Source organism: Anopheles ziemanni, chromosome 3 (assembly GCF_943734765.1).
Source record: "Anopheles ziemanni chromosome 3, idAnoZiCoDA_A2_x.2, whole genome shotgun sequence".
NCBI lineage: Eukaryota > Metazoa > Arthropoda > Insecta > Diptera > Culicidae > Anopheles > Anopheles ziemanni.
The window spans coordinates 75,515,084-75,573,289 of record NC_080706.1 but is presented as its reverse complement, the minus strand read 5'-3'; the positions used below and the strand labels follow the sequence as shown (position 1 = coordinate 75,573,289).

At 45.2% G+C, this 58,206-nt stretch overlaps 2 protein-coding genes across 2 annotated transcripts; one reads left to right on the top strand and one right to left on the bottom strand.

Annotated features, from left to right (window-relative positions):
* Window positions 1-18,775: 18,775 nt before the first annotated feature.
* Window positions 18,776-22,158, bottom strand: LOC131285482 (uncharacterized). The gene is made up of 2 exons (XM_058314339.1): window positions 19,129-22,158; window positions 18,776-18,937 (listed from the first exon to the last, which is right to left on the bottom strand). Exons 1-2 carry the CDS (start codon window positions 22,156-22,158, stop codon window positions 18,776-18,778), a joined length of 3,192 nt encoding a protein of 1,063 aa, XP_058170322.1.
* Window positions 22,159-23,964: 1,806 nt separating this feature from the next.
* On the top strand, window positions 23,965-47,014 carry LOC131285481 (protein sax-3-like). Its single transcript, XM_058314338.1, has 7 exons — window positions 23,965-24,091; window positions 40,588-40,774; window positions 42,192-42,295; window positions 42,388-44,150; window positions 44,852-44,993; window positions 45,070-45,121; window positions 45,206-47,014. The coding sequence occupies exons 1-7, from the start codon at window positions 23,965-23,967 to the stop codon at window positions 46,620-46,622; spliced, it is 3,792 nt and encodes a 1,263-aa protein (XP_058170321.1). The 3' UTR covers window positions 46,623-47,014.
* Window positions 47,015-58,206: the final 11,192 nt, after the last annotated feature.

Below are 58,206 nucleotides of genomic sequence, written 5' to 3'. Positions count from 1 at the left end.
TGGGTATAATCCCAAATGAAGCCCCCCCGTCGCCGCATCGTCGTCATTTTTTCCACATGTGCGCCTGAAAGTATGCAATAGGTGGCACATCAATTCAGTTTGAATATTTGAACAGTTGAATTTCCGTTAGAAGCTGTAATGACTTGAACTAATCGGTTAAACTGAGCAAGATGGAGATCATAAACCAATGAGTTGGACTGAAGAAATGACTTTGAAACGGCGGCGCGCCCGCAGCGAGCGCAGCGAGCGGACTGCGCTAGGTCTACCGAAAAAGGGAGTTTGTTATAAATTTGTGTAATAAGGGGGGCCCGTGGGCCCCCCTCATACCGCACCCCTAGGTTGATGGCGTAGCCGAATTTTCATACACTCATGCAAGTTATGTATGAGGGAGTTTATGTAGTACATCCTTTCCAGTATAATCATCATCTTTAATTTAACGAGAATTCAATTCGAACGGTTCACACAACGGCATTTGTTTCACCAATTGCATACTTTTAAGGTGCATCCGCTCACAAATGGTGTAGCCACAACAGCGATTTCGGCAGGGGGGGCTTCATTTGGGATTTTACCATCGTTTGTATTAGATTCGATGTAGTTTTCACACTATCTTTAAGTATGTATATCACATTTTTCTGGTATGATTTTATGAATAGATAAATGATGATGATGATGAGTCCCACCTCTTACCCCAACACAGGTTTGAGAATGGCGGAGTTATCAAAAGATATTTGTTTAAACTTTAAAGCAAATCACGAAGTGGTGGGATCAAAGTGACCCTTCACGAAAAAGACCAGTCAGCTCTCTTTTCCTTGCGTACAGCGGTTAGCACAACTTCCATAAGACAGGAATCGTGGAACCGCTCTCCGGAGTGCACGGCCAAAAAATGCTCTCTCCTATTCGTGTAGCCGGTATCTCCCTTATCCAACATATGGAGGGGAGTTACCACTTTCCAGGATTGGCAAATTAAGCAAACCTTATCCGTGTAACAATTGGTCACGTCGAAAAAATCATCAATGGATGAATTCGAGGCGCCTGCCACGTGATTGCACAAGAGCGACTGATGCAGTTCCTACAGAAAGATCAACTTCAAATTTCCACTTTTACGCGCGCGTGTCTCAAAGATATGTTGTTCCATTTTTTTTTATTTACATTTAAATTTGCAAAACAAAAATCTCATCATCATCATCTGTGAGATCGTGATGACAAGTGCGATGCTTACAAACATTAATATTAAATTTTTTCACAATAGACAACTACGAGACATTGCACATTCTACTGGGTGCTACTTAACAACCTGCTTAATGTACAAGGCACACAAGCGCTTGAACTCGCGAACGTTTGCAGCCTCGGCAATCTCTCTAGGCATGCTGTTATACTATTGTATACCTTTACAAAACAAAGAATTTCTGGCAAATACTGTTGAAAAGTTCGACGTTCTAGGATCATGAGCCCTTCGAGTGTTGTACCGGTGAACGTCAGAACCCCTAACTACTCTTTCTCCAAGGTACCCCGGTAACAAGCCCCTCAGGAGTTTGAATATTAGTATCATAGTCTGATACACTATCCGCTGCTCTACCGACATCCATTGCAGGACATCCAGCATAACAGCAGACGGCGTGTACCGACTACAACACAACACTAACCTCATTACCCTATTTTGCACTTTTTGCAACCTTTTGAGCTGTGTCCGATTGCCGAGGAACAATATTGATGGACAAAAATCAAAATGTGGTGAGATAATGGATTTGTAGAGGTGAACTTTCCCAAAAAAATTTAGGTTGTTCCCCAGTCTACTTATCACCCCACACTTCTTTGCCACCTTAGCGATGACCCCATCAATATGTGCACTGAATGTAAGTCCGTCGTCAAGAATGACTCCCAAATATTTCACCTGGGAGACTCGGTCAATTGGTTCCGTGTTGATGGCAATGGAAAGCTGGCCGATCCACTCCCTCCTCGACATCACCATGTAGTGTGTTTTACTAATGTTTAATGCGAGTTTCTTGTATTTCAACCAGCCATCCAAGTCTGCATTTAAAAGGGACTCTGCCTGTTTCACGTCCTTTCGCGATATAAATATTACTGTGTCATCAGCAAAAAGATTTATCTCGCAGGAACGTAAGACCTGCTTCATGTCATTTATATACATGATAAACAAAATTGGTCCAAGAACACTTCCTTGTGGAACCCCAAGGGTGTTTTCAATGGGATCTGAAACAGATTTTTTGAAAATTGTCCTCTGGGTTCTACCTGTCAGATAATAGCTGAACCAACTGAGTTCCTTCCCCTCAATACCGAATCGTCGAAGTGTTGTGAGCAACAAGGGTCTCGATATTGTTTCAAATGCCCGCTTTAGATCCAAGAAAACTGCAAGCACCGGCTGTCCACTGTCCATCAACCCCTTCCACTTCGCAAGCACCAGGTTCAGTGCAGTTTCACAGGAATGTCCTTCCCGATATCCCGACTGCTCCCGGGCCAGCAGGCCGGTCTGGTCCAGGTATTGCACCAATTGGTCTTTGATAACAACCTCCAGGACCTTTTCGACAGTGTGAAGCATGTTGATGGGGCGGAACTCTTCCGCTTTGATAGCTCCAGTCAGCTTTGGAATAGGTACAACCAATGACTCCTTCCATGTCTCCGGAAAAACACCCCTCTCCATCGATTGGTTAATCAAATCCAGGAGCGTCTCCCCCGCTACATGAAAGCAATCCTGCAAAGTTTTTGCATTTACATTCCCTATTCCTGCCGTTTTGGTCAGGTCAAAACATATCTGCCTATGCTTGCTCATGTCTATTGGTTGAAAAGAAAATCTATGCCTGGGAGTATCAACTTGTCTCAGCTCGACTGGTTCGTCTACCGTCGGAATGTTGCTGTTAACAAGTGTGACGCTATTGACAAAAAAGTTGTTGAACCCTGCTGCGATCACCGCCTCATCGGACTCGAAATTATCGAATTTCACACATGAAGCTGTATTCTCGTCGGGTTTCAACATGCTTTTAAGAAGTTTCCAAAGTTCCCTACTATTACCCTGATGCTTGCTAATTTCCCTATTGAAGTATTCCTCACGAGTAGTTTTTAAAGACCTACTGTACTCGTTTCTTAGCTTAGTGTACTCACACCAATGTGAAGCCAGATTAGTCCGAACAAATTTTTTGTACACTTTGTCTCTTTTCCGCTTTAGACGTTCCAGAGCCAACGTATACCATCTGCCAGAGTATCTAGTCTCCACGGTCCTTTCATAAACTAAACTATTCATAGCACTCTCTAGTGTATCCTTCAATAGATCTGCTTCATGGAAATTTGTAGTTTCCCTCTGTAGACCCAAAGTGACTGCCTGACAAAGACCCTCTTTAGAGTACCTATTCCAGCATTTAACTTGTTTTTGAACTGTCCTGAAACGTTCATCATTCAAGTTTAAAAGCAAAGTTTCATGATCAGATATTTTTGCACAAGCATCTGTTACCACGCTAATTGAGTCTGTGTTGCAGTACACATGGTCAATCAATGTCCTGCTATTCTTCGTAATACGGGTAGCTGCACTAACCTTCTGCTTCAGGCACACCGAGTCCATAAGTTTCTTCAATTTTTCGGACCTCACATCATTGAACCAATCAATGTTGAAGTCCCCAACCAAGACATTACGCTTGCCAAAATCTAGAAATCTGTCTAACCAGTCCTCCAGAATTTCGACAAATCGTGAGTCACTTGAACTAGGTGAGTGATACAGAACGCCATAGTTTGCAGCCGCCATGCCTCGAGTCACAGTAAACCCCAAAAACCAGTTGCCTTCCAGCGACTCGTTTTGAATCACCTTCAAGGCAACCGAGTTCCCAGCATAAACTGCAACCCCCCCTGTGTGTCGTGAGTGGGACAAACAGGACACGGCCCTGTACCCCGGTATACGGATGGCGCCGAAGGGCCGTGAATGGTGTGCCGGAAGTTGTTCATCTGCTTGCCAGCCACTTCCCAGCGTGGCGGAGGCGGTGGTGGAGCCTGTGTGCGCATCGCCGAGCCCTGTGCGTGTTTGACAAGGTTTTCCTTATTTCCGCTTCCACCACCACCACCACCACCACCGACGTTGCGATGCTGCTTGCCGTTGCTCTTGCAGTCCAGATTGCGACTCACGTCGTCGGAGTCGGAGTCGGACTCGATGTTGAGATGAGGGCTTTGGCTTCGGAACCGTCGCCGCATAATGGTCGGCGACTTGGAAACCAGTCGGGGCGGGAGCGGTGGCGGTGACGCACAGTTGGCACTTTGCTTGAGGTCGGTAGTGGCGGATTCCGGCGCCGAGGGATCGCGTCCGGGCCGTGACTGGTGGTGGGACATGAAGTTGGACACGTGTGTCTTCCGTGGGAGAAGGACTCGCGTGTTCTTCGGACTGTTGGGAGCCGACAGGGAGCAGGTGGTCTCGTAGCGCAGCACCTCCAGCCGCTTGTTCACGATGACGCCCTCGGCCGGGTTCAGGTCGGCCAGCTCGGGACACTTTTGCGAGCACGTCTTCGCCAACTCGCGCCTCAGGTCTCAAACTCAACGAGTTTGTTCTACTTCCCGTGGTAAAAGAGTAGGTAAAAGCTACATTAAATTCTGAAATACCAGCTAATCGTAAAATCCCATTGCACTGCAAAGCAGTACTCTCGTTCGGAACGGAGTTTAATACAAAAGTAAAAATGTAATCTGCAGTGCCCTCGGTATTCACGGCGCCAACCCCCTGGTTCATTGAACCCGCCTGTAGTGCGAACAAAAACAAATTGTCCCGGCAAAACGTGTGGCTTCGATAGCTTAATATAAATTTAATTTTCATTATCCGACTACGAAAGGCTGGAATTGGGGGAAAATATGAGTCTCTCGTTTTCTCAACATATATGAAAAGTAATAATCAAACGCACTGTTACCATTGGACCGGCTTCGGCCGGTCGGAGAATTTGTTACTTTATTGATCGCTAGACCAGTTTCAATTGAGCCCGTTGCCTTGAGCTGCACCAAACGCCCCCAACTCCCTTTATTTCAACCACAGTGAATTTATTTCGTATTTGCTAATCATTATATACAGCAAACTGCATCACCTAATCGTTGATCCGTCAGACCGCATCCGCTCCATCCTCCGCAATGTGAAGGGTCAGTTCTTGTTACGCAAAGAATTACCTTAAGTGTCTGTATCTATCTGATTTCCATTTCTTCTGCGTAAACCGATCGTGTCCTACAGCAGGAACCATATGGGAAGAACAGCGGATGAGAAGCGAGGATATGACACCAACCTGCCCTCGTTCATCCCGGTTGTCTTTTTTTTTTTTTATATGATCGACCTCTAAGGCGACCTCTCTGACCCTTTGTCCCCATCCCGCATGTGCACCAATAAGGTAGAGCTAGGATGGGAGGGTTTCGGAAGGACAAAAATCTCCTTTTACGGACGTTGTGGCACGCGACGATCCCCTGAAGGGGGAAAGCGAATGTCGCCGAGAGGCTTCTAGACAACCTTTGGATCAACAGACCAAAGTTATCCTGCTCTCGACGATGGACTCAAACGGGATACAATTGACATGGTTGCCCACCAATTGAATTACTCCCGTTTACTACCCCCTAAAAACCTTCCCGAAGCACTCGCTGGAAGCTCCCAGCATTTTCCCTCCCGACTTATCTCGGAGTTGGAGGAAGGACCTGTTCAGGTTGACGCCTCACATGGTTGCGTCGTCGCGAGCGGTTCCTCTGCGCCGGTTGTGGTGGCACTAGCTGTGCATTTGCAGTAGCGAGGTCGCGTCTGGCATCCTCCAGCTCCTGCTCGTTGACCGCCTCGAGCACGCGTAGCATCGCCTCGTTTCTACGCTCGAGCACTTCATGGTTTCTTCGTCGGACCGTCCTGTTCCGCAGCCGCCTAATGCGTTGGAGTAGATTCCGATGTTCTCTGTTCCAGGCTACTCTTGCATTAGGCGCCATTGCATGAAGCCGGGCAGCCAGAGCCGGTCGATGTCTCGGGATGGCCCCAATCCGCCTGGGCCGACTCTGTCCCCGTCTCCCCGCCGCTTCCGCTGCGTCTGCTCTTGTCGCTGCTGCTGCTGCAGTAGCTCGTTGTTGCTGCTCGACTCGCCATTCGTGCTGTAGCACCCTGGTTATTTCCGAAGCTGCTGTTGCGACGCGATTCCACGACTCGCGACTATGAAGCATATACGCTTGCAGGTTGTCCGCTGAGACGGGGATCAGCCCGAACCCACACAGCAATCGGTTGCGAACCTCGTCGAACCTTGGGCATTCGAATAGCACGTGCTCTGCCGATTCGACGACCCCTGTACACCTGATGCAGTCCGGGGATAGAGCAAACCCCTTCACGAACAAAAATTCGTGAAAGAATCCGTGACCCGTGAGTACCTGAGACAGGTGAAAGTTAACCAGCCCATGACTCCGGGTTGCCCATGGCTCTATTTCGGGTAGAAGACGATGCGTCCACTTTACGAACCGGCTAGCTGACGTCTGCATGGCGATGTCATCCCACTCAAGTTGCCACCTCGAGTATGTGACAGTTCGTTGCTCCTTTCGTATATCTTTTGCCGCTCTTCCTGTTTGACTTCTGGCTTCGTAGCACCGGTGGTCCTCGTCAATCAACAAGCATATAGGTGGCATGCTTGCTACAACGCTGGCAACCTCATACCTCACACTCCGGAAACAGCTAGCGACCATCTTAGTTGACATGCGGTCCACACGGTTTAATAATCTGCGGTTACTTTGGATATTCAGCGCTGAGTACCAAGCTGGCGCCGCATACCGCATTATGGAGGAAGCAACGCTCGCCAATGTTCGCCTTCGGGTACTAGATGGGCCTCCGTGGTTTTTCAGTAGATACTGAAGAACCCTGTTCACTTTGGTGGCTTTCTCCGTGACGTGTATAATATGCGGTGTCCACAGGAGATGGTCCTCGATCTTGACTCCCAGGTATCGAATACTGCGCTGCGAACTGATGACGACGTCCCCGACACGAACAGGAATGCGCGGATGTCCACGCCGCAGGCTACTCACCATCACAATCTCGGTCTTGTCAACCGCCAGTGATAACGAGTGATCCTGTATCCACCGCTGCACCGAGGTGATAGCACGGCTAGCTTCATTGGCTGCTTCCTCTGGTGTGCGACCAGCGACGGTCAGCACAAGGTCGTCGGCAAATCCCACGATGGATGATCCCGCTGGCAGCTCCACGTCCAGCACACCGTCGTACATTGCGTTCCACAGCGTCGGACCCAATATCGAGCCCTGTGGCACCCCAGCTGTGACTGCGCGCGATCTGGTCCCCGTATCAGTGGCGTAATGGAGCACTCTGTTTTCGAAGTAACTTCGGAGGATCCGCATCAAGAAGTCGGGTGTCTGCTTGTTGTGAAGAGCCTCTCCGATCACGCTCCAACTAGCCGAGTTGAATGCATTTCGAACGTCTAATGTCACTACCATGCAGCATCGCGGATCACGCCGATTGGTTCGTCCAAAAGACATTGCATGTCTGCCTCTGGCCACCACCTCCTGGATCGCCTCTACCGTCGATCTCCCCTTTCGGAACCCAAATTGACGGGCAGAGAGATGCGGACCATTAGGGTCGTCTTCCAAATGATCGTTGAGACGACTAAGGATAACACGCTCGAACACTTTGCCAACGGTGTCCAGCATGCACAGTGGTCGAAAAGATGACGGTCGTCCGGGTGGTTTTCCAGGTTTAGGTAGCAGAACAAGCCGCTGATGTTTCCATTGGTCCGGAAAGTGGCCGCGATCGAGACAGTCCTGGAAAATGCGACGGAACACTTCTGGGAACGCTCTTATCGCCGCAGTGGCAGCAACATTCATGATACCGTCAGGGCCTGGAGCCTTTTTGGGATGCATACCGGCTGCAATATTAACCAGCTCCTCTTCCGTCACTGGTCGGCAGGCTGCGATGGGGTTATCGGATGACTCCGGCCAAACCATTGGTGGATGCGTTGGGAAAAGTTCATCGACTATTCTCCCAAGAATCTCGGGATTTTTCTCTTGAGGTACACGCGCGCCCCGCACCCATGACATGACAATGCGGTACGCGTCCCCCCAAGGATTGTCTTCGACGGAAGCTGCTAGTTCATCCGCGCACCGGCGCTTGCTGATGTTGATAGCCAAGCGTAGTGCCTTCCTGGCTGCGCGCAATAACTCGACTCTCGTCTCGCGTAACGCTTCGTTCCTAGTGCGCTTCAGAACCGCCTCGGCGCGCTTACATGATGACAGTAACCCTTCAATTTCCGTTGTCCACCAGTATGCGTTTGTGCGGTCACGAGATCCGCTGATTCGTGGCATTGTTTCGTCGCACGCTCGCGTTATCAGCCGTATCATCGTTGCTGGGTCGTTCGCCAACTCGTCGAATCGGTGAGCTCGTAAGGAGTGAATAAAGATTTCAGGGACAAATGTCGTCGCGTCCCATCTTCCACTCTGTTGTGGTACACGACGGTCCATTCCTGAGGATCTCGTCGCTCGAGAAGAACCGACCTTAAACATGATGGCACGATGATCGCTGTTCGTGTAATCACTGAGCACCTGCCAGTCTTCGGGAGCCGCGATATTGGAGCTTGCGAACGTCACATCCGGTATCGACGGTGCAGCTACTCCGTTACCGACAAAGGTTGGTCTATTGCCGCGGTTAAGCAATCTTACACCGAGCAGTTCGGCCGTCGCAAGTAGTTCTTCTCCTCGGCGGCAAGTAATTCGACGACCCCAGTCCACGGCCGACGCGTTGAAGTCGCCTGCAAGAACAATTCGTGGGCATCCGCGTACCGCTGACACAATCGCCTCCATGAGAGTCCGGAACCTTGCCAAATCCCACGCGGGAGGAGCGTAGCAGCTAACAAACGTGATGCCGTTCACGTCAGCCGCCACCATACCTTCTACCACGCAGTGCACTTTCTGTACCGGGTGATTTCCAAGTGCTACTATCGCCGTCCTAGTCACAGGGTCTGCAACCCAGTTCCCGTTGTTCTGGGGCAAGCGGTAAAAGTCAGACAATAGAGCAACGTCCGACTCTTTCACACGAGCAAGCTGAGTGAGCAGGTCCTGAGCCACCCGGCTCTGCCGCAGATTTAGCTGAATTACTGCGAAAATGATGGCTGGGATCCACATTGTGCAGCTCCCGTGTGGTGTGGCCCACCGCAGGTTATGCACTTCGCCGCTTTGTTGCAGCCCTTAGCTTTGTGGCCTTCCGTTCCGCACCGACGACATATTCTGGAGCGGTCTGGGCCCTTGCAATCACGAGCGTAGTGCCCACGAAGTAGGCATTTGACGCACTGGACATCCTCTAGGCGTTGCTGTTCTGCTCCTTGTATCCTGCAGACTGAATAGCCGATCTTCAATCTACTACCGACGATGGCGTCGACGAGTCTCTTCGGCACTCGCACCAACGCTTTCTGATCGCCTTGGGCATATCTTCGTAGTCGGACCGCTTCAGCAGTAACTGGGATATTCAGCTTTTCAGTCATGGCCTCAGCTACTTCCTCCTTTGATGTGAGCATGTCGATCCCTCGGATGACAATGCTCACGGACTCTACCAAGAGGGACACTTTACACCCTACTGGAACGATCTCTTCTAAAATTTGTTTAGTGGCCATTCCATCCGCATCTCGCGTAAGGACCATCATAAGCTCGTCTTTCACGGTTCGGTTTCCCTTCTTAATAAACTTGGAGATCCTTTGATCGTTCCGTACTGCGAAATATATCTCTTTATATCCCACCCCGGGAGCTGGGGACACACAGATCGCTTCCGGTTTCGCGCGTTTCTTTCGTGGAAACTTCTCGCCAGCTAGAAAGACAGTCTCTTGTGTAGCCTTCGATGAGTTACCCTTACCCTTACGCTTGTCCCTGCGCCTTCTCTTTACGATCGTGTAAGGCGCGTCAGTTTGCTCTTGATGCTGCTGCTGCTGCTGCTGCTGTTGCTGCTGCTGCTGCTGCTGCTGCTGCTGCTGCTGCTGCTGCTGCTGCTGCTGCTGCTGCTGCTGCTGCTGCTGCTGTTGTTCATGCTGGACAGAATACTGCTGCTGCTGCTGCTGCTGCTGCTGCTGCTGCTGCTGCTGCTGCATGAGCAACACCTCAAGTGCCTGTCGAGATTGACGCTCTCGGTCCAATTCAGTAACCAGGAGTTCAATTTTCTCGCTGAGCAGCGCCTCCAACGCCCGACGAGATTCACGCTCTCGATCCAATTCGGAAGCCATGAGTTCAACCTTTTCGCCGATCTCGTCAATTCTCTTGGTAATAGAGGAGGCTGCAGTCTTCTTAATCGGTTTCACAATGGACAACGGATCAGCTAACCCTCTTTGAGCGCTAGCCTGGGCCGCAGTGACAGTTTGCTTAGCGTAGAGATACCCGGAGTTTTTCCAGCCAGTCGGGCCGAAGACCGCGTCACATGTTGGGTGGAAGCCATGATCGGAACGGACATCTACATTCACGCACACGAACGGGCTTTGAACAGCTGCAACCGCATACACTTCCTTCTCTTCGCAAATACTTTCCGAATAATCGGACAAACCTGCCCGTCTGCCTCCACCCGGACTTGGTGCTACTGTTACGACTTTTCTGGATATCTGCAAAGAATATTATATATTAAAGTAATCTTTTCTTTTCAATTTTATTCGAAAAATTTGTTTGCAGAGAATCTTTGCAAAACTTCCTGTTCGCTTCACAGCCTGCATGGGTCACACCTTGATCCGTGTCTGTGGCTCTTTTTTTGTTCATCTTGAAGGCTCATCCGCTCGCTGCATCAGTGGCACGTTATGGCCATTTGGATGCGCGAGATATGCATCTTCCGAACACAGTGCACACACATGTGGTTAGGTACATCATGTCGTTCCTGTTTGTCACGAACTACGGAACGGTGGAAAGCGAATTGATAATGAGACTCTCTTGGAGATAATTTATTTTATCTTTTTAATAATTTATTTTATTAGACATCCAGAGGATTCCCAACAAGACATCCCGTCTGAGAACGCAGACCCCTTCGGTTAGATTCGAGATTAATCACACCATATCCAGAAGCCATCTCAGCTGTCCCATGGTGAGGATCGACTACTACACAGTAACACTTTTTCGCTCGATTTAAACTTAAATGGTTTAAATGATGCACTACTGTTTACGTCCCGCCATAGCCAAAGGAACAAGGCTACGAAGACATGTTCCAGCCCTCGAGGAGACATCATGCCGCGATCCGCTCTCATCCGTCTACGCACCGAGGAGCCATTGCTTGGGGGAAAAGTGTGAGACTCCGAAGAATCCAGATAAAATTGCTCCTTTGGTGTGTAATGATAAATCATAATTTCATTACGCATTCACGATCTCGCATCGTCGTAGTCCTCGATACAATGTTGTCCTTGGCATGCAACCGGACGTCGACTGTCCCAGTGTGTTGCACTCAATCATGATCCAGGGACATGGTCGGACATCTCGAGCCTTTGCGAAGGAATAAGCTCGTGTCTGCGTACGTCCCGAGTTGGTTCGTGTCGATCGAAATAAACCGGGAATTGATGAATAGTTCTAGTACACTTATTTGAAATTAATTCAGTTATCACCTTTCCTCAGTTTACGGGTTTACTCTTTTGAGGGTCTTTTTAAGGTGAGAAAATGAACAGTATAATCTCATAATATCTTCTTCTTCTCGATATGTTTGTCAAAAAGTTCCGTATGACTTTTTCTCCTGCAATCAATCAATTTTTCTGGCCGACTCGATGTTTCTTGATTTTATCAGTTTGCCTAACAATTCGTAATCAATAATAATAATAATATGTCTCTTACCCGGTAACAATATAATGATCAATGAAAGATCAATATGCCTATTTTAGAATAAATAATAATTTATCTTTTGGAATCCTTAGCAACGTGTTCTATTGTACCGCAGCATCTCACAGGATATGTCTATAGAATGGACGATAGATATTGCTTGTTTCTATTTATTATGTCTATTGACCTTGCTTGATAGAGTCAAAATTATTATTTTAACACTGATTATATACCGGATTATCCTTTAATTCTATCGATAAGGTTCATTACCTTTCATTTTGAAAGGCTACGGTAAAATTACTCATTATTGTATCAAAACTAGTTTAAGATTTGTATAAAATATTTACTTAGGTTCATCAATCTAACAAAATGGATTGAAACCCACACCGCCTTCCAGCTCTGTTTAGATTGGACAAAGTGAATGAAATATAATCTCATGTTATTGATTAATTATATTGAAGAACAAAATTAATAAACATTATCCTGCCGATGGCCCATGTATGCGTCGAGTTTGAGGATTATTGTTTGAAAAATGATAGCAAAAATAAGTGGTTCTTAACTAAAGAAAATGAAATAATAGAAATGACATATGGTTTAGAGTCCAATGATACTATTTCGATTCACGGAATACCAGTCAACGATCTGAGGTTATTTTTCGAAAAACCAATAAGTTCCTCCTATTTAAACATTTATGTTTCATCTTTGACACAAAATTTGCAAAATGCTCGAAATTCGTCTTGATTTCATTTAAACATTTACAAATTTTAATTCCGCAAGCATTTTAGAACTGTTCAACGGACACATTAAACGGAGGCCTGTATTGGTCGCCCCGAACCGGTCGAAACCGGTTCTCCGAAACGGTTCTCCGAAACGGTTCTTGAAGGTCATAAAAGGTCATAAATCGTAAATCACCGGGGTCTGTTCCCAGCGAACCGGTTACGCCGTAAATAGTCCTGGCGCCATCTGGTGGCCTCACTAGCGTCATCTGGTGGCCTCACTAGCTGCTGAAAAACAATTTCAAAACTTCGTACGTTAAACTGCTTGAAGCCAGTAGTAGTGTCCTCTAGCGGGTTTCAATGGGAGCTTATCGAGCAGTGGAACTGTCACTTCTAGAATCGACAGCTCGAAATCATATCTAGTGGTGGGTACATCCACGGACTCGAATCTTCAAATCCGATTCCTAACCCATTAAACAGTCGCGAGACGATGTAAACCGCAATCAACGCCGGTCTAGAAATCGTTTATCCTAATCTGGATCTTCATCAAATCACAACTGGCAAGTTATAAAAACATGCCACACATTTCCGATGTGAGGTTCACCACTGTTAGTATTTCTCTTGATAATGAAAATCACAATCGCGAAAATAGTCAATATAATGGCAAAGTCACTGGACTGTCAAACTGGTGAATTGAGTAAGCTCATTTCACCAACGGCCCTCTCGTTTGACAGCACAATGGTTTTACTAATGCCACTATTGGTGACCAGTGTGATAAGGATATAACATGTCCAATTCCATTCTATGCAGCGATTAATTTGCGTAAACTGAAATAAATCTAAAATTCCTCTAGAACGACTTGTTCCGTAACTAATTGAACTGACCTCGTGGCTGGATCAAGTCACATCGAATTCATTCAAACCAAATAGATTTGGATCAAGTCAGAATCGAATCACATCGTGTCCCAAACGAATCAAATCTGATTCAAATCCCAAACGAATCAAACCTGATCCGAATCAGTCATATGAAACTCAATCCTTTAGAATCCGTCAAGGGAGGGATTCTTCGAGTCTTCTCAATCCCGATTCTGCCAACACTAGCTCATTCGCGCTTGGACTCTTGTACGAGACAGAAGTGGAAATAAAGCGTGCAAGTCGAGTGAAAGCGTGAATCCTCGTGAACAGCAAAGTTTTTAGTTTTTCCTGAGAGTTGAAAATCGCGTGAAAAAATCAATCCATTTTCAATCCGTTCTATGGTATATAAATCGACTCACATGGAGTACAAATCGATTCAGCACAAGTCTGTGATTTGGGTCTAAACACTGTGTGACAAAAATAAAACGAAAATCCCGCAGTGCAAACAACAAACACGCGAAGCGTTTTCCGTTGTTTTTCCTCGTTAACGGTAAAGTAGGCGCGGTACCATCCACCAATTTTTCAATTTCGCGTTTCTGTGAGCGTACCGATCTAGTTTCAGTGAAAACCGAGGAGTGATGGAAAATAGAAATTGACAACGGAAATTAGTTGCGTGTGTCCCCGAATCGAACAAAAAAAAAAAGCGACCTCCAGAAGAACCAATCCCATCGCCTTCCGTTGTGTATTCTTTGTTGAACGAAGGGGTGCGTCGCCGGCCACGGATAGACCGATTTTCCAATGCGGTACGAGGACGAGGAGGACTGAGCTGGCTGAGAAAAGGACACGCACCTTTCCCGAGGGCACGTGAGAGGGCACACCAGAAGCCGAAATCGGAAAACGGGAAAACGCAAATTGCCATCATCTCCGAACGACGCAGCGGATTTTGATGCATTTCGTAAGCCACCAAAGGCGACGCACGTACCGTTGAGGGTTTTCGGTGCTGCGGACGTCGCCATCGTCGTCGGTCGACGGGTGTTCTCTGTTCCACACTCTCTGTTGTGTGTATAAATATTGTGTGCGCAAAAGCAGCAGCAGCAACACCAAGGCGTGAGGAGTCGCTGGAGAAATTGTGTGCCCCTCCGACCGTGGAAGTTGTTGATTTTCCAGCGCTCATACACACAGACATAGGACAGGGACTTGCAGACGGTTCGATTTCCGTTTAATCATTCATCGCAATCATCCTCCCCCGAGGCCCAGTCTCGGGTTGATCCCATTAATAAACCGCAACATCGGAAAAAGGGATGCCCTCGTGCCGTAATTCGACACCGGAGGATAATTGGCATGGGAGGAGGGGAGTTGGCGGCAGGGAAAAGTGGGGGCCATGCACACCAGAAGGACCGCTGCATTTGACATAGCCTTCAATCGATCCTGACCAGGGCGTGTGGGTTTGGGCTTGTTGTTCGTCATGAAAAATTGTCAAAGCGAAGCCGACCGAAACGAAAGCGTAATTAAAACCATCGTGGAGTTTCCTTGGAGTTGCATTACGCTGAAACCCACAGCCTACCATTTAAGGGCGAAAGGAAAACACAGCTGAAGTAGCAAACGATCCCCCGTGTGTAGGAGCACAAAGACCCTAAACATCGCAGCACGCCATTGTGTGGGGAGAGATTTTCATCTCCGTGACACACACGGTGTGTTTTCTCAAAGTCTCTGTCGAAATGCGTGTGCTGGTGCGAGATGCACTCCCAAAGACGGGAAAGGAAACCCGAGAACCAACAAGCAAGAGGTGGTGCGTGTGGTTCTTCAGACGAGCCGTGCGTTTTCGTGTTGTTTTTAGCTTAAGCAACAACCAACACTCGAAACCGGGCAGATGTATGCAATCGGTGACGTTGAGATGATGTTGCTGCTGCTTTAGGCCACCGGATGATGCTGCGAGGACTATTTTCCCCCTTCGATTTCTCCGTCCGATGCTGCATTTCGCGTGTGTGGTTGTGTGTTGGCGGCTCCTCTACACCGTTGGTTCGGTGTAGGTGTGTGCATGCATGCCATGTATGCTTCCGTTTTTGTCACGCGAAAGGATACTTGTCCCCGGAGCGACAGAGAAGGCGAGCGATTAAAGGAAAAGGATGTTCCAGAGATGCTGGAAATCCAATTTAACCATTTTCCAGAGTTGGAAAAACAAACTCCCTCGTTGCTTTGGAAAGGACGACCACTTCGATGGCGTACACGCACGATCGCCTAACACAATTATGTCCAACTGTCGCATATATCCTTCTAAATATGAGGGTGTGTGTGTGCTGGTAGCGAGAAAAACATCAGAAGCAGAGAAGCGAAATCGATTTGCCTGGCGTTCGGGATTCGCTATGGGTTTTCCCAGCTTAGGCCAGGATAATGTTCACAAAGGAACTGGCATCCAATCCGTGGTTCCATGCATTCCGGACTAAAGAGGAACCATTTCGAAAAATGCATTCGGAACAGAGAAAGAGACGTCTAGGGTACAATCGAAACGGAATTCGGCGGTGAAGGCGAAAAGGAAATGGCACGGTGTGCGAAGAGGAGGACATCACATCGTTGAGTTTGCGGGAGCGGATTTTTCCGCGAGTTTTCCGTTCCGCGCGTCAGGCCCAAATGACAGGCCGTAGTCTTTGTGTATATGTGTGTGTTCGGGTCATCGGTAGTTTTTCACCGAATCCGGAAGGTGAAAGGAGCATTTTAAACTCCGGTTGTGCCCACGATAAATTCGAACCAAAACTACAATAAATGCAAACGAGGGAAAAGAGAACACAAGGACACAAGGATGCAGAAAGTGAAGCAATTCTTTCACTGACCATTTAATCGATTCCGCCCCACAACGGGGGTTGAAACAGACCGCCATCATTTGTGTACACATTGTTTTTTTTTCCGGACACGGAAAATTATCAACAAAAACGTTCCCCAAAAAAACAGGAAAAACCAGGATAATTGTGCAGGAGGCAAACAAAAACTTCAAAAGAACGGAATTGTCTATGGCGGTACAACAAAAACCAAAAGGAATAAGAAGATACACAAAGTCGCGTGTTTTGGGCTCGTTCTGTTGGGAAAGCACGAAAATGAGGCAAACCCCCCTTTATTCCCCGTTCGGGTTTTTCCAAAGTCAAAGGGTTTTCCACGCGAATGAAACAACCACCCCCCGATTCCGTCTGAATGCAAATGGCTTTAGCTACTGAATCCGTACAAACAAACATACACACACGCGCGCGTGTGGATACAAAGTGTGTCCATCAAAATGGAGTTTGTTTTTCTTTTCCTCCTCTGAAGCTTTAGGGAAACCTGGACCTCCCATTTACTGCAATCCTCCTCATCGGCTGTATGAATTTTCGGATGGTCTTCGTGCTGTGCAATTAAACCTTACACTTTGAGCTCCAGTTTGCTACTGTTTATTAATCTGTCAAATATAGTTCATTCGCGTTACCTTATAATTCATTTGACTTAGTTCCTATTTCTCTTTTCATTAATCCTTTTCGTTAATCCTTTTTTCTATGCTAATGATATCCGCCAGAATGTAGGCAACATACTTGACTTTAATTCCCACATTCCGGCCACCAAAAAAGGGTATCCCTTTTTTAACTGTTGCGTGAGTGTTTTTTTTTTTATCCTACGCCTATGGGTTTTACACTTGGGGATTGGGAATGAGAGCGAGTCTCGCTGCTGCTCGTACAATTTCCTTCCCTGATGCAGTTCGAATTGTAGCAACTCTAACTATGCTATCCTTCCCTGGATGCACTGCTGTTATTCGCCCCATGGGCCACATAGTTGGAGGTACGTTATCTTCTTTGATCAAGACGAGTTGTCCCTTTTCTAGCTCTACAGGGTTATTTGAACAGTTTTTAGCACGCGCTTGTAATTGTTGAAGGTATTCCGGATACCAGCGCGCCCAGATGGCTTGTAAATGTTTCTGTACTAGCTCAAATTCCTTCAACCTATTTGATGGTTCCTGCGACCTATCAATTTGTGGTAATGCACACATATTGGAGCCTACTAGAAAATGCCCTGGTGTTAGTGGCTCTGTATCTGTGGGTTCGTTAGACAATGGCACTAGCGGTCGTGAATTTAAACATTGTCCGACTTGGGCTAACAGAGTTACCATTGCCTCATAAGTTAAGCTCGTACTTCCTACTGTGCGAACAATGTGTTGTTTTACGGAACGTACCGCTGCCTCCCAAAGACCGCCAAAATGCGGAGCACGTGGTGGAATGAATTTCCATTTAATTTCGTTGTTCGCACACCAGTTGAAAATCTCGCTCTTGTTGAATGCATTTGAGCATCTTATAGAGGCGATGAAGCTCATGCGCGGCGCCCTTGAATGTCGTTGCATTATCGGAGTGAAGTTCTGAGATATTCCCTCTTGTTGCAACAAAACGTCGAAGTGCTGCCAGAAAGGACGTCGTCGTGAGATCACCCACTAATTCAATGTGTACCGCCCTGGTCGCGAAACACACGAATATAGCTATGTACGCCTTCGTCGGGCTGCGGTTCCGAATCGTTGACTTTAGTAAGACTGGTCCGCAGTAGTCAATTCCACTGACAGCAAACGGTCTCGTAGGTGTTACCCGTGAAATTGGGAGGTCCGCGATGCTTTGCTTCACCAATGTTGGCTTCGCCTTGAAACATTGTTGGCAATGGTGGTAAACAGACTTAGCGAGACTGCGCCCGCCAATTATCCAAAATCGTTGACGTAGTGTGGCTAATAATAACTGAGGTCCGGCGTGCAATAATTTCAAGTGATACGCGACTGTCAATAACTTGGCCAATGAATGATTACTGGAGAGCAGAATCGGGTGTTTGGTCGCGTCCTGAATCTGCGCATTGTGAAGCCGACCACCGACTCGCAGTAATCCCTTTGAGTCAACAAAGGGCGATAGCCACCGCAGCTTCGACGTTTTCGGAATCTCCTTGCCATGCTTTGCGGTATGCAGTTCCTCTGCAAAGCTATCCTCCTGCGACAACCGGCACAACTGGATTTCAGCCTGGAGAAGTTCTTCCCGTGTTAATGGTGGCACTCTCTCAACCAGTGACAGCTGTTCCGGTGAATTTCCGTCTTCCGTGGTTCTGAATGCGCCGCGTCCTGTCAGGCAATGAATAAAACGCAGACAAAACGCCATAGATCTGCGAAGGCGATGGTATGCCGAGAATGATGCAAAGAGTTTGTTGCTGAAATCTGCCGTCGTTGATACGGCAACCACACGTGGCGTCACTGCTCTTTCCTCCGATACACAATCTCCCTCCTCTGTAGATAGGTTGTGCACAGGCCAGCTTTCTTCGTTGCAGGACAACCAGTGCGGGCCATGGAACCACCGATCGCATTCCAATAGCTTATCTGCATGAAGACCACGCGAGATGTCATCTGCAGGATTATCTGTGCCCGGTACATGCTTCCAGCACGTAATGCTGGACTCCTTCTGTATGAGAGCCACCCTATTTGCCACATATGGTTTCCAACGTCGAGGTGAGGAATTCAACCAATGTATCACGGTAATGGAATCGGTCCAGCATACCGTGGATTGTATAGTAATGTTTAAGGATTGGCTGACCTTCCGGTATAAGTGTGTTGCCAGTCGAGCCGCACATAGTTCCAATCTAGCGATAGAATGCGGGTTATCTAATGGAACGATTTTGGATTTGGCTGCCACGAGTTGAACAGAAATCCCGTCTCGATTTACAGTTCGAAGGTAGCAGCATGCCCCAAATGCAGCTTGGGATGCATCTGCAAAGATGTGTAGTTGTATGCTCGTGGGTTTCCGGCTTGATATGTAACGCGGGATGCGTACTTCCCGAAGAAGATGTAATGTAGAGTAAAACTTGTGCCATTCCTTTTGGACCTGTGATGGCAGCTCAACGTCCCAGTCCCAAGCTTTCCCGTCTTGCTTTAGCAACCAAAGCTGTTGCATGAATAGCTTGGCTACTGTTATGGCTGGTCCCAACAATCCGAGTGGATCAAATATCTTTGCAATGTAAGACATTGTTATCCTTCGTGTCCATATTGGTGCTGTAGATGGAAGATCGATCCGGAACCGAAGCAAGTCGAGGGCTGGCTCCCATACAAGCCCGAGAGTGGATACACATTGCGCGTCTCGTAATTCGTATGTTGGTAAGATCGCTACGTCTTCTGGTGGAATGCGAGAGAGCACTTCAGGTATGTTCGATGCCCACTTTTTTAGCGATAAACCAGCTGACTGCAGCATTTCTGTAACTTGGCTCACTATTTCGATTGCATCTGTTTGATCGTCAGCACCGGTTAGTAGGTCATCCACGTAGAAATCGTACAGTACAGGGCTAACTGCGCGTGGATATTGCTCCCCATGATCGTTTGCAATCTGCTTCAGAGTTCGTGTAGCTAAGAATGGTGCCGATGCCGTGCCGTAGGTAACCGTTTGTAGTTCGTAGGTGCTTATGGGTTCTGCGGAATTTTCTCTGTACCGAATGCGAAGAAAATTCTTGTCTTGGGCGTGATGAAGGAATTGACGATACATTTTCTCCACGTCTGCAGTAATTGCTATCGCATGAGCCCGAAAACGCATGACAATCGAAAGCAGATCTTGCTGTACTACCGGACCGATGAGCAAAGTGTCGTTTAGTGAAAACCCGGAAGTTGTCTTGCAGGATGCATCAAAGACAACCCTAACCTTAGTGGTCGTACTGGTCTCCTTTACTACTGCATTATGCGGCAGATAGTAATGCGGAACTGAATCATCAACGGGTTCGCTAAGTTTCTTCATGTGCCCCAAACGCTCGTAGTCCTTCATAAACTTGATGTATGCCTCTTTCATTTGCGGGTTGGAATTCAGCCGACGTTCCATTCCCGCCCACCGGCGATCGGCGATCTCCTTGGAAGCTCCTAAAATTGTATTGGCATTCGAGTTAAACGGTAAACTAACCACATACCTTCCCGCAGCGTCCCGAGTCGTCGTAGAAACGTAATGTTTCTCGCAGAGGTCCTCCTCGGCCGAAAACGTTGCTTCGTTGGGAAGGGTTTCGCATTCCCTGAACCGGTTCAGGATCACTTCCAGTGGGGTGTTTGACGTAGCCACATGGCAAATTCGTGGAGCCTCCTTTGCAGCTTGGGCAGTGTTACCCGCGACGACCCAACCGAAGGGAGTCTCGACCAGCCACGGACGTCCCTTGCCAAGCGACCGTTTCCTTCCGGAATGAATCTCCCAGAACGCATCTCCCCCGATGACGATGTCAATTCTGCCTGGGATGTAGAACGATGGATCCGCCAAAACTGCATCTACCGGCATCCTCCAGGAAGACACGTCAGTGGGAGTCGTTGGGATGTCCGCCGATGGGTTATTCAGGATCAGGAATTCCATTTGAGTCGCGAATGGTTGTATCTTCGACTGGACGGTTGCCACAATCGACCCGTTCACCAACTGCGACGCCATACCGATGCCAGAGATGGAAACGTTGACCTTAGACCGAGAGGCCATTAATTTCCGAGCGAACGCTTCCGAGATGAAGTTAGACATCGATCCGGAATCGAGAAGCGCTCTCGCCTCGTGCCTTGTTCCGTAGTCATCGACGAGATGTAGCACCGCCGTCTCAAGGAACACCGTTTCGTCTTCCGAGTTCACTCCCATCGATATCGTCGAAGAAATGTGTAGCAGTGAATGATGACGCTCCCCACACGTGCGACAGGACCGATCCGACTTGCAGTCCTTCGCTAGATGCGTATTGCTTAGGCAATTCCAGCAACAGCGCTTCTTTGCCACGATGTCGCGTCGCTGCTGCACATCCTTGCCGTTGAATATTGGACACATGCGTAGCGAGTGATTTTCAGCGCACTCCAATAAACACCGTGGTTGCCCCGAGGATTTGTGAATGGCTGCGGTGTTTGTAATGGCTCTCCGTGAGGTATTTTGCCGTGCGTTGCCGGCCACCTTAATCGTCGAATCCTCTACAATGGTAAGGCTTTTAGTGGATTTGAGGATCTGGATCCGATCTTCGACAAATTTCATCAGTTCCTGATATTTGTCCCGCTCGAAGTGGACGGAATGCTTCTCCCACGCAAGAATGGTCTCGCTGTCGAACTTCATCAGCAGCATGTTGGACAAAGGAGTATCCCATGCCTCCACAGGTTCTTTCAGCTTGGCCAAACCATTCAAATGCCGTGTGAATTCATCCACTAAATTAGTTAGATCTTCGACGCTCTCTGATTTTACCACCGGAAGAAAATGAAGTTTCCGCCAATACTCACGAATAAGGCTACGTGTATTGTCGTATCTTTTCAACAGCGCCTTCCAAGTGACCGCGTAGTTTTCGTTTGTTAACGGTGTGTGCTCGAAGGGTAATGCAGCGTCGCCCTTTAAAGATGACAGTAGATACTGCAGTTTAGCAATCGATGACAATTCTGCCGAATCATCGATCATCGATACAAAACGGTCGCGGAACGAAAGCCATTTTGTGGAATCACCGTCGAAAGTAGGCAGTTCGATTTTTGGAAGCCGAAGATTGGTTGCAGTTGGCCGTCCAAATGCCATTGTTGAGTTTGCCAGCATCGAAGAATCTGGTGTCTCCTTCGGAAGATTCGTCCGCAAGAATGCCTTCAAACGTTGGCAACGCTCCTCCATGTCAATCCTATCGCTGATACACGATTCCAACGCTTCACTGCTATCATCGAGTTCTTCTAATTTCGCCATCGCTGCGAAGAAATCCTCCTTTTGCTGCTGAAGCCTCTCCAATGCACCTGGAAGCTGACCCACTTCATCCTTGGAGAACGTGGTCACAAATCTTTCAAGCGATTTGATATTCTCCAACGCAACCTTCTTTTTATGCTGAGCCGCTTTGAGTTTTTTCTCCATTTCTCTTAAAAGTTTTTTGTTTTCACTGTGGCCTTTTTTCGCTGTCCCCCAAGGGTTAACCGGTGACGCGCTGGAAGATCAAATGCGCGCGAACTCTCTCAAACTTTGATGGCGCGCAAAACGTGATGGCGGTTAGATGATGCAGCACTATCGAGATGCGGTGAGATGCGTAGGCGACTTTCACTAACTTCGTATTGTGTGCACTCTTTCTCACTGCACTGTTGTTTGCGTTGCACCCGTTGTGCAAATCCCTTGCGTTGCACTCGTTGTGCAAATCCTTTGCGTTGCACTCGTTGTGCAAATCAGTGTTCACAATTGACGAGGAACTCGTCGAATGTTCTCCTAACACTTGCTTCGCGGTCTTGACGTCGTGAACGTCGAAGAAAACAATTGTCCGTAAGACACTGCGTACGTCGTAGACGTAAACCGAGATAATTGTTCGTAAAACAATTACTGAGTAAAACTTTCACTCAACACGAAAAATCCGGTTCGAAGGACCAAATGTGTGAATTTTCGGATGGTCTTCGTGCTGTGCAATTAAACCTTACACTTTGAGCTCCAGTTTGCTACTGTTTATTAATCTGTCAAATATAGTTCATTCGCGTTACCTTATAATTCATTTGACTTAGTTCCTATTTCTCTTTTCATTAATCCTTTTCGTTAATCCTTTTTTCTATGCTAATGATATCCGCCAGAATGTAGGCAACATACTTGACTTTAATTCCCACATCGGCTTTGTTCTCGAATAGAGTAAAAGGAAAATCAATCAAAACCCAACTTTTCAGACATCCTGAGCATCCTGCTTTCCTGGCGCTATCGTCCATTTTTTCCCAATGAAAAATGAATTTCCCAACAGCTATACTAATTTTTAAACATTCTCTTTTGCGCCTCAATTTGCAGTTCGGTGAAAACGAAGCGTAAAAATGTGATTATGATTAAAATAGTTTTCCCAGTGCCCGCAAAGTAGCAAAAATAAAACAAAGCTTCACCGGAAAAAGGCTCAATATCGGAAATGGAACGGAGCCTTCCACCGCCAGGCTAGAAGAAATCCTCCCAGTGGGGAAAGTTCGGGTACGGGTAAGGAGAAGGGAGTGAAAACACGGCGAGGAAAGGGAGGGAATTATTTTCCACACACCGCCGGGAAACGCGCGATTGCCGCAAAGTGTTATTATTGTTGCGGTGAAAAATCAAAACCGATTGACCGGTTGCCATAATTCCGTGCCAGTGTGTGTATGTGTGTGTGAGTGTTTGTGTGGGGTATGCAGAGGAAAATTGGAGTTAAAAAAAGGTCTGTTGAAATGAAGGCAATGGTGCCAGGAGGAGCGTGTTGTGTTTAGTGGCAAACGAAAAATAAGTAAAAAGTGCATCACAGTGGGAGAGAGGAGAGTGCAAGAGAGAGTGCAAGTGGGTGCAATTGGCCCGTTTTTTTTGCTGCCGACCGGCACCCGTTATTATTATTATTGTGGTTCGGGCATATAATAAGCAACGTGGGAAATTGCGGCAAATATATTACCAACCCATTGGCCATCAGCAGCAGCGTTCCGGGTTTTTTACCTAGACCGGGCCACCCACCGACCGACCAACGCCCCATGCGCCCGGAAAAGCGGGAGGAAAATCAGCAACGGCGGGAGGGTGCGTGGCGCACGGTTTGAGGAGGCGGTACCGGCGACTGGAGAGTGCACAATAAAATCCATTTCCCCCGGAAGTGCCCCCGGGCGGTGGCGGAGCGGAACAGGCGCTCCGGTATCACGATCCACGGAGGATCGCCAGACGGGACCGGCCGACGCAGGACGACGTCCCGCTAGAATGCGAAGGAAAACGGTGTCGCTGGGCGGAGGGCCAGGGCGATGGGAGGCGGCGTGCGGCGGCGGCATCGGGCAGGTGGTGGCGGTGCTGCTGATAATTAGCAGTTTATATAATCCGTCGGTCGAAGGTAAGAGAGACAACGGGTGTGAGCCTTTTTTTTGTTAAAGTCAGAGGTGGCAAACTTCTTATGTAAACGCAGGGACATGGTTATATTTCTAGGTTTCTAAACTTAATTTAATTTTTGAATATTGAATTTAACTTAAGATGAACATATAATATTTAATATTGTTTCTTTTCTCGCACTTTTAATCACGTTTTACAAAACAAGTCAGATTGAGAAAAAAGTTTGAAGTTGCAAACCCAATACTCATAGTTTTTAGTTTTATTTCTTTTGATAAGGTTTATCACCAAAATCGTTATAAAATCATGTTTTAAATTGTTCAAACATGTAGAAGGCATTTGAAAAGCTGTCCTGTATCAGTAAGAAAATTTTCTCTTGTTTTCCAGTGTAGCAGATTTGCTTTTTATTCTATTAGAGCTCGGTGTATTTGTTATTTATTGGGAGATAAAGAAATTATCCTTTTTATTAGATAAAGCATGACCATTGGCCGGTTTGCCATAGCTGACCGAGTGTGAAGAGGAAGGATTTACAGCGTTTTATTGCTAGTACGTTCGCACGATACGCGCTAAAACACGCACCTTTGCAAGTTACACAGAAATCCTGCCATGGCCTTAAATTTCCTGTCAACCCAGGAAAAGGTTTTTATGGTTTTTTGCAAAACCGAGCAGTTCTCAACTGAAGCCGTGAAAAGAATGGCAACTAAATCCAGGAAAAGTTGATAGCAGTAACTCTTAATAATTTGAAGCCGTGTTTGTCAAAAAGATTTAACAAATTAAAATTTCCTTTCAATCTTCTTTTCTTAGAAGGTTCTCTTTTAAAGGTGAAAAAAATCCTTGGCTACAAATAATAAACTCTATCATATTACCTATTTTAACCTATTTCAAAAATCTACCTCTGAATCATAGGATTTTCCGTTCGCATGTTTCGGAACGCAAAACGGCGTTGCGGAAAATGTCGAACGATGAATAGCCCCCAAAAATTCTAGCCGAGTTTCACGAGTCAGTCACGAGACGGGGCGAGAAAATCGCCTAATATGGAAGGAAAAACGTTCGAGCCGTATTCCCATGCTCGTCCTTTGCCGTTTCGGGGTGGCTTGGTGTGCGTACCGGCGGATGGTTTTCCACGTTTTGGAAAAATGTGATTGCCAGAAGTGTGAGAGAGAGAGAAAGGGAGAGAGTTGAACCTTTTGCTGTTTTTTTTTCTCTTATGAAACGGTGCGTTGTGTCATCGTGCGGAAAATGATTCAATGAAATCCCCGAAATGTCGACCGTCGCGTGTGTGTGAGCGCGCCAAAGCAAGACCACACTTTCGGTGTTTTCCCGTTTTCACACTTCGAAACAAACGTACAGACACACCTACAGTCACACCGCCATCACCGCTCCCGGACACTTTCATTCACACCATCAGCGCAGCCGACGTTTCGCAGGAGAGAAGAACCTCAAACAAACGAAATCTTCTCGTCCTTCAGATTTGGACGATGGCAAAGGCCGAAATAGCCTTTTCTTTGGCCTTTTATTTTGTTCACTCCACCGGTCTCTTTCCGGCCTTCCAGAGCAGCGTTGTGTGCGTCGGGAGAAATCATTGAGAGCATGATAATTGTACGATGGCAGCAGTATCCTTTCCTATCCCGCTCGTAATGTCCTTTGAATGTGTGTGGTTACCGAACGCGGCTGTACCGCTTTCTTGTACACATCCATTCATCATTGATGACCACCCGGAGTGTGACGGTGTGTTGGTGATGGGATGGGATCAGGCTTTAGGTTCCGAGAAATTTTTCAAAACAATTCAAACCATGATGTTTCGTTCGAAATTCTTTCGCCCTTCGGAATGGGATAAAAAACCCCACGAAGACGTCTTCCGATTTACAGGGTTTATCACATATGTTCAGCTCTAATCCACCGATGATTGAAATAGCTCATCAACTGTTATCTCTAAAGCATCTGGTATTGAAATAGCTCATCGAATTCTGTCTCTAACTCATCTGACTTTGCCTCTAACTCATCTGACTTTGTCTCTAACCCATCTGGGTTTGCCTCCAGCCAAAAAACAGGGAAGAAACAAAGTAATTGTGGTTATGCTACATTTTAAAACTACATAAACGCAAAACATTAATTTTTTGTATGCCTTAATGTTATTCTTATATATTTTTGAACAATTTTGCGTATTTTGTTTATTCATTTCTCCATACGTGCATGCATACGTATATCAACTAAGAAGGCAGCATTGTGGTGTTTAGCTCAATGGTATAAACGCACGCTCTTATCTGTCAAGTGACGTTTGTTGAGACCAAGTCAGATGAGTTAGAGACAACAGTTGATGAGTTATTTCAAAACAAGATGCGTTAGAGACAAAATCACCCGCTTTCGAGGCAAAGTTGGCTGGCAATTCCTGTATCGTTTCCAAACTAATTCTATTTCAATCAACGCAAGAGAACAATACGACATACAGCATGTTGTGTATCGAACGCCACTTTCCTTTCGGTTTTCGGATCCTTTTCCTCTTTGTCCTTTCCGTTGCCCACTCAAGTTGGATGAAGGGCTCTTCTGTTACCATATGGCTCACTTTGCGTCTATCATATTTTTCCATCTTTCCGCTTCGTCCCATCTGGCGGAATATCCTACCACGGCACCGGGAAAAAAACCGGCGGGAGAGGCTGTTCCAACGAGCTGGAGGGGAAGAGCGAAAGAAAACGAAATCTTATCGAAAGCAAACGCCGCCAGTCGTCGTGTCGTGGTAGTTGGCAGTGAGCGTTGTCACTCGAAGGCCTGGAAGTCTGCGCCCTTGGGTTTTCTGCTTCCTGCCATCTGTTTTTCCTTCGTATTCCCATCAACGATTGGAGCCGTTACTGTGTGTTCTGCCAAATAACCATGCTACACATATGGGCAAACGGGTGTGTGTGTGTGTGATGGTGGTGGACCCTGGAAGGTCACTACTCGACAGCCGAAATCTGCATGGCAAACCACTCACACCCCGGCCCGCGCGTGTCCTTCGATTTTATTACCTTTTTGGCGAAAAACGAAACGGCCAGTATGTTTAATTTCTGGTGCCAAAAGATGTCTATGGAGGGTTGGGCGAGAGGAGACGGCCCCAAATCTCTTTCTCTGTCTGGAAAAGAAAGTGAATTGAGGCGCCATAGTAAGCGCCTTGCCAGTCCTTGGAACGGTCGTTTTCCTTTTTCGCATTGCTTTCCCAAACGCCAAAATACAAAAATAACTAATAACGCCCCATCAGAGACAGACGGGCTTTCGCCTAACATTTTCCACAAAACGAGAAAAAACAAACCCAACAAACAAACCGAAGGTTTTCCATCCGGTCGGAACGGTTTTTATTTTGCCCGAGAAAACAAGCGCCGGATATTCGGTAACGATTGGTTTTTGGGTTCGTCGACGTTCGTGCGTTTCGATCGATCCGAGTTTTCCACCCGGAGCGGGGTTCCCCTTGGGTCATTTCCAATCCTCCACATCCTTCCTCGACGAAGAACACACGATCACACGATACGATCACTCCCCCCGTCGACAAATACACCCACACAACCACCCTTCCTGATCCAATCGGAAAAATCCTCTATGCCACGAGAAAAAAAAGTGGGGACGTGAAAGCAATCGGAAATAAATTTCCAAACACTTTCCCCAGTGTTTCCCTTTTTTCCGGACCGGGGCCTTGTGGGTTGTTGGATTGTCCTTTTTAATTCTTTTTTATGCAAAAACGCTTTGCCCCTCGACCGGGCCCCCCTCCCCGGGTGGGAGGAAAATTTACTAGCCTCCGACGACAAACGCGATAACATTCGGTATGGAAATACGATAACGTTCGGGAGGTGGTCCATATTCGCCAGCTCGTCGGCAGGACAAACCGGCGAGATCCGGTGGTCCTAAATTATGTTTTCCTTTTCCCTCGCTTATTTCTTTATCATTCACCGCCCCTTCCCCGCTTACTAATACTGTAATGGCCTTCGTAAACATGTTGCAAATGGGCTTGTGCATAGAGAAAGGAAATTAATGCGACGTTCTCGCTGGAACATATTTATCTCCGACGACAGATTGTTCGGAGACAGCAATGGAAGCCGAAGTGGATTAGAATGGAAATCAGGGTTTTTTTTTGTTTGTGGGGCAAATCTTAATCGTTTTTAGTTTAACGATTACGCCACAAATAATGGAGGCTTTTCCGAGGTTTGTCTTTAATTTAATAAAGGACTCCATGGAATATGTTATCAGTTCTTTTAATAAAAGGCAAAACACTATGTAGATGTTCGGCACTGTCAGGAAAAATCATATTTTGCAGCTTTAAGGACACATTTCGTAAACACATCGCGTGACGTACGTTTGAAGAAAAACCAACTCAAGAATACCGATCAAACGAGGCAAATCCCTTCTGTTTGAATAATTAATTTTCCTTCACCCAAAGTGGGCTGGTCGTCCTGGTGGGTGGGAAATAAGCCATCCCTCTGGAACTGGATAATGCAGTTCAATTTTGTCCCTCCATTTCCTACCGTTCAGCTCAGAGTGAGAGAGTTCCTTGCTCACCGTCCGACCTTACGCAATCGAAAAAGTCATCAGCAATTTGCCACCCCGGTCGGACATTTTCCCGATCCGATTGGTGCACAAGTTTTTCCAGGCCTTAGCCTATGGGTGTGCGTTTTTCTTTCCTCCTCCTTCGTCGTCTTTATCTTCTTCCAAATTCCCCACCCGATTGTCGTCCGGATTAAAACCGGCGACATGATTTTGCCGCATTAGGGATGCGGATTATCACACAGACAGGGCCGGAGATCAAAGTTCGCCCATTTGCACCGTTTTTCCCTCCCCACCCCCCGCCTTCCTCGCTGCATTGGGAACATCTCGATCTCGCAGCGAACAAGCAGGGAAGAAAATGTTTGCCTCGCTAATCCTCCCCGGGTGACGTTTTCGCCGGCCGCCGGACGTAAAGTGGGGACATTCCGTGGATTGGATCCGGATAACCTAATTTCTTAAACCAGTCATGATGCCGACCAGTGTAGTCTAGATGATAAAGCGGATGATGGAACCGGAGGCCGACATCCGAGGGCACGCTACTATTAAAGGCTCTGATGACGCCAGTTGGGAAAACCGTATGGCTGACGAGGCGATCGATTATTTGTGATTTTCCTCATTCTCAGGCTGGCTTCAAGTTTTATGATCAAATCAAACCTCAACTTCGTTAACTTCTTTTTTTTTTTGTTGTAAACAAAATAGAGTACTAGAGAAAAATATTTTTTATTAAGAGATAAAATGATCAAATCACTTCTAAAAATACCATCTGCTTTTATCCGTAATAGTTCCCAATCATTTCTGGCAAATCGGATTAAGCTTAAAGGGTGAACGTAAACAAAGTACGGATGGCCATGTTTAATTCATGCTTTTTTGAACCCAAACCCGCAAACAGTTGTAGTAAACATTTGGAATATATGCTTACGAATCAACCTACATTAAATAAGCACATTTCTCCTCTAATTAGTGAATCATAATTTGCGATTCAAAGACATTAAATCCTTTCGTTCAAAAAGAACAGTTAAAAACAATAAAATATACTGATTGTTGTTGTCCTAAGTAAACTAGAGCATTGTATGAAATCCTTATTTATGAGAGAAAAACTGTTGAGCTCGATGTTTCGCATGCCAGCCTTGAGTATGGTCTTTGGCATCATAAATCGAAACAACCTCTTCAATGTTTTATTGATTTTACACTCCCTTGTTTGCTAGGGATGGACTGAAGCGCAGATAAGCCCGGATAGATGATGTTTTGAACTTTTAACAACCTGTTTTAAATATTAAAACCTTAAAGCTGCAGGGCAAACATCAAGCTTATTTAATTATACATATCGCTCAGCCTTAACCTTTGACGGAGTAGATCTCTGACCTTAGCAGTAGGAATTTATTAGACTTCTGGAATAATTTTGATATGCGGCCTAATCTTTAAAAAGGTTGATTTTATTACTTTACAAAAAACCACGACCTAGATTGGCTAGAATATATTTACGAAGAAAGACAATAAGCCAATAATTTGAAAGTAAAATTACGAACAATATGTCCAACATACGTTTTATCTCTTCTTTTACTATTCGTCATAAAAGTGGCGCCACAAAACAACACTCAACCCCGAACTGTGTTTGGCGTGACAAGAAAAGTGGAACGAAAAGGTACATTGGGAAATCCCAAATTCAAATCCCCAAATCGATGGAAGAACGCACCTTTTCTCGAAGGTCGATCTGTGCCTCCCGTCGTGTGTGCACCATGCTGGTATTTAAATGAATTTTCTATTTTTGCCAAGCCTACACACACATACAACGAATCACAAAACGAAGGTCCTCTTTGACGATCCTCAAAAGCTCACACTTTCCCTTCTGGAGGGAGGTCCTGTTCCCTTCCGGCTCGAGGTGAAATATGTTTTTGCAAAATTTATCTTTATGAACTTTTCCCAATTCACTCCGCTCCCTTCCATTATCAATCCAATATGGTCGTTGTAGGGTCGTGTGTCACAGAGGGGGAGGTTTTCCTTATTATCATACTTTCCTCAAACCCAGCCAGAGTTCGGGGCTTGACTGCGGCCTTTTTATAACCTAACCTAACCCGGAAACCTTTTGGGCTCTCCCAAAACGAAACCAAAAAACATCAAAAACACGAGAATTATCTACCTTTCCCCTCCCATATTGCTTTCGGCTTGGTTGGCAGGTCGTTCGATCATTTTGCCAAATCAACAACCCGTTTCCCGTTCGTCACGCCATCAGCAGCGAATTGATTGCGAAACTTGCCGAGAAAAGTTGACGCCACACGCCAACTTCAAAAAAAAGTGCACCAAAATAGTAGTAAGAAAGGCTCCCGGCCGGCGAAAAACCCCCTGCCCAAGGAGCCGCCGACTTTCCATCAACATTTTCCCTTTGCTTGGCACTATATTATCGCACGAGAGAGGAGTCAAAATAAAAAAATCGATAGTTTATTGTGGCCGCTTTAAAAAATGGATGATGTGACACGCAGCCAACGAGAGAGAGAGAGGAAGAGACAGAGAGATAAGGAGAAAGATGCGGGAGGCAAAAGGGGGGTTTTCCATGGAAAATTCCGAAACAACGCCCCGATTGTCAAAAACCGATCGTGTGCGCCGCCGGTTGCGTGAATATGGACGCGGAAGAAATGGAGGGATTTTCCCCAAACGAAGCGGAAGGGTTTTCCCCGGTCGCGACCGAGTGCTGCAGGGTGTGGGAAAGAGATAACCAAGCACCGGTTTATGTGTGTGTGTATGGGTGGAAAGTGCTTTAGGAAAAGGGCACCACCGATGAGCACTAGGACGGAAATTTGAATATGACATTTTCCACGTGACGTTCGAACAAAGCGTTGCTCGCTTTCTCTCTTTCGCTCGCAGAACGATGGCGTAGACTTTAAAGTTGGAGTAGGTGGAAAAACACATACCCTTTGAGCAAACGATAGAGAGGGAGAGAGAGAGAGAGAACGAGAGCAAAAAGGCAAGAGAAAGGATACTGCTTTGTTGGAAAATGTGATTGTTTTCGAACCGAGACAAAATGAAATCATTTTCCTCCGAACGGATGCCGCCGCCGACGATGTTCGAACCTCTCAGGCGGGGAAATGGGACGGCCTGCGTTCGGTGGTCACCATTTTCTCTCGCATCTTAATCCTTCCCTGCCCGGAATGTGCCACTCCAATAGAGCGTGATCCCCAATAGTTAGTGTGCGTTTCCCCCGTCCGGTCGTGTCAAAAGGTTCAAAAGAGCATTCGCCTCGGCGTCGTCTCGATCACTGGCACTCGTTCCCTCGTTCGTTCTCACTCTATTGTGGAAAACCACACTGGTAGGAAACCATTAGGGAAAACATTTACCATTTTCCATCCATCCCGGGTCCCATTTCCAACGCCATGGTGTGAACCATTCGCTCGCTCGAGCTCATTTGTTTCTTCTGATGTCCGGAAAAAGGTCCCATCCGCTGGGAGAAGGCGGTTGGTGAGGAACACAGGGGGAAAGGAGGGGCTACGGGGTTTGGGGTGCGCGCACAAATGAAGTCATGGAATGCCACATCTTCCACCGTCTTCCTGTTGTTTTCTTCATGCGGGGCGAACGGGCCACGGTTCGCTGGCGGAAAATTATATCGGCTAGTGGAAAATTATCAACGGAGCGCAAAATATAGGGGTTAAAGGGGAAAGCGCTGCAATGAGGCAACTTTTTCCGCACAAGAAGCAGTAGGCGGATGAAAGGGAAGAAGAAAACTTTACAATTAGCAAAAGTCGTCACCGAAAAGCTTTCCCGACGGTCGGCCGTTTTCCGCCGCTTTTCACGCCGTTGGGTTCAGCGTTTTAGTGTCTTGAAAGTACGTTTTTCCCTTTCCGCTTTTTCTACCCACCCGCGCCGGTTTTCTTTGTGACGTTTTTTCCGGACGCACCCACCGCAAGGACAACGCTCGCTTGCCTGTCCCCATAGCTCCTATTTTGCGCCAGAAGAAAAGTGTCCTAAGATTCTGCACCCAACAGCAGTGGTTCACTTCGGTGAATGCACGTCAAACAACTGTTAAAGTCAGGGTTCGCCAATGGCCGGCCTGAGAATCACTTTCATACCGGTTTACGAAACTTCCAACAATGAAAATAAACAAACCGACACTAATGTAATGTTGAAAATGAATCGTTAGGCGAGATTCATTCATATGAATCTTGCACCCAAGATTCATTCAGATTGATTCACGAATCTTTTGAGATACGAATCCTTACGAAACCTTAATGAATCTTCATAAATCTTTCATCGATATTTCACGAATCTTAACGATTCTCTACCCATGTTTTGGTCTTAAGTTATCTTTTTTAACATTTATAAATCTGGGATTCGTGAATCCTTCAGTTAAAGTTTCATGAATATCTAAACCGATACCAAAATTCATTCAGACTCATGAATCTGAATCGTAATTCCTCAACTCTAGTCTCAATGCATTGCTTTGTTTTATAAGTTTCCTTATTTACATTATATCATTTCATTGACCATTGAGTGATTAATTTAAAAGTTAAACCTCATCGACACATGGAAATTTTCACAGTTTTTCCTCCAAAGTTTTTACATTTTTTCATTGTAATTGTTAGCTTTCCAGTAAACTTAGAGCTTTTTAATTAAAAGCAGTTTTCCGATTCTGCTTTCTCCTTTTCATCTCTCTTTCTCTTTCACTCAGCTACCGTTCAATTTCGTTCAAAGAAGCTATCTTTAAGGCCTATAAACACAGTTTAGTTCCATCCCAGATGATTTTGTTTAAATAAACAATGATATTTAAATCTATAAATTGTTGACGTAAAGTAAGGACTTAAAGCCTTAAGACTTAACACGAACACAAGGTTTTCAATTGAGAAACGCGTATTTGGGTGTTTGTTTTTAAGGCGCATTGTGTGATCTTATCTGTGAGTTATCATTTTATAATGATAAAAAAATTTCAAGATCACAAACCATATCTTTTTAAACTCTTCATATTCTCTTAATTTTGTTATCTTTTTGACAAGTTGTGATAAACTTTTCTGACGAGCAGTGTAGGACATTTGGCTTCACTAAAACCAAATTCCCAACCCCTGGTTTATGCCATTTTCAGTGCAAATATTAAAAGCCCGCCCGACGAAAGCCACCAGACTGGAATGGCAGAGGCCCGAAAGGATGCTGCTAAAATTAGTAATCGTGTTCCTTATTGCGAATTTTTCTCTTACCACCATCCCCCCTCTACCCCTCGGGCCCTTCGTCGTTGCCTTAAAAAGGACACGAGCTGTGGAAGGATATTTGTCCACTTGTTTTTTTTTTCTTTTCCTTCTTTCTTTGTTTCTCCCGAAACAGTCACTTCTCTCGGTGTGATTTTTATTTTACTTTTCGACTTAACGTGTTATTTCGTTTTTCTTAATCTTTTTCTTGATGCTTTCCGCTGCGCGTTCTTGAATGCTTTCTTCGACAGCTTTTTATGTTTTTTTTTTAGTAAAGCTACTCTCGTTGAAAGAAAAGCGTAAGGTTCCTTTTTTTCCTGTTCCTTGCCCCAACGACGTCATTTGAAATGCAACGTTAGTTTTGCTTGAAAAGCGGCTCATAAAAGTTTGCTGAAATGTTACTTATGGGTAGCGAGCAATGCGGGGAGGAGTGTCGGTGCATGTGGCCATCCTTGCAAACTGGTGCCGCAGTTTTCTCCCCCTTTAGCTGCGATTTTCCGTCCGTCCGTTTCATGTGTGTTGAATATGCTCGAATAACGTTCCTTCGCGAAACGAATTCTAAATAAGCCATCCAAATAAGCGACGTTGAGCTTCGCGCGGGTGCATAAAAGAATGCCAAGCCACATGCATGGGTGTGTGTGTGTGTGCGATGAAAAATGGCTTCCAAAATTGTGTCCCACACTGTGTGACCGACGCGGGTTTTCCGTAGGTGAAAGTCCATATAAATTCATGGCAATAAATCCGGCGTGGCGCGGGTCCGTTCAACTTCAACGTTCCGACCGGAAGTGGCGTGAGTGTGAGTGTGTGTGGGGGGAACGGAGGGAGAGTAATGTTGTCTGGAGCATCCCAGAAAAATAAAACCCCCGAAACGCATTCGAGATTACGCTCTGATGCGGCGGCGGCGGTGTGTGTTGGTCGCTTTCGGGTTGGATGAAAACGATCACGAGGTTTGGGAACGAGTCCCGGTGGTGCATATATTATATGCAATAAAGTGCAATATGTATGATGATCATATGATAAACTGGTGGGGTTGGTGTGTTGCTTTCAACTTGTTGGAGGAGTTGGGGGAGCATTTCGGGACGAATCCGATGCAGCCATCAACGAGATATCGAGCCGGTTAGTTCTTCGGTCGTCGTCTTTTGCCCTTTTGCCAGCTTCCAAACCACGAGTTGGTATGTTGGCATTTGGACCGGGAGTGAAGACATTCACATCCCACGCCGGTTGAGATCCTCATTCCCTCTATCTCTACGCTTTACTACGCTTGCCTTTGGCCTCCAAAAGTGGCCATCATAAATGTCGGCAGCAAAGCACTTCATCTGATGACTCTCTCACAAAGACACGGAGAGGTGGTGTTACTTCAAAGTGTCGAAGTGCATCCAAAACCCTTCCATTTCTCGCTCGTACGCCTCGCCAAGCCCATTTCTGGCGAAGTTAAATCCATCCCCTGAGCCCCGGGTCTGATGCGGGTTTCGGTGCCGGTTTTTTGGGGGTCTGTTGTAGATTGGTTCCATCAAACACAGCTGGAGGAAGGTGTCAGATGAGTGTGGTAGACATGGTGTTCTACGAATAGAAATTGAAGGCAGCGCCGTTACGTATGTGAAGTGGTTTTTGAGGAAGATTTGCTTTTTTTATTTTTATCCCTTCCGAGAGAAATGACATTCGAATTATGCTTGTTTTTGGATGTTTCTACGAGTTTGATGACTGAAATGTTTAGGTGGTCTTGTTATTTGCCGGTGTTCGGTTCATATTTACCCACTTTTGGCAATGCTTTTTCTTCACTATTCTAAGCTCTGGTTCGATTCGGAGATCTTTCAAACTTCGCAATTTATTTATCGGTTTATATTCCATTTACTTCCTACAAGTCATCTTCTTAAAAGTATCAACTCTTTATAGCCAATTTTCAAAGCAAGAAATTTCCTGTATTATTTGATTTAATACGTTGACTGTTATGTCACCCAAAAGTGGGTGACAGTAGCAACTAGTTCTAAATAGTTTTTGACTCATAAAAAAATTAAAAAGCAACATAAAAACTATAGTTATGTTAAAAATAAGTTATTTGGTAAGCTAAGTCTTTGCTTGACCTTCAAAAACCGTCGGTTTAACAAATGTTATACACAAATTTTATCGACCAAGGAAAAAAAACGCTTAGCAGTCAACGTGTTAATGCTTGATATCACCCTTTGTAACTTTTCTTAATATGTTTTGCAAATTTGAACTTTCTTGTCCTATAAAACCTGATGAATTCTTTATTTTGTAAAGTGCTCTCTTAAGCGGCTTTTTGTAAGTTTTAAAATCCTACAGGACTCGATTCAAAACAAGGATTTGTTGGCAAAATTTCGTAAAAATTAATTAACACGTTCGCTGCCAATGACCCACATAGTGACAGGTGACAGGCAATCTAGAACTTGTCACAAATCCCATATATTATTACACTATTATTGTGGTAGGCTATGGTAAATGTACAGATTTTCCTTAGGAAAGCTTTGTACATTGTTTTATTTGTTTAAAAACAAGTCTCAGTGTTTGTTTTACTTCCAAATTTCATCAAAAAAGATTGTACTTAAAAAATGCTCCAAAAACCCTCGGCGTTGAACGTGTTAAACAAAGCAATTAGGTGCTTAATTAAATAGAAAAAAAAAACTGGATGGGCAATTTAATATCAGTCATTGCAACATGTGTTCAACGAATACCTTCGACTTCGACGTTGAAATACATCTTGCTAACCCATATTGCGGTTACCAGTTTCCCATGATTTAAAGCAACGTGTGGAGTTTCATTTTTTTTTCAAACCCTCCTAACGCACATATGGCAAACAGAAGAAGGAAAACTTTTTTAAAACTGTGTGGTTACCAGAACCCCGTTTCCCGTTCCTTCCTCCTCCTGCAAGCCTTCATCAATCGTTCTAGCTCCACACAATAGTTGGTGGCCTACTTTCTGGCGCCACAGGACATCAATCGAATGGCTTTCCGACACACGGGACGGACACTACACCCCCCTTCTGTTGGCAAAAGAATTTCCCACATCCCCGTACGAGAAAAAGAAGTGAAGGATAATGATCCTGCCGCACTAAATCGCTGCAGTCGATGATTGGCAAGAGACGAGGACCAGTTTTGCCTCGCTCTCTACAGTGTTCTGGCAGTGGTGTTGGTTGGAAGAGGATTCCTCTCGCTACAGGGAAGCTCGTAAACCAATGTAGTGGGAGTGAAAAAGTGAAATAACATGAAGGAAAATTAATGTTCATACCGTCAAAGTTTCTCCTCTTTCAATCAGCTATTCAAGTTACAATAAAAAATTTAGAAGGAACGTAAATAAGAACGGTTTCTGCTCCACCTTCTTGTCCTCACCGAATGCTTCGTGGATCCGGTCTCAACTTGTTGCAAAATATTTACCATCAAAGGCAGAAAGGCACCGAAGCAAAGTCCAGAAAGCGTGTAAGATCTGGCACCATTTGGAGTTCACTTTCCATCCTCCAAGTGCAAAGCGGCGAGTTCATTGAAATCCACCTCTTTGAAACCCGCCCCCCTAGGATGATGGATGGGGAAAGAAAATCCGCAATTGAATCAATTTATTACCAGCACATTCGAGGCAAGATGTTTTCCCTTTTGGTTTTCCTAAAAACAGACACCGGCTTTTGCCTCTCTCTCCCCGGACTGTTGAAGTAGTGAGCTTCTAGACGATTGGAGGAATCCACTCTAACGCAATGATCCAAATAGCCTATCAATTCGGGAACCCTCTTCCAGCTTCCTCTCGTCCCACAAACAAACACAAGACACAGCCCCGGAGGGAAGTGTCAATACCACCGCAGCCGACACAAGTTCAAACGATGTTTGTTGTGGGTCGTCGTTTCATAAAACGAATGCTGCTTCTCTGCTGCCCCATTTATGCTCGTCCCGTTTTGGGTGTTTATTCGTTCGATCATCGGGAGAGGGATGTGGCTTGGGGGGTGGTGTAGGGAGGGGGGATTATGTTCTTGTTGTCGCGCGGCGTTGCAGCCCCCAACAACGATGGCATCGGTTTCGTCCCGATGGGTTAAAGGTTCGAATGCAGCGACGAAGACGGAGGGCTGCGGAGGCCGCGAGAGTGCATGTTATTATATTTTCCCCACCCTTCCCAGCTTTCCAAGTGGTGGTGTTGGTTGTTGGTGGTGATAGTGATAGTCCGTGAAATGGGTGATTAAATTCGTTTGGAAGGAGGCCAATTGATTTTATTGTTTAATTTTTTCCCGATCCCGTAAATCGCTGCATCCGCATGTTTTCCGGAAAAATTATGTACAACGAAAGGAACATTCAGTATGCACAATGATTAACTATCACCTTTTTAATTCCGGGTTCGGTTTTCATGGAACAATTGAAAACTATTAATGCACTTAAGAATTGCTTTTATTTTCTGTTCAATAATACAAACCCACACTGATGTAATGGAGAGGTAGCTTGTATTGATGCAATTTGCGTTCAATCCCGATGAAAATTGTTGATATTACCTCCATTTTAAACCCCGAGTCTCCAGGGACTCATGGACATTTTTGAACTTCAGTCATTGGAGAAACTCAGCATTTTGTTTCAATGTTTTGTAATCAATGGTGTACACAATAGCAATAAAAATTCGTCACTCTTATGAGGTGAATTATTTAGGCTCCACCAAAAAACTCCTTGGTAAGAGGAGAAAGAGAAATTTATACGAAAAATGTATAACTTCGCCTAAGAATTCATGGATTAAAAAACAATTAAAAAAGTACATGTAATGATTAGTTCTAAGCGAGGAATCCCAGGAAAAGGCTTAATAGCAGGGAGGAAAAGCTATAGGAACCAAAATTTCAGTTAAAGTATACTGGTTCTAACAATACGGCAACATCCGTAATACCATAATAAATAAATAATAATTAAATCTCAATCAGAACATCATTTAATTTTCATAATTAGAATTTGTTAAATATTTGTGTAGAGAAACTACATCTTATTAGACACTTATTTAAAGGGCAATGAAGAGTCAACAATTTGGGACATAAGAACTCCCTTGCTCCAACGAACGAACTTATTCTAGAATCGTTTTTAGTTTTTCACAACTTTGAAGGGCAAATAGTGTGGCGTAGTTTTAAATGTGTAACGAACAAGTGTGTCTCACTAACGGTACATAAAAGAAAATAATTAAATATGAGCAACCGAGCGAACCGAGTGCACTTTCCGTGTTCGTTTTTCTAAACAAAACCGCTTCCTTTTCATTTTTATCTTCATTGCAAGCATAGTCCCCAATTTAATTTACCTCATGTTTAGCTTGGCCACAATTCAACGTTTTACCCTCCATATCTACATGGTAGCAATGAATTCCCCCCTGGGGCCAACGAAACAAAATGGGTATTGGGTCAAGGATAATTTCACCCAAAAAAGCGGATCCAAACGGGGAAAACTGATTCAGGGAGGATTTGTTTGGTTTTTCTTGCTTATTTCTGTCCAATTTCCCCCCTTGGTTGGAAAAGAAAATCTTTGCTCATTTTCCATCGATTTCTCTCAATATGCAAAGGTGGGAGTTTTCTTCTTTGCTTTGTACTTTCTCCCCATGTTTTACTGTTCCCCTGTCGAATTAAGTCGTTTAATTTTATTTTGTCTTGGGAAAGAACCTCGTGCTGGTGTATTTCCCCCATTTCGATGGCAAAGAAGCTTACGAAGCCAACGGAGGATCCCTAGGGGTAGGGTTCGGAATTGTAAGCAATTCTTAGGGCGAGTGTCTATATGAGTAAGCCTCATATAGACATAGTTTTTAATAAGTCCCTTTTTTCCCCCCGGTCTCGGCTCGGTTGGGTCTTGTTTTTCTTTTCTTCTGTGGCTTCCCATATGTTGCTTGCGCTTCTGGTTTCCTACACCTGCCCACTCCCCGCTCGTGTTCGGCTCCCTTGTTTTAAGCAGGTCAGACCACTTGACACCACTCCCACCCTGCCTACCACCCCGCTTCCATGGTGTTCGAGGCGAGGCGTTTCCGTCGTCCCTGGAGTGGACCAAACCTTTGATATAATGTCGTGTTGTGGTCATCGGCGTTGCTGTTGCTGCTGCTGCTGTTCGGCTGGTTATTGGCGCAATTGGAAGCAGCAGCAGCAGGCCCCGTGCTCGATGGACCAGATGGCCTTAGATCCCCCCCATTTCCCGCTACCGTACGCCAATGCCCTTCCTGCACACTTTGTCACGCTCGGTCAAGACAGAATTAAACCTTCCCCAAATTGATGGCATCCACTTAGTGTCTACTGGTGTTGCGCGCGCCTCTTTTGAATACCATTAGCCATCACCCCCTGCGCTCTTCCCTTCCTCTCTCCCCTCCCCACGTTGGCCAATCGGGGCCATTATTTTTCGGTACAAATATTTGATTATGGGAGTTCTATTCTTAGACCACCGATGTGTGCTGCATATATGAGAGATTGTGTGTGTGTGTATGGTGTGTATATTTCCCTCAGGAAGGGTGGAAAAAGAGCTTCTCTTTCTTCATCTGTTTAAGGGTAAAAAAACCTCACGTTTCTCCTGGCCCCTTGTATGAAGTGTGTCCAAAGCTGGAGCATAAAGAGGCATAAATTTGCCACATACACACACACAGGCGGGTGATTTCATTCTGGTTTCGCCATCATGTTTCGCTGGCTTTGCCCCACTTTCCCTGACACCCCCTCCGGAGTCCGCCGCCCGCCCAGTGTGTACAGTGGCTTGTCATTGAATTTATTCCAGTCCATTACGCAAGCGAACGCCCGCTTCCCTTTTTCTTTCATTTTTTACCCGTTTTTCGAACACTGTTTCACCAACACCCCCTTTCTTTTTCTCTTCTCTTTTCTTCCCTCCCCTTCGCGTGCCCAACGCAGCACAACAGCGGCCGAAAATTACCGAGCACCCGAAGGATGCGGTCGCGGCCAAGGACGAACCGCTGACGCTCAACTGCAAGGCGACCGGCCGGCCACCGCCCGAGTTCGTCTGGTTCCAGAACGGGATGCCGCTGTCGCCGTCCGATCGGCGCGTCATCCTGCCGGAAGGATCGCTCTTCTTTCTGAGGTAAGTGTGGGTGTGAATGTAAATGGGTGAAAGGGGGAATCTAATCTAATAAAAAAAATATAGAAGGCATTTATTAATATAGTGTATCCTTTCTAGGAGATGGTAGTGAGGGATGTTGTCTTTCAACTAATCTTTTCATTTACCGTGGCATTAAAAAAAGGGTTTGTCTTAACACGTTGACTGCCAAGCGTTTTTAGCATACTTTTTTAGAACAATCTTTTTTAATATAATTTGTTTATAACATTTATCAAACCAACGATTTTTGAAGGCAAAGCAAAAACTTTGCTTCCCAAAGAATTGATATAAAATATTACTATAATTTTTATGTCGCTCCCTCCCTCCGACCCTCTTTTGGGTGACCCCACCACAACTAACCACGTTGTAACTATTGTAACTTTTTCCTAGATAGGTAAAATTAAAAAATAATAAAATAAATAGTGTCTTTTTGACAACTCCATGAACACCACAAACTTAACAATATTTAAAGTGATTCTTATAAAAATCCTCTCTTCAATCTTGGTCTTTAAAAAATTGTTTCTATAGCTTGTACAAATAAGAGAAAGCACAACAGAAGTGGATAAAATGCATTTCAAAGTGCATAGCAATGCAGCTGGCCATTGCAAAAGACTGTGTGAGCAACATTTCCAAAAAGGTTGCGAAATTGAAAAGCTTCAAACTCTCCTGTTTTTAAATGTATGTCCTCAGTCTCATTTTTTAGAAAGAAAATAAATCAGACAATCGAAGATTAGCCGATCGAAACTGTGCTTGATTCCCCCCATATTTAGCTTATCCGTTCCGTTCGAAGATATCCTTTTTGTGGTCTGTTTATATGATTGCATACGACACGCATTGCATTTCCATGTTTGCAAAAATAACAGGCTACCCATTTTACGGCAGAACAATGTTTCTGTTTTGAGAATCTTTTGCATTTCATTAACTGTGGAATGTACTATAAAAGACTTTTTTGTCGTGGAACTTTTAATTTGATTTTATTAAAAACGTTTCTCACTCTGTCTCACACGATTAAATGCACTTACTATCACTATTAAAACATTCTGAAGTGAGTGACTCGTGTTGGCTAATTTGCTCAATAGAAATAGGACAAATCCTGACGTAGACTTTGCCGTTTAAGATAACAATTCTAAAATCTCAGACTGAAAGAAGATTTGTTGCAATCATCGGCTTTAGAAAATAAAATCTAACACTCCCATAGTGTTAAATTCTTCCTAGAACCACTACATGTCCCTTCAACATACAAGTTTGTTAAACAAAGAGAAGAACCGAATCTCTTCTGTCCGATATCCTTTCATAATTCATTGTTGCCGGCGTCCACAACGCAAAGGATAGACATGGCCCGCATCAATCATTCTACTAATTGTTCTGTCGTGTTGTGTTTGCTCGTGTTGTTTTCCCCCAGGGTGACGCAAAACAAACGGGAACAGGACGCCGGCGTTTACCACTGCGAGGCCCGGAACTCGGCCGGAGTGGCCGTCAGTGAGAACGCGACGCTACAGATTGCAGGTGAGTTTTTGGGCGTGAAACAAATCTATTGCCATTGCTCACACAAGAAAAGTATAACTGATGTGCCATCCTCGATGTTTTACGTTTTGCAGTGCTCCGGGACGACTTCCGGCTGATGCCGAAGGACACGGTCGCGCTGGTTGGTGGACCGGTGGTGCTGAACTGTACGCCACCGCGCGGTATTCCCGAACCGTCCGTCCTGTGGATCAAGGACGGCAAGATACTGGACATCAACGGGAAGCACCATTCGCTGGTGGACTCGGGCAGCCTGCTCATCTCGGAGATTCAACCGAGCGACTCGGGAAAGTACGAGTGTTCGGCGCAGAGTATGGCCGGCACGAAGACGACCCCGGCCGTCCACCTGAAGGTGCTCGCTCCGCCGACGATCGTAAAGAGCCCGCACGACACGGAGGTGCTTGAGGGGGAGGGCTTCGATCTGCCGTGTGGGCTCGCCGGCGACCCGAAGCCGACGGTGACCTGGCGCAAGGAAAGTGGCCGTTTGCCGGAGGGTCGCTCCCGGAAGCTGCTCGACAATACGCTGCGCATTGAAGACGCGCGCCAAGAGGACGAGGGAAAGTACTTCTGCGAGGGCCACAACGAGGGCGGTAACGTCACGATCTCGGTGTATCTGTACGTGTACGAGGCACCCACGTTCATGGAGGCGCCGGTGGACGTGGTGATCCGCGAGGGCGAATCGATTATGCTGCCCTGTCGGGCGAAGGGACGTCCCGGAGTGCGCATCTTCTGGGATCGTATCGATCGGAAGCACGTGGACAATAGCGAACAGCACGAGGAAGGCGTCGAGGGTGGAGCGGGCAGTGAGTCAACGTTAGCGAACGACCCTTCGTCCTCCTCGTCACTGTCTGCGGCCGCCACGAAAAGACGTCGCCGAAGTGTTGCGTCGCGAGTGGAAGGTTTCGCGTTCGCTCCACCCGATGTGGCCTCGTTCGTGGCAAATGGAAGTGGTGACCTCGGCGAGGAGGGTGGTCGCGGGCGTGGCAATTGGACGATTAAGATTGAGCCCGTCTCCGAGCGGCAACTGCAGCGACAATATCCAACCCGGCTATCGTCCTTCCGCGCCGATTCGCCCGAGCACCGACGCATGCTACTGCGCAGTCGAAGAGATACCAGCAGCTCCCCGGAGGAAGATGGACAGCACGCGGAAACGCTGGGAACTTCGGCACCGACGTCCACGGGGACGCAGCCACCAACCGGTCACCCACCGAGCAGCAGCATGCTCGAGTTCGAGGACAGCGGAGGACTGACGCTCAAGCAGATCTCCAAAGGGGACGAGGGTTGGTACGCTTGCGCGGCCATCAACGAAGCCGGCAGCATCGTCAAGAAGATCCGGCTAACCGTACTGGGCAAGGACGAACCGGTGGACGTGCGGAAGGACGCACTGGCCGCCGGTTACGAACAGCACCGATGGGCCAACCATCACCAGTTCATCGTGCTGAACAACGTGTTCACCGTGTCGGCCAGCTCGATCGGCGTGACGTGGGACGTGACGGACAGTACGTCCCGCATGCAGCTGCGCATGTACTACCGCGTCGCATCCCGTCCGGTCGACTACTATCTGTACAATTCGTCCTTCAGCAGCGTGCTGACCACGAGCAACCTGAAGGAGCTTACCCTCACCGGGCTGCGGCCGTACAGCGAGTACGAGATCTTCGCCAGCATTCCCGAGGGTTTGGCCGGTTCGGTTTCGAACATAAGACGTGGACGCACGCTCGATGGGCCTCCGACAGCGCCCCCTACCGATGTGCGCGTTGGTGTGATCAACACGACGGCGGCGTTCGTCCGATGGTCTCCACCCCCCGCCCATCTGCTCAATGGAGAACTCACGGGGTACAAGGTAGGTGTTTCCGGTTTAAGAAAACGAAACCCCGCGACCCAAAAACAGAATCAATCTGGGGTTTTTTAATTCACTTCTGTTAATGAAAAAACTATCAAGTTCCCTAGAAATATTAATTTTTATTTACCTCGAGTTTAACTTTTGATCAAGAGCGACGATTGTCACAAATTGATGCCAACGCCTAACCTTCTCTAGTGGCAAAACTTACAGTTTTAATCCGTATCTAGGTACGCCAGTCTGAATATAGTTTTTGATTATGAACTGAGTACGTTTAACATCAGAGTTTACCCCATGAAAAATGTCCATCATAGGAGAACAAATTGATGAAGATTGGAAAACTACAATCGTCCCTTCCGAGCTCAGCATATTTTCATTTCATTTTCATTACATTTTACAAACAACCACGAAATAATTATATTTTTCACATCAATCAAATTTCGGATTGTAACGAGCTTTTGGAAGAAATCGCGTTTTTTAAAACGACATAGTTTACATAACACAGACATAAACCTGACTTTATTCGAGTAAAGGTTTTGATAGAGTATATGTTACAATGCATTTAAACAATACGTAATAAATTGATTTGTAAAAACTCTTAAATACTTCACATAGATATCAGTCTTCTAAGTATAAACACTACGTATAGCTGGTCCCTCTCAACGATCACTTTTTCGATCCGTCTTTTCTGTTTCATTTTGTAGATACAAATAAAATCGAACGCTACCAATAAAGTACTCGGACAAATGTCGCTCAACTCGTCGACGCAGTCGGTCGTCATCAACAGTCTCACGCCGGGCGCGATGTACATTGCCCGTGTCGCGAGCCTTACTGCCGGCGGGATTGGTAAGTAAAATCTTCAATTGACGGTACTAGGAAATGCCCGCTATAATATCTTCCTCTTCTCCGACCCTTGCTGCAGGTCCTTATAGTTCTCCGACACCGCTTCATATGGATCCGCAGAACATTGTGCGGTAAGTGTGTTCGGTTGTAGAAAGTTGTTCCTTCGTTGTTGGAATCATCTTGATGGGCAATTTTTTCCATGTTTTTTTAAATAGAACCGATCCAACGCCCAGCTACTGGACTGCCTCGTGGATGTCCGGTACGGCCCTGGTGGTGGTCTGCGTCGGCATCATCAGTGCAGCTATCTTTGCCATCTTCTGGACGGTGCGCAAGAAGCAGAGCGTCAAGGCGTCCTACCCGGGTCCCTCCGTAACGACGATCATTCCGGACAAGCAGCACACACTCTGGCTACACGGCAACACGCTCGTGAAAGCTCACCCGTCCCACTCGCTTGACCCACCGAGCACGTCCGAGTACGCCGAGCTGACCAACAACACGATGCCGTCGGCGCAGCAGATGGGAAAGCTGATGAACAATCTGGGCGGCGGGGGAAACATTCCACCGGAACCGTATGCCACCGTGACGCTCCAGCGTGGTGGTATGATGACACTCGGGGGGCTCGGAGGCGGTGGGGGACCCGGTGGTGGTGGCATGGGACCGACCCTTTCGGAGGAGTCCTGCCTGAAGTGTTCGAACGGCAACAGTCCAGCGTCGAGTAACGAGTACAATGCGCCGATGAGGGAACCGATCAACATCTCGGATGTTTTGCCGCCTCCACCGGATCATCCGTACGGCACGTACCGACCGCCGAACAATATGACCATCCGGACCAACCCGGCCGCCCTTTCGCCGCAGATGATGCGCAAAAACGGCGGTGGTGGACCGAACCAGTCGAACGGTAGCCAACCCCGGTGGGATACGCTTCCCCCACCGATCCCGAGCTTCCCGCAGAACTGGATCCGACAGCATCCAAACCAGCACCACCACCAGCACCATCCGAACCACCACCATCAGCAGCAGCTGAACCACCAGGATATGTACAACAACGTGAGCGGGCCGGAGAACGATTACGAGAGCGGGTCGGTCCTCTACGAGCAGTGCTACCGGACGGGGCCTCCTTCGAGCGGGGGCGGAAGTGCAGGCGGTGGCAGTGGCATCAACGATCCGATGCTGATCGGTGGCAACATCGAGTTCTTCAGCCAGGCGGGCGAACCGACCGAAGAGTTCTACCGCAACGTGAACCAGGAGTTCTCGGATGATATGGGTTTCGAGCCGGCGAGCCCACCGGCCCCCTGCCCCGAATCCGTCCCGTTCAACGGCGCCAAGTATCTGTCCAGCGAGAGCCCCATGATGACGGCCCGACGGCAGCACAACAGCGGTGTCGGTGGCCGAGGCGGCGGCTACGGTGGAGGCCATCACCATCCAATGAACCATCCGCACCAGCAGCAACAACAGCAACAGCAGCAGCAGCAGCAGCACGGCCAGAACAGTGTCGAGCACAGCTCGGACGACAGTGAGTGCGATTGCGGCAACGGGAGCAACGAGGGTCGGTGGGTACCGAGAACGAAACCGCGCACCCGCAGCCGCTCCAAGTCCACCGATCGAAAGTACAATCGGAATCTCATACGATAAAACATCCCCGAAAGCCACCCCCCATCCTCCCTAGCGTTAGAGCTTTCCGTTAAAGAGGGAGCGTGTACAGTCGACCCCGTTAGGTTCCCGGCTTCCTCTTGGAAAATGGGACAATTAGTGCGAACACATAGAGGCTAACTAACTAACAAAACAAACAAACAAACAAATTACACATACACAGTAGTTGTAGGTTAAAGGCGCGCATGGGAAAGGTATAATTATTAACAAAAGAACGGTGTTGAGATGCACTCGCTCAACCACAAAACTCATCTCATCCTACTCATACGACCGCAAGCGAACGCTTTCACTAACGATAATTTAAAACGTGCATCTTTGCATCCTCCATCTGGGTTCGAATCCCAACTGCGACCGGACCCCCTCCTCTGTAAGAGAGGACTGACTATCCACCACGTACACTTTGGGAAAAAAGTCTCGTATGCCCTTAACGGGCAGGAATGACCAACAAGGTCGATACGCCAAGAAAATCTTTGCATCCAGCATACGCATAGCAGCAACGGGTACAGTGGAGAGAAAACAATGGAAAAACATGGTGCCATTAACTTGATGTGTTATCGTCAGCCCAAACAAAACTCTCGCTCCCACACACAAATCGTGGCCCTTTTCGTCCTAACTTCCGCTTCCTGAAACCCGGTAGAGATGGAGCCCGTGGGCAACGGCATGTTAAACGCCATACAATTTGCAACAAACCAAAAAAAACTCAAAGAATCTCAAAGGGATGGCAGAATCGAACAATATCTATATATTCCTGCCACCCAATCTTTGCCATTTCCTCCCCACATTGCTTTGAACAACCGGGTGCAAACAATCGCGTGTGATCCTTTAGTGCATATAGTGTTACAAAATCTCGACGGCAACATATTAACGAAACATGCCGCAAGTAGTAATCGAACGCGCGAGTAAGGCAACAACAAAAGTAGGAAACAGAATGATGCACAAGGGATAGTTCTTCTTAACCCTTTTTGGGGATAACACAGAAGCCACCGGCATCAGCTAGCATCCTTCCTAAGGCTTCTCTTCTCGAATAAGGACTACGTCGTACGGAACAAAAGAAAGATCGACAGGTGTTAATGTTTGGTTTGTGGTCACACTGCATACTGCTAGTTGCATGAGTTCACGAGGAAAGCACTGAAAGCAAATACTCATTTTACAGCAACTTTCATAGCAGAAAATGTGCACGGTGGTCAGCATATGTTTTCGTTTAGCTTGAACGTCACTTTGTTCAAGGTGATCTTCGAATAATCCTTTATTCTTCTGCTTTTTTCTCAGTGCCATAATTTACCCAAAACCCTTCCCATTTCGAAATCAGAATGTGCGGGGTCAGGTGTACGAGCTGTTGACCTATCGTCAAGCGATTCGATCGAAAACAAGTAGACCCCCGCTCGGGGAATTTGTTGAAGCTGGTAGCTGTTTTCCAATCCTACATATCAGAGTGTATGGAAGCAAGGAAACGGGGTTTTGCATAGCGCGATAGAAAGCACACAGCGAACATATTGTTGAGTTGAGTCACCATCATCATAGCGAAACGACGTGCCATTAAACATTGGTTTGCGCTAGTCCTTTAAATGCCAAACGAAACCGAGCAGCGTTTTCTTAGCAAAAATCTCCAGAACCATGGGACTAATGCTCCGAAGTATACCATTCTAATATACCAATACCGAGTGTTTCTTGTTTAAGTGAACAGTTTGAACGCTATCACAACGGGAGACATCGTTTCGAGTGGAGGAATCGAAACAAAACCATTACTAACTGGCCATATCTCAGTGCCACCGGTTCGTTTAGTACAGTAGCCACTAACTATCAACCTTTAAACGGGTACAACTGAAGGGAAAAATGCAAGCCAGTTTAAAATGCATTCGTTTGAATACTTGTATGTTCTTGTTTTTTTTTGCGAAAAAGTGATTCATTGAATGCTTCCAAACCCCCGGATTTACCCCAATCGCAATCCGCGCTGAAAGGAATTCCTCAATACTTCCTCTCCTTGTACAGATAGGTGAGCATCAGAAGAAGAAAAATATCTAAACAAGCTCCACTGTTTATATAGCGCCAACGGTACGTGTGTGCGTGTGTATCTATAAGCTTCTTTTTTCTTTTGTGTGTGTTGTTCTCTGTTTGCCCATCATACAAATCGGTGTTGTTTGTCCGTTCCAGTTCGTTTCCGTTGCCATTTGGTTTACGAGTTAGATGTTGACAGAGCAGCAAAAGAAATTCAAGAACAAACCAAGATTGTAAAGCAAAACGCATATATATCTATATATACATACATACATAAATATATATATATATACACACCTACTCAATAGTCAACAGGTAGAAATGAAACAGGGGAAAGTGACGGACGACGTACGTAGGCAAGCCAAGTAAGAAAAAAAAATAAAACGCGCATAACAAACGCGTGTTCGTCACATCAGTTCAAGGAAACAAAAAACACTAGATGAAGATTGTTGGAAGAAAAACAAATAATAAAGAATAATAGAAGAAACACGAGGGTCCCAAAGTAAAGCAAAAATAAAAATGAACGAACAAATCAAAAAAACATATGACACAATGAAACCAAACTAACAAACACAAATGTGGGTGCACGTAAAAGAGGGCAAAAATATATATATATCAACTGTGATAACAAACTGAAACAAAAGAAAAACAAAAATAAACAAACATTGTATGCGGCCCGGGGGGGGGCTAACTGAAGACGTAAAACATTAAACATACCCTCACACAGCTCTTAGTAGTCATGCGAACGTACAACAAGTGCGTGAATAGAAACCGTAGGGCAGATGGAAGTGTAAAAAGCAGACACTAACGAAAGGGCTATACGGTAACGGAAAACCTATGTCTTGAACAAAACCTTCCGCTCCTGTCGGCAAAAAGATCGCTAACAGTTGTTTCCTTACGCAAAATTCAATAGTGTCCAACAAGACGTACATCGGTATAAAAGGATGTGTTTTGTTTCGGAGGAAAAATGTAAATTTAATTGTGCTTTGCTGCAGAAGGATGCCAACTCCAAGCCACAAACACACACACACCCATACAACAAACTGCATACCAAATAGAAACTCAAAACAAGTGGCAAACCGTGCTGTAGTTAAGGGACGGATGGACGATGAGGAAGGTTAGTTTAACGGTGTGGGACGAAACAAAACAAAAAAAAAACACGCGCATACAAACAACAAATCATGCATTACATAGTATTAAATTAATTAATTTATTGCCTTAACAAAAAGTAGCTATTAAACGACGATAAAAGTAAAACAAGACAGTAAAAGCGAGCAATAGGAGGGATGCAGGAGTGAAGGCCTGGGGGGAAGCACACACACACACGCGCTTGTTATTGTAAGGACGGTAGGAAATATATATATATATATATATACTTATGGTAAACGTTCAATTTTTGGAACAACTTCCGGAAGAAACGTGATTTTCGGTAACCTACACATCCAGGAACGTGCGCTGGGAGATGTTTCCCGAGTGTATTTACAATAAGATACAAAAAAATTACAAACAATCTCAAACACACATACATACAGACACACGCGCGCGCGTTAAACAACCAAACCAGGATATCGTCAGGAGCAGCAGCAGCAATAACGATGTAGCGAGGTTTGCATTGCGTTCAATAATTCAAGCATAATCAACCTATTCCCAACTATTAAACTGTAGTAAAGAAGAAAAACAAGTCGATGTAAACGAGCAAGAAAATCTGGACGAACGTAAAATGTTCAAATCAGTCAAGGAGTGGAATCAGTAGAATGCAGATACGCAAAACCACGATTGTGAACGATGACGACCTTGCAAAACATGCGAACAGCCTTGAGGGGAAAGAAGAAAAAACATGGGCAAGCCACAGCAGAACATAGGAGAAAAAATAGAAAACATGAGAAGACTTATTTTACATCATTATTAATTATTACGATTATTGATAAAAAGAAAACAAATATTATAGTAAACGTAGAAGGGTACGGTTTGGACGATAGAAGAAATGAACAACACACCCGAGCAAGAACGGGGGAAGAAATCGAAAAGAGACTAAAACAGTAAAACAAAAATGGAATCAGATAAGTCAGTTCAAAAAGAAAATCCATAATATCTAGTATAGCATGAACGACAAAGTTATTTGCGCTGGAAATCAGTAGGTCAGTAGCAATAACGTTACACAAAAAAGAAACACGTGTTAAACTAGAAAGGGTATCCTTCTAGGCAAACAATAGTGGAAAAGAAACACACAAGAGGAAAGAATGCAATCGAATCGGTTATTTCGCTTATCAGTAAAAGGCAGCGTGGTCAAATCAAAAGTAAAATTTAATAGGCGAACGATTAAGAACACAAAATAGAAAAAGGGGCAATGCGAACGGGATGCTCATATACTGCATGCGTTACCAACCTTCAACGTTTACCATTAATTAAAACTGCAAAAGTAAGAATAAAAGCCAACTATTTACCATCCTATCGTAGCATCATTGAACTTAAGCATCATAAACACAAACACAAACCTACACAGGGAATGAAGATTAGAGAGAAGGGGGAAACCCCAAGAAAGCTTTTAAAGGACTTTCCGGTGGTACACGCATACAAACGAACTCATTTCAATAGTAGTCCAAACATTTATAGATAATCTTGCATTTAAAAAAAACGTGTAGCATAAGCGATGCACATTTCTACAACATTAACTCGTCTCTACGCTCGCTCGTACATATTACATTGCCATTATCAACATCTTCCTGACAGAAAGACACACACACACACACATGGAATATGGAACAATTGCCATTATTTAGATGCCAAGTAATTTGTTTGATTAAGGACTTTAAGATAGTTAAGTTGTACATTTCCATAGACAAAATACACCATTCATGCTTTGGCTTTGTGGGTTTTTTTGGAGATTCCAGCCTTCGCGTTTTTTGTTTCACTTTGGTACACAATTTAAGCTTCTTCGTTTGGTATTTTTTATTTTTGTCAATACGTTTTTTTTCGATTTTCGCTTGTAGGAAATTGACTTAGAACAACAAACGTTGCTCTACTGAAATAATGGAAGGGGACCCAACATGCGTAAGGATAGGAACGGAGTTAAGCATTGTTAACAGAAACTATTAAACAAAACGTAAAGGAAAGTAAACAATAAAAAAACAATTGGTAGACATTGACTTTTTACCATCAACGCAACAAATTATTCACACAAACACACAATTATACACATCCATACATCCAAACTAGTTCTTATTTAACCTAAAGTCCAAACGGAAATAATCTCTAAAGAAAACATGAAAAACTAGGCAAACGCAGCGCTAAATAATCTAACGAAAATACTACTACTCTTCAATCTTTGTTATTATTTAAATATTTCGCTTTCTCAAATCCGCTTATCTCGCGCGCTCGCGTTCTCCTTCTCTTTATACTCAAAAATGAAATCCAGATGAGAACAGCAGAGTGTAACAAGGGCAAGTGGCCTCGTCGAGTGCATAGAACGGCAAAAGGTCCACGTAAAAATAATCGTAAGCAAAGGTAACGAAAAGCGGAAAAAACTAAAAAATATTAGTAATGGGAGAAATGGGAAAATTAAACAAAAAAAAAGCCAGTTCACTTTAGGTAAGTAGTGCGTAAAACAAGCAAACCGATATTGCAACAGGGCGAAGAACAGTAGCATCTAAGCAGCAAAGCAAAATTGAGGAACCAAAAACAAAAACAAAACCGACAAAATCGAAAGAAGTTATCAAAGAAGCGAGCAGGTGTGTTTTGGCCATTATTGAGAGTTTTGAGTATATAAGGTCACCTTTGTTTGAATCGGATTCGAAGGGGACAAGAAACATAAAACAAACATGGAAATGTAGACGATAACACAAATTAACAAAGCGCGAAACGTAATGCAACTTTTAGAGAATAGTTTTAAAAGGGCTAACGAGCTGAGAACATTTAGAGCAAATGAAGAAATGCATAAGAAATTAACAAAAAAAGGCAACATCAAATATACAACAGAAGAAAGAATGCAACTAGTGGTAACAGAAGATGCAAAAATAGTAACAGTACTTCATAGCGACAACTACAAAAAGCCATCCGAAAACCGTTAGGAAACAGGAAAACGTGTTTAAACAAAATCTACTACTGAAAAATCAACCGAAAAAGGGTGCGGATAATAAACTAATGTGAGGTACATTCATGAAAATGAAACAACCCAACAAAACGAATCAATGCTATCAAACCGGCAGCATGTAGAAACACAAAACACACAACACATACTCAACTGACCGAACCATGGATAAACCGCAAAAGGGTTTGGACGGCAGTACAAGCATAGCGAAACTGAACGGAAGTAACTAATGAAACCTAGGACGAAGCAAATGCATGAACATGAACATAGTAATAATAAAGAATGAAACAAAAAATACAAAACGAGCAGGTTAGCAGTTTTCCATTGAAAAAAATAATTCCATTTGTTTTATTGTGAGTGATGTGAAGAAATTCCGATCATTTCATTTACCCAAGAGATGAAAGAAATATGTTCTATTGCTATTCCCATTTGTATTGGGATAACTTAATTCATGGAGCAGTTTATTCCATTGGGTAACAATTTATAACATAGAAATAGCACATGTTTTGTAATTCAGCTCGACTCGTAGACTACTTTTGGTTTAAAAGCGAGTAATTTCCATAGCTTTTTAGTGGTCATCGACATCCTGTATTTGCTGCGAATCTAATTTTCTTTTTCCACCTTCTTCGAAAACAATCTATTGGCAGTTTTTAAAGTTGCCAACTTTCTTCGAGCTTAGTAAAATAATTCGCCGTCGGAACAATCCTCCCATTCGTCCGATGATCCAGTACCTATATAATACCTAATAGCTTCGTCAACGACGTCGTTAATCCAGACTGAGAATTCCTCCAGCGATTTCTTGGGTAGATCATTGTTGAGCTTGTTAAACTTTTCGCGTGCAAACCGGGGCAAAAGTTTGATCAGCTCTGGCATCAGCTTCTTATCGTACGATGGTTGTACGACGAAGTTCTCGTCTTTCGCAGCCAACCAAATATCATCGATAACCATGGCGAAATCGTGCAGCTCCGTAAATTCGTCCTTCGGAATGTTTGCGCGATCGCGCAATCTCTTCATGAGATGCTGGATGCGTACATCGTTGGGTTGTTGCTGTTTTTTAGGTTTTTTGCCCTGCGGTTTTGGTTTAGTACCCTTCTTCAGCTCCGTCGTAGGCTTCACCGCGGGGGCTGCCGGCGCCGGATCATTTTGCGCTCCATTTGTGATAGCTTTAGCAGTGCCGGTAGCTGGTAGCAAAAGCTGCGCAATTTCAGCATCCTTATCCTTCATCAATACCCGGGTAGATTGATACAGTTCCTTCCAGCCTTCCACCTGCCGGCGAAGCGTTTCGATTTCTTCCTGCAATAATGCCGCGGAATTCGATGGGCCAGGATTGCTTTCACTTTCCTTGCCGATCGCCTCGAAGGATCCAATTGTTTCCAACTCTGGTAGCAAGGCCTCTAACGGTCCATTTTGGCTTGCGCTTAGATTATTACTTTTCTCTGCGATCTCTAACTTTACTGCTTCAGCCATAGTGTATTTACGTCTTTTTACCTCCCGAAACAACGTACGTTCAACAATAAACTGCCGGTCTTTTCCAAGGCTAAATTCCCGCTATTTTTTGGTTTTGGAGTGAATATCGTTTTCTCTCTCTATCTATTGTTCTCTCTCGCTCTTGGCAATGCTGTGAATTGTTATAGCAACCTTGGACTGTTTAGAACATCTTCGATTCGAACAGTTTAGAATGGTGCGGAGTTCAAATATCTAAAATGATAATGTACAATGAAAGTGTTTCCCACAGATGTATGGAAAAGGATAGTATAATTATAAAATTTAAAAAAATTAATAATTTTTTCCCAAATTTTAAATAACATCCAGATATTGAAAAATTGCTGTTACATTGAAAGGCCTTTTTTACTCACCATAACAATATGCGAAAAGAAAATAAACAAAGGAATAATTGGCTTTCGTAAAGTAAACACTTCATAACATAATCAAACAAACGCGCAAAGGTCTAAACAACCGGTCACAGCTTAACGCAAGGTCTTGCTTTTGCCGGGGGTTAAATTACGGTGAATTACGTTAACGTACGTGCGAGGATTCGTAATATGGGCCCGGCGGGTGGAATTAGCGGGAGGATCATGTTCCTAAGTACGTTCGAGAAAAAGCTCTACTAATAGCTTCCGATTTATACGCAGTCAATTTAAGCACAAAGCGTTTACGTTAATGTTTTCTTCGTGCATTTAAGAGATCGGAATTTATAATGAATTCAGCATTAATCATTCATTGGTAAACGGGGGGGGGTGTGCTCAAAGTGAGCGAATTTCGGTTCGTATAAGATCCGGATGGTTGGGGTACAAACAAAATGATCGTTTCATGTGCACAAAACAAAAGAAAATGCTTCACATTCACATTTCACAACTAAAACATTTTTCAAGACTTATTCAAACGGATCTTTCTTCTTCTTCTTCTTGGCGTAACGACCTCTTGGTCATGCCTGCCCGTGCTTGTTTCCCTGTTGTACGTGGATAGTCAGTCCTCTCGTACAGGGGAGGGTCCGGTCTCGGTTGGGATTCGAACCCTTGCCGTCGAGGTGCTGAGCCTCGGCGCTCATGGGCCGATTTTCTAACCGGCGCTACCGCTCGGCTGTCGCGGACCCCCTCAAACGGATCTTTATAAATAGTAATATAGAATTTACCCAAACAAGTACTGAACAATAATCAAGCACAATTGTGGATTGCCAGTAATAAGTGTGGTAGATTTTTATTAGATCATACGAAGCACGCTTGAAAAATCATATAAACAATTATTGAGATTATTCATTTCTAATTCTGGAGCACATTATTCTGCATTCCTTCAGCTGTAGCAATACTGGAAATAATCGGTCAAGGAAAATTAATTACTAATTTCATTACTGCTAGTTCGAACCAAAAAGAGGTCGGCTGTTGTGACTATAATAAGTCTTACCATTTTGCGATCATTAGCGTCGGTTGTTGTGCAGCATCCAGTGATGTTTCCTTACACAGCCGTTCTCGCCGCATCCTGGTACGCTGAGGCACTGTCCTTGATGAGAAATTAGGCACCACTGGCAAAGGTTATTCTTTCGTACCACCTTCCAGCGATCCTTTACGCCCATTTCCTCGAAGGCCTCGCACTCTGCCAGCGATTGACAAAGCGAGTTGATGCCACACACCATACATGGCGTGATGTAGTAAAACAAACGATGTGCATTTTCGGCGGCATGCAGGATCCAGCCACCGAACTCGTCAAGCAATGGACCTTTCGGAAGCTTACGAGCGTGGTCATTCCACTCGCCCTCAGCAAAGTATGGTAAGTTGGCAACAAATTTCGGTAGGAGCTTATTTTCGTGCGACGGATCTATGTTGCCTTTTTCGTCTCTTGCATAAGTTAAGATTTCGTTCACACGCATAGCATAGTCGTATAGGATTTCCCCTACGGTACCCTCCTCCAGGAGATTCTGTAAGTTCTGCAACAGTTTTTCGATTATTTTAACCTGTTTATTCGTGTTTTCCATCGGTTTATCGATGGCGCTGGTTCCTTTCGCAGGCGGCGCCGGTGGTGGTAGCAAGGCCTCTAACGGTCCATTTTGGCTTGCGCTTAGATTATTACTTTTCTCTGCGATCTCTAACTTTACTGCTTCAGCCATAGTGTATTTACGTCTTTTTACCTCCCGAAACAACGTACGTTCAACAATAAACTGCCGGTCTTTTCCATGGCTAAATTCCCGCTATTTTTTGGTTTTGCAGTGAATATCGTTTTCTCTCTCTCTATCTATCGTTCTCTCTCGCTCTTGGCAATGTTGTGAGTTGTTATAGCAACCTTGGACTGTTTAGAACATCTTCGATACGCACAGTTTAGAACAGTGCGGAGTTCAAATATCTAAAATGATAATGTTCTATGAAAGTGTTTCCCAAAGATGTATGGAAAAGGATAGTATAATTATAAAATTTAAAAAAATTAATAATTTTTTTCCAAATTTTAAATAACATCCAGATATTGAAAAATTGGTGTTACATTGAAAGGCCGTTTTTACTCACCATAACAATATGCGAAAAGAAAATAAACAAAGGAATAATTGGCTTTCGTAAAGTAAACACTTCATAACATAATCAAACAAACGCGCAAAGGTCTAAACAACCGGTCACAGCTTAACGCAAGGTCTTGCGTTTGCCGGGGGTTAAATGGCAGTTGCGTACGTTGTTTAAGCAATGAACACAAAATAACGGACCCACGGTGAATTACGTTAACGTACGTGCGAGGATTCGTAATATGGGCCCGGCGGGTGGAATTCCCGGGAGGATCATGTTCCCAAGTACGTTCGAGAAAAAGCTCTACTAATAGCTTCCGATTTATACGCAGCCAATTTAAGCACGAAGCGTTTGCGTTAATGTTTTCTTCGTGCATTTAAGAGACCGGAATTTATAATTAAACCAATGAATGATTTATTAAATCATTAATTGGTATAGGGGGGGTACAAACAAAATGATCGTTTCACGTGCACAAAACGAAAGAAAATGCTTCACATTCACATTTCACAACTAAAACATTTTCCAAGACTAATTCAAACGGATCTTTATAAATAGTAACATACTATTTACCCAAACAAATGCTGAACAATAATCAAGCACAATTGTGGTTTGCCAGTAAGAAGTGTGGTAGATTTTTATTAGATCATACGAAGCATGCTTGAAACATTAGAAATATTTTGAAAACATTTTATCGAAATGATCGATAGTTCATTGAAAAATCATATAAACTATTATTGAGATTATTCTTTTTGAATTCAAGCTAGTAGGGAAAGCATTGTAAGCACGTAATATAGAAGCGAGTGCATCGTAGCAGTAATTCCTGGCATAAGAAAAAGAAAAAGTACTTGAATATTACATTCGAATTTAAATTCTGAAGCACATTATTCTGCATTCCTTCAGCTGCAGCAATACTGGAAATAATTGGTCAAGGAAAATTAATTACTAATTTCATTGCTGCTAGTTCGAACCAAACCGTTGTCGGCTGTTGTGACTATAATAAGTCTTACCATTTTGCGATCATTAGCGTCGGTTGTTGTGCAGCATCCAGTGATGTTTCCCTGCACAGCCGTTCTCGCCGCATCGTGGTACGCCGTAGCACCGTCCATGATGGGAAGCTAGGCACCACTGGCAAAGGTTATTCTTTCGTACCACCTTCCAGCGATCGTTTACGTCCATTTCCTCGAAGGTTTCGCACTCTTCCAGCGATTGACAAAGCGAGTTGATGCCACACACCATACATGGTGTGATGTAGTAAAACCAACGATGTGCATTTTCGGCGGCATCCAGGATCCAGCCACCGAACTCGTCAAGCAATGGACCTTTCGGAAGCTTACGAACGTGGTCATTCCACTCGCCCTCAGCAAAGTATGGTAAGTTGGCAACAAATTTTGGTAGGAGCTTTTTTTCGTACGACGGATCTATGTTGCCTTTGTCGTCCCTTGCATAAGTTAAGATTTCGTTCACACGCATAGCATAGTCGTATAGGATTTCCCCTACGGTA

Bases quoted from the DNA above. Each gene is read 5' to 3' on its own strand.
- LOC131285481 (XM_058314338.1), top strand. From the start codon at position 23,965: ATGCGAAGGAAAACGGTGTCGCTGGGCGGAGGGCCAGGGCGATGGGAG. The intron at 24,092-40,587 runs GTAAGAGAGACA...TGCCCAACGCAG, and splicing joins ATATAATCCGTCGGTCGAAG to CACAACAGCGGCCGAAAATT. The intron at 44,994-45,069 runs GTAAGTAAAATC...CCCTTGCTGCAG, and splicing joins CCTTACTGCCGGCGGGATTG to GTCCTTATAGTTCTCCGACA.
- LOC131285482 (XM_058314339.1), bottom strand. From the start codon at position 22,158: ATGGAGAAAAAACTCAAAGCGGCTCAGCATAAAAAGAAGGTTGCGTTG. The intron at 18,938-19,128 runs GTACGCATCCCG...TTCTATCGCTAG, and splicing joins CATTACATCTTCTTCGGGAA to ATTGGAACTATGTGCGGCTC.